Source organism: Indicator indicator, chromosome 27 (genome assembly GCF_027791375.1).
Source record: "Indicator indicator isolate 239-I01 chromosome 27, UM_Iind_1.1, whole genome shotgun sequence".
NCBI classification, from domain to species: domain Eukaryota; kingdom Metazoa; phylum Chordata; class Aves; order Piciformes; family Indicatoridae; genus Indicator; species Indicator indicator.
The window spans coordinates 6,077,795-6,149,883 of NC_072036.1; the positions used below are offsets into that span (position 1 = coordinate 6,077,795).

The window sequence follows — 72,089 nt, forward strand, 5'->3', positions numbered from 1 at the left end:
ATTTAAAGCAGTTTCCTTTTTGATATTTATGATTAGATTATGATCTAATGAAGTTTCAAAACATGCTCATTGTTCCTCCAAATTTGGAAACTCCCATGAACAGTGATGTGAGAGGGCAACAAATGCCACAGTGATCATAAAAAGTTTGACAAAGTGTCTTCAGCTTTTATTTGGGGGCTCAAGAACTGCTTAATGGATATCAGAAGTATTCAGACAGGTGGGGTAGGCTTCTTGTGTTATCTCCAGAGCTAGACTTCATGCTTACTTCTCCTTTCCAGACATCTATCTTACTCCTAGTTTGGGAAACTAAAGTGGGGAGATCCTACTCCTCCTGGTAGTGATTTAGCTCTGGAATGGAGTAGAGAAAGTTGGGGGAGTTTGTGAAGTGTCATTTGCCCTCTTCTTCAGTATACATTCTTTGGGAAACCATGTCAGCCAAGGGAAAGCATAAAGTGGCAAAAGAAGTTTGATGAAGTACAGAAGATGGAAGAGAGTAGAAAGGAATGTAAGGGTTTCAGAGCACCACAGTACCATAAGAACATCATTCTGTAATGCTACTACAACTGCAACTTTTCTTATAAGGTGTTTTATGAGATAGAAAAGGCATGCTAAAGTGGAGGCACTTTCAGTAAGGATCAGGAATGCTGAATGTTATGTATGCTGAGTTTTTGTATTTCATACCTGTCATGCAATTGAGGTTCTGTCACTTGAATCAGAGCCTGTGAAGCACTAGAGAAATTAGAAGTGTTGTACATCACAGCACATCTCAGTTTGGATGGAGACCAAAAAAAGATGCAAATTGCTCTGTTGCTTGTGAAAGAAAAGTCTAGCGTGGATAAAGAATTCACTGCTGTTACTTGCAGCCCATTCCAAACAGTGCATTTAGAACATGTGAAGAGTGCACAGCTGAGCTAGTAGGACTGGTGAGTTTACTCCAGATCTTTCATAAGCAGCAATCAGCAGACAATTGTTCCAGTTTGGGGTTTTTTTGTGGGTACCTGAGGGCACTGGCCACTTCAAAGTGCTGAAGAGAACAGTGTTAAGGCACCACAGGGACTCCACTGCACCTGATCAATATCTTGTTTCTGAGGAACTAGCACTAAGATGGATTTATGTTTCAATTATCAGATCATCACTTTTCAGGTGAAATACTGCATTTTACATGCTTAGCCCCCACCTGCTAGTAGCTTTACTGTGAAAGAGTCGATCCCTACACTTAGAAAGAGGTCTTTTAACCCAAGAGGCTAGACAGCCACTTAAGAGGAACATGCCATCATGCAAGATTAGCATTACTGACATTATCAGTAAATGGTGGCTGAGGGCTACCATGGACTGGACAGAAGTGACCCCTCACACACCAGGCAAAAACAACAACAGCCAAGTTGATCAGCAGCTGAATGTTTAATGAGTTTTGCTGGGGGGGAAAAATTGATTAACATGTCCCAGTTACCCAAGCCATGTGTTTTCTCTTGCCATAGCCTGGGCGCATCATCACAGTGCTGAAAAAGAGGGGAAAGTGCAGATCAGTCTTTTCATAGAGCGGTGGAGGTTGGAAGGGACCTGTGAAGATCATCGAGTCCAACCCCAGAGTAAATCACATAGGAACACTTCCAGGCAGGTTTGAAATGCTTTCAGACTCCACAACCTCTCTGGGCAGCCTGGTCCAGTGCTCTGCCACCTTCAAAGTGAGGAAGTTTTTCATTATGTTTACGTTGAACTTCCTGTGTTGCAATTTGTGTCCACTGCCCCAAGCCCTCACTGGACACCACCGAGAAGAGCTGGCTCCATCCTCCTGGCACTTGTCCTGCAGATATTGATCAGCATTACTGCGATCTCCCCCTCAGTCTGCTCTTTTCTGGGATCAACAGCCCCGGCTCCTCCTAAGGTAGATGTTCCAGTTCTCTCAGCACCTTAGCGGCTCTCTAGGTCACCGCTACTCCTCGGCACCTTTGTTTTATATAATTTGGCCGACAACCACCAAGGGATACCGCGCTATAAAGAAGGCCGGCGGGAGCCAAACACTTTTCCTGCGGCAACACGGCGCATTTCACGCTTGAAACCATTGCCTGCGAACCTTCGGCCTTGCCGGCCTGCCGCTCCTCCCGCCTACGCGCCGGCGGCTCCCGCAGCCGGAGGAGCCTGTGACGACGGACAGTGCTGGCGGAGGGCTGGGGCCCAGGGCCGAGACCCCCACCCCGGAGCGTGCGTGGCACAGCGACAGCTTCTTCCCGAAGCGCACACGGGGAGCAGCCACAGGTTAAGCCGCTTGGCTCTCCCGCGTCCCGCCGGCCTCTCGCGATGTTGTCAAGGGCTCTGCGAGACTCAGCGGCAGCGGGCGCCGCCGGTTGCTAAGGGCCGGGGCAACGCGCGGCCGCCGCGCCGGAAGAGTAGCGGTTCTCTCGAGGTGATTCCCACCGGCCCTAGTGGGCTCGGGGCTCGGGCGGGGAGCCGGCGAGAGCCGCGCACGGTGACGTTCCTCTCCACAAGCTATAAGGCCTCTCCGGGCCCAGGCGGAACTGGGAGTGCGGGGTCTCGGGGCAGGGCCGGATCAAGCCAGGTCGGATCGGGGGACGCCTCGACGACCTCCCCTGGTTTTGAGTGGGGGAGAAGGGGTGACGTTGTTAAACCGGTGCTTGTGGCGAACGCGTCCGAGGTACCTTGGCAGAGCCTGTCTTTGCTGTTAACGATAGCGTGAGAGATGGACCTGGTCAGGGCTGGCCACTTCTGACGCTTTCAGCTGCTTCCCTACATGAGTTGCCATTAGAAATCTGGTCACTATTAATGTTGATAGGCAGTTGAATGACAATAAAAACCGAGAAGGGGTCGGAATTCTGGCACTACTCGTATTTCTGTGAACTGCTGTTGTTGGCTTGTTGCTGAAGTTGCTGGGGTTTCTTTGTTGTTCAAATCCTTACTCAAGCAAAGGCTCCTGTAAGGAGCCTACAACAGGCTGCTTCTGAATCCTCCCCTGCGTTCGGCGCAGGGCTTGCTCTTGTGGGACAGTGCTGGGACATGAATTTGAACTTTAAATAGACTCCAAGATAGAATTCGGCAAAGTTGGTGGTGTGGTGTTTTTTTTTTGTTTTGTTTTTGTTTTTGTTTGTTTGTTTGTTTTTTCTTTAGGGAGAAAAACGATCATTTCAATTTGCTCGGAACCTGAAAGCAGGGTGTGAATACTGGGGAAAAGAAACAACCACAAACCACCAACCCCCCCGAAACACGACCCCAAGCCTTTACAAATTAATCTGAAGATAAGCATCTCTGTTAGCATTCACAGAATTCAAGTAAGACTTTTTCCAAGCGAGCTTTGAGGTGAAACTGCAATATTCTCAATGTCTTTATGAGCAATTGGAGCGGGGCTTTGTGCTGATTGCCAACCAGTATCCAGGTACTTGCACTTCTGAAAATACTTAGTTATACCAAAATATTAAGTGAAGGTGATGTGGTGGTTTTTTTTTTTTTCACAGAGGGTTAGGGTATTATCAAATGTTCAGGTCAAAATATAAGACTTATGAGAGTGATTTATATCGACCTAAAAGTGCATTGACTTTTAAGTATCATGAGACTAATTTATTAGAGGACTGCAAATCAGGGAGTTAAGATTATTACAGGGGAAATTTTTGGTTTGGGGTTTGTTGTTTGCTTTGTGGTTTTTTGTTTTGTTTGGGGTTTTTTTTATTTTAATGCTATTTCTGGTAAGGTGATTGAGTTACTGTTGAATTTTGTTTGATCAAAAGAAAATGTTCAGCACCTGTACCACTTACCACAGAGAATTTATAACTCAAGTAATTGTTGCCTTCATAATGGTTATCTCCTTCAGCTGGTGCTATATGGCTGTGACTTTTTTTTGTGTTAGTGATGGTTCAGTGTGAAAAACGAATTTATTATGTTGTCTCTTCTAAGTGTGAACATAATTTATTCACAGGTGTTTAGAGAGTATGTGCTTGACTTTTTGTTGTTGTTTTTTTGGTAAAAAAACCCCAAAACTTATTCTTTCTTAATTAAACCAGAAGTGTATACACTACAACTGCCACTGGGGGTTGGAAGGATTCTTTGGCCTGTAAGAAGTTTAAGGCATGAGTTTAGGTTGATTAATCAAAATAGAAATGGAGCTTTTGGGGGTTGTTTTTTTTCTTTACTTTTTTTTTTCCCCTCTCTAGCCCTTGAAAGTTAAACTGGTAAGACACTGGCTTGTGGACTTGAGAGACGTTTCCAGTTTCTCATTGCTGCTGCTCCCAGCTGTAAGATTAAATTGGCAGGACTCTCTTGGGTTGCTGTAGTTGACTACCCCAGGGAAATTAAACGGTTCTGATAATTCCACCTGGCCCTTGCAAAAGCTGTGGGTACTTTTAATCATAAGCATGGTAACAGCTCTGAGCAGAGTGATCAGAAAATCAGAAGTGGGTAATAATAGTGGATGAGGTGCAGCTGAGAGACTTGTAGAGGCTTCTCATCAAGGTAGATTCATTACATCTGTAAAACTTTTTTTAATTGTGGTGTAGTCGTGCCTGTTTGATGGGAGTGTGCTCAAGTAACTATAAACAGGGCTATTCAAGCTTTTCTTAGTGCAGTATCTTGTTTTAAATTATTGTACTAAGACAACAGGATGTTTATTAAAACTGATTTGATTATTTTGTAACTGGTGTGCTTGAAATAAAATCTGTCAAATATTTCCTACCCGTGTTCATGTCTTTTGATAGAAAATCTCATGTTATTGGAAAAAAGTAACAGTTTAAGGGATTTATGCTTTTCGTGGCATCTTGAAGGGAAGAAAATCCCCCAAATTACAAGGCTTTGTTATTATGTTTGCTTTACAGATGTCTAACTTTACAAGTGAAGATGAAGCTCAGTTACAGTCCATGCTTAGACAGTTGCTGCAGAGTGTGAAGGAAAAAATCACTGGAGCCCCATCAGCAGAACGTGCAGAAGAGATTCTCTTGCATTTGGAGGAAACAGATGAGAATTTTCACAAGTAAAAATATTTTTGCTATTTCCAGTATTTTGAAGGAGGTGAAATGTTTTGAACTATGTTATTCCCAGGAAACATTTAAAATGTATATTACTATGTAAATGTTTATATATGTAGATATTTCTTTCACTGATCAACTTTCAAAATATGTTAATTTAAAGAATAAAGTTAATGTTGCCTTTTTGCTGAACTGGTGGAAGCAATGTTTACATAGACCAGTGAAATCATGCCAGCCATTACTTTTTCTGGTATGTTAACATTTTGATAATCCTAAAGATGCTTTATTTTCATGGGATAAGTTTTAAGGTGCATTTAATGGAAAATCAAGTGATGCTTTGAATGAAGAATATGAACATTACTCTTTGGCATTGGAATATTTCTAGAGGTATTCTGGTCTTGTTCATGACCCATGGCAGGTTAGTTTTCATAGAGGGTCAGGGAGGTCACTTATTATGAGACCGTCAAGAGACTTTCTCCTTGATCCTTACCCCATTCATCCAGGCTGCAGGCTGCTTTGTTAGCTGTGTATGATTTTGTATTGTCCAATATGCTAGTTCATTGCAGCATTTTGATCTGCACTATTTCTGCCTCAGGGTTATTTTACCTCAGTAATATTATCAGATTTTTGAGGACTTCCTCCTTTGTTCCCACTTTGATGTAGAAAAGACTGAAACACAGGATCCTCTGAAAGCTTGTAGAAAGGAAAACAGAATCAAGTTCAAAATTTTCATGCAGTGTTTTTCATACTTTATTTTAAATTGTTTTTTCCTCTCCCATGGTCCTTTTTAAGCCCAACCAGACAGTCTGACTTGATTCTGCATGTGAAGTTGTTCTATCCTTGCTGAAGTGTTTACTTGTTACAAAGCATTTTTAAGGTGGAAGAATGCTGCAGAAGATAAAGGCTAGGACATCAAGCAGACATAAATTTTGTGGCATAAATAATTATGTGATTGCTGTCTTATTTCAGAGCAAAGCAGTCCCTGCAAAACTATATACCCTGGAAATGTTAGTCATAGAAAAAGGGGAGGAAGTTTTATGAAAGCTTTTCTTCAGCTGAGAGTCGTCTGTAGTGTTCTTATTGCAGAAGTAAAAATCCAGCCTTGAATACAAATGAAAAAAGCAAATAAACATGTTTGTCTTTCTTGAAATACATTTCTGTTACTTTCATTGAGAACAAAAGTCATGGAGAAATTAAAATAAGGTGGGGAGATCTGTGCCTGATGGAACTTGAGTTAGGGAATCTAATGAGGAAGTATGGATCATGATGCAAGAAATCATTTTCTGTTCTTATTTTTTAATGTAGTCTCTGATTTATTTTTTTTAATTTTATTTTTAATATCCAAGAAAGGCAAAAGCTGTTTTTATTGGCATTTTCATCTTTGAACTCTAACTACATGGTGATATGACTTTTTTCTTTGAATTTTGCTCACTCTGTATTTATCCAAATTAGCACAGTGTTTGCACATTGCATTTAATGTATGAAAATACAATGGTGCATCTGCTGTCTATGATTACTTTTGTGTGTGCTTCTGTTTGCCTTGCCCTTTATACAAATTTGAAGACTATGAAAAAAATGTTTATATATTCTGAGCACTACTTTTTACGATTTTTACAGCTCATACGGTGTCTAAGGACCCAGTGAGTCTTCTATTTGAAATCCTCCTCTGATTATTCTTTTATTCAAACAAGTTTCACTGAATATCTAATAATAAAAGGGCCAGTTTTCTTACATTTAAGTGGTACATATAATGACAGACAGGTAGTTTGTCAGTTTGAGTAAGATCTTCTGCACACTGTCATGACACACAAACATTCCTAACCCTTAGACATGCTCATGTGCTGGAATTTATAAATAGTTTTCTGTGTTTCTTCTCGTTTTGCCTGTATACTGCATAAATAATAGTACCAGATGGATATAGCATAAGAGAGTGATATGTGCAGGATGCTCCAAGTAGTGCTTCTTGGAATTTCAATTTGGTATTTTTAGTCTGTGATTTTTGTCTACAAAACCTTAACCTTTTGACAGAGTAGATTTTTACATTCAGAAGAAGCACAAAAGGAAATCAGAAACTAATTGGGATTGTTTCTTCCTAGAATATGCTGATAATGACCATATTGAAGAAAATAAAACTTTATTTTTTACACTGTTGAAGTTTAAACCCTTACCTTAAAGTAGTAGGTCTGCTGGGAGAGAAGTTAGTGAATGTTAATACTGTGTTGAAAATGTTTGATGGCGAGCTCAAGGAAGTGTGCTACATTTTAATTTTGTCTGTTTGTTGCAGCTATGAGTTTGTGAAATACCTTAGACAATATATAAATAATAATGTGGGATCTGTGATTGAAGAAGAAACAGAAAGATGCACCTCTGCTCAAAATCAAGGTGAAGTATCTGGCTATGACACCCTTGTCCAACATGTTGCTAAGAAAACCCGTGAATCCAAAGAGTAAGTGTACACAATGCAACTCTCATCTTTGTTTCTGCTTAGTCTTTCTCTACCTCTCTCATTTTCAGGACTTGTTCTGAAAAATTTCATTCAGAACCAATGAGCAATGCTTTGCTTTCAAAAATCAGTGCTAAGCTGTACCAATATTCCCACCTTGCACTGCAATTTGTCAGGCTTTGTCTCACTCTGGAATTAAGATTATGAGCTATGCATGAAAAGATTGGCAACAAATCTACTGTTTGAGATATCTGGGGTGGGAGTTGAGTTAGGAGTAAAGTATGAGACAAGAATTGTACTTAATACAGTTTCTCTAGCTACAAATGAAATTCAGTTGTTATATGGAAGTTGGTCTAAAGGAAAAAATTGTTTTATCAGGAAATATTTATAAGTACAAAGTCTGCATGGCAATACTGTTTTCTAAAAATTTAAAACAAAAATTAGAATATATGTGTATATTTTTAAAGACTTCTTCCTTGAGATCTAGCCATGTGTCCTGTGAGAGTGGTATGTGCAGTCAGATCTCCTTTCATTGACTAGTTTAAAAGTGGAATTTTGAGCCATCTTGCTTTGTATTTTAGTGTATGTGTGAAGAGATTTCTGCAGTGCTGTCCATATAGTGTAGAATTGGTGTGTGGGCCAGTTGTGGGTAATGATGTAAGATTTTTTGACTTGGAATGTCTGATGGCCAGGAGTGAGTAAGTGTGGAAGGTCTCCCTGCCAATGACAGGGTGGGGTTGGAACTAGATGATCTTTAAGGTCTCTTCCAACCCAAACCATTCTCTGAATCTGCAAATTCAGTGAGTTTGGGTGTAGCACTAATGCCATGTTCAGTTTTTGGTGAGTCAGTGATTGTTTGAAATGAATTTTTTTTGTAATTAGTCGTTTTTCTGCTCTTTAATATTAAACCTGTCTTTACTTTGAAGATACAGAGAAATGATGCATGCCTTGAAGAATGTCATGATGGTTGTGGTAGAATCTTTGATCAACAAGTTTGAAGAGGATCGGCTGCGTAATAAGGAGCTGGAGAGCAAAACAAAGAACCAACGGCAGAGTGGCTGTTACACAGACAGCTGCTCTGACAGCGACTCCTCCTTCAACCAAGTACAGTGTGTTTTCTCTCCCTGTTACAACATAAGCATGCCACTCCAAAATTCCTAAGTTTTAGTCGGTGGAATTTGAGAATAACCCTAAAAAAAAAATCCACCCTGTCTTTTTTCCTTATATCCTAAACTAAATTAATTACCTTTCTTTGAGCTACTAAGGTTATACTGTTTTATCTAACCTCTAGTCAGCGTGTGCTAGGTGAGATTAATATGCAAGCTCTGCATAGAAAAAGATAAAAGAATGGTAAGAAGCCACACATCATCTAACCTTTTGTGATTTTACTTTAGGAGCCAAGCAGTGTGCAGTTCATTTCCAGACTACTGCACTAGGTTCTGCTACTGAGTGAAACATTGTGGATTTTATAAAGATAGAGGAAACATAGGTAAAGCAAAGCAAAATGTGTCACGGTAGTTTTGTTGCTGTAAACTTAACTTCAGGCAATTGGCAGAATTAGGGCTTTAGAATGCTGACTTCAATGCTTAATTAGTATAAACGTGAAAGTCCTAATTATTAGAAGTAAATGAGGTATCAGAAAGATTGATGATTTTAATCTTCTGCTGTTTAATAAAATATACGAACGATCATTTATAATGTGTTACAGAGTTACACATTCATGAGTCAAGAACAACTGCAGCTGCTTGCAGAAAGGCTTGACCCTCTTCAGCCTAAAGAAGTAAGTTTAAAAGAAGAAATGTAGTAAATGAACTAACCAAAAGCGTCTTTTAAAGTTTTATTAAGAATAAGGACAAGCAAAGAAAACAGTGTGCTGGGCTGAGAAAAAGGGATGAAAATACAGCAAAGCGATAGTTTTTCTCTCCTTCGTATATAGCTATCTCATTTACATAAACAGACTTATGTTAAATAGAAGGCAGGACATGATAATGAGCCCCCAGAATGTTCTGAAGTGCTCAGGAGAGGCAAAAAAAAAAGGATCAGAGAGTAAAAGCATCTTTCTCACAGAACGCCATAGAACTCCCACATACTTATCTGACACACACATTCCAAGGCAGAGCCAGGCAAAGCCACCTTTATCTATGATTTGTCAAATAAGAGGTCAAACTGAGCCCCTTGAAAATGATCTTCCAAACGAAATTCACTGAACTTAACTCTTTACTTGACACAAATCACATATTCCTCCATGAATATTGTAAAAATATTCACAACAAGAAAGAAAATGTTACTAGAAAAGAATGTTTGATGTATTGGAAAACAGACTCTATGCACATAAGAGTTGATATGTACCTTGTCTTTGTTGGTTCATATATCTTGTCTCCAGTGCAGCAAATGCTCTGCAGTGCTGTATTTCATTGTTGATAACCATCTGGTTCAATAGCTGGTGTTGCAGGAAGTATTTTACTGGGTTTTTTTAGGAGTGTGTGTGCTATAAATGGGCATTTTAGGTTGGAAAAAAATTGCTCTGTGAGAACTAAGTTATTGAAGCTTATTTTCCTGTTTATGTGCACCTTGTCCTTTTTGGTAACTTCTGTGTTGCCCTTTGTTTTACCCCTATCAGAAAAGAGAAATATCTGCTGATTTGCCAACAAGCTGTTTGCCTTCTTGTCTTGTAACTAATTTGGGTCTCTAACCACCAATCAGCACCAGCTTTGGAGCTTGGAGAAACATCATTTTGAGAGTTCTTTCTCAGTAACATTTGTTTAGCATTGTCTGGCAGTGGAAAATGGCATAGTAAAGGAAAACAGGTATAAATACTGTGATCAAGTTCTGTCAGAAACCAGGTTAAAAGTCTGGTGCTGTTAAGTATTGTTCAAATTTCCTACTGTTTGTTTCAGTGATATGAAATACATTCCTGGAGATTAGTTATCTATGAATAGAATGAAGAAAAAAAATTATTTGAAATTTAGATTATAATGCTGATGAAAATTCAGCAGTAAAACATAGTGTCTAATAACTCTGTTTCCAGTTTCCTTCACTGACATTTTAGTGAGCTGCTAGGCACATTGGAATCATATGGTGATAGTTTCCTATCTTCCCCTCATAATAAAGGATTTGATTACAAGCATGAAGCAGAACATAAACCTTGCATCCAATATTGAAAACCTATATAAAATGTTTTTGTTGCTTCTTCAAATACATGCTGTTTGGTTTGTTTGTCTTTCTCAGCGATGTAGGTTTTGTTTAAATAATGATAAAAATATAGCAGAAGATAAATATTCCAGAGTTCCTTATCTGTTCTATATCCAGCTCTTGTTCCTTCCTTCCTCCCTTCCCTTTCTTTCTTCATCCCCTCTCCTTCCCCTTCCCTCCTTCCTTTCCTCTCCTTTCCCTCCCCTCCTTTCCCCCTTCCTAATCTGTTGTAAATTCTGTAACTGAGGTTTCTGTGAACAGGTTTATCCTTTTGACCGCTTCAGGTTCGCCAGGAAGCGCTGCAGACACTGTGCTTTGCCTCTCCCTCTGATGTACTGAGCTCTGAGGGCTGGCCAAATCTGCGAAAGCATCTCACCTTATCTCTGTCAGATCCTGATGCAACATTCAGTGTAAGCTAATCATCTGTATTTACTTCTCAGATGTGTAGCCATACTAAAGAGTACTGAAGAGGAGCAAGAGGTCACATATATGAGTAATCCCTCAGGGTCCCAAGACACTTTATTATTTCCACATGTGTCACACAAATTTTCTTGAAGTAAAAGAACTGTGATTCCAGGAGGTCCTAATTTAAAGGATTACAAAAGGATTTCAGTAGGATTTTTGGAGACTGGAGTACTCCTAATGGGAAGAGGTTTGAATGTCTTCTACCAAGTGGACATGTGAGGAAATACTGTCAAAACTCCTCTGTAAACCATCTCATGTTACTATTTCCTCTGCAAGTGATGTGTGCTTCATGATGATGAGAAAATAAGGTGATACACAGGCACTGCTGAAGGGAAAAATAGCAACTGTTTAAACTACTCATAGATGACTTCTTATGCCAATTAAGCCTTTTAATTTTTTTTTTCTTTGAATTTTAAAGTGATTACCAAATCAATTGGAAAGTTACCCAAGCTCCTATAACTCCTTCAGGTTACAAGGTCTACAATTCCTTTTAAAACAGTGCTAGTTAAGTCACTGGTGCATTTAATAATACATAAACATTAATGTCAGTGGCAAAGTACAATAATACTCTCTGATCTACTACTTTGTCTCAGTGAGGCTTGCATTGGTGCTGTCAGTTAAAGTAGTAAAGTAAAATTTCTTCTAGACTGTAGGTTTCTGTGATCTCCAACTGTGTATTACAGAATATACTTAACATCTATAGAGATATCTGAGCAATGTATAAAATCAAGAATAATGCCACTACCTATTGATTGTTGTGCAATAATAATACAGAGCTGCAGGACTGTTTAATATATTGCTTACTTTTTCTTCCTTAGGAGAAAATTCTTAGGTTCTATGCGAAAACCTTTTCTTCTTTTCCATTTAATATGACAAGAGATGTATATACAAGTTTAGGTACGTGCATTTAATTACATTTAAGACTTTGTGAGTCATGTACTTCCTGAAAATCACTTAACTTTGATAGTGAAGCTATAAAATACAGTTTGGTTTATCACAGTTGTCATGGAGGTGAGGCTTTTTTTCTTCATTCTTTTTTAGCAAAACACTTGGAGTTGTACTTTCTTTCTGGAGAATATTCTCTTCGTATTTCAGCTGGTCTGGATGTATCCAATACAGATATAAATCATTTACTTAAAAAGGTATAAGTCCATACTGTCCATACTTTTTTTTTTTAATCATTAATGAAACATTTTGCATTATTTCTTTTTAATTCTAATAATTATATTTTCAGGTCCGCCTTTTAAATGAGTACCAAAAAGAAGCTCCCTCTTCCTGGATTCGTCATCCAGAAAAGTATGTCACCTTCAAAAACCTGTTCCTGTGTCTTGATTCAGTGATTTTTTTTTTTTTTGCACATAATTAGATGCATATAATTTTAGCAAGAGGTAGTTACAGGATGAACAGATGACTTGTCAATGATAAGGGGAGAAATAAAAACAGAAGGTGGGAAAAGTGGAATACTGAGGTTGCATAGGAGTACTCATGGGACATTAAGCTGCTTTAGTTACCTTTTGAAGTGTTTCAAGTGCTTTTTAACAACAATAATTAGTTGTTTTATAAGGTAGCAGGTGTAATACGTAGCACTGCAAAGTATGATAGAGAATACTGTGTGTTAGTACTCATTTTATTCATGGTAACATAAAGAATGAATTTCCTTGTAAGAGCAAGTTAACGTTGTTTATGTTTATGACATGTTAATGTTCATGATAATATTTCCTTATTGAACAACAAGGTTTTACAATAAATTTGTTCCTGAATATTACTGGTGAAAAGATTTAAGTGATTTTTGTTTTCTGCTCGTCTTTTTCCTATTTGTGGCATAAGGTACATGGAAGAAGTCGTGGAGAGTACTTTGTCACTTTTGTCTGTGAAATGTGAGCCTAATCTTCCCGCCTCTTCAGATTTTTTGGGTCCGGTCTACTTCTTGGCTCTGCTAGATACCAAAGCAGTATGGTTTAAAAAGTGGATGGTAAGCAGAGAAAAAAGACCAACACCAACAACCCTTAACTTGTCTGTGTTCATGCATGACATGTATTTTGAAGAGTTTGATATATGTTCTTATCACAGATGTGTTCTGGTAACAACCTACAGTGGGTACTATAATAAAGGAAATCTGGGGATTCGTTTTAGGCATTTATGCCCTTTGCCCCTTAACACTACTCTCTCCCTCCATCTCTGTTTGGTCAGTTTGTTTTGAATTCTGGGAACTTACTGCACTTTGTGACATTAGTCCCTTTATTATAACTGACTGACAGCCATCAAAAGGTGCAAATATTTTTCTGGAAGTACTGATGAGCATGGAAGTACAGTTATGTATGTGACAGACTGCACACAGCTTGGTAGCCTCCAGTGGACATCAGAGGGTTTTGCAGCCTGCCGTGTCTAAGCTTATAATTTAGAATTTACATAACATCATAGAATGGTTCGGATTGGAAGGGACCTCCAAAAATCATCTAGTCCAAACCCCTTGCAGTCAGTAGGGACATCTTCCACTAGATCAGGTTGCTCAGGGCCTTTTTGATCCTGACCTTGAATATTTCCAGGGATGGGGCCTCAACTACCTGCCTGGGCAACCTGTTCCAGTGTTCCACCACCCTCATGGTAAAGAGCTTGTTCCTAATATCCATTCTAAATTTCCTCTAATTTCAAACCATTGCCCCTCATCCTATCACTGCAGGCCTTTGTAAACAGTCCCTCTCCAACCTTCTTGTAGGCCCCCTTCAGGGGGGCTGCTCTTAGGTCTCCCAGGAGCCTTCTCCAGGCTGAACAACCCTAGCTCCCTCAGCCTGTCCTCATAGGAGAGGTGCTCCAACCCCCTGAGCATTTTTGTGGTCACTCTCTGCACCTTCTCCATCAGGTCCATGACCTTCTTGTATTGTGGGCACCAGAGCTGGATGCAGTCCTTCAGGTGAGGTTTTACAAGAGCAAAGTGGCAGAATTGCCATTCTTGGTCTGCTACGAAATGTCAAAATTTGTAATTTATCATTTCAGCTCAGTTAGTGTTTTCCTGGGTTGCTGCATGTTCTGCTACACATTTTCCTAATGACAGGGTTTTTCTTTTTCTGGCTTATTTGAGTATAATACAAGTTTACACAAAGTGGACTTGGATCTGTTGAATATATGCTGTGCACTGGATCTCTAATAAAACAGAGATAATTTCTACTTTTTAATTAAAACGTGAAATACTTTTGAAGTTGATACTAGGTCTCTTTTGTCATTTTAGCATGCTTATTACAGCAGAACAGTGATGGTTAAGCTTTTGGGAAAGAAATACAAATCTTTGGTAAGTACTTCCAAGTAAATTTGCCTTGGGAACTTCTGGCTTTGCCCATTGTGGTTTGAACCTTTTTTTTTTTTTTTCCCGTTTTGTGAGAGCTGTTCCATATTGTTGAGGTAATAAGCCTTTTTGGAGTGTAATTTGTTTTTAAAAATGTCTTTGCCTAAATGAAACATTGTTAAATGCAAAGAAGGGTGTGTGACTAGTTTTGAGTAAGGGAAAATCTGTATGTTTTTCAGCAGATATTTCATTAGGATTATTATTTATTAATTCCTTCAGTTGTTCTCATATTTAGAATTATTTTTGACAGTGTCCCAAAAATAGCAAATTATGCATTAAAATCAAAAATCTGCATGCTGAATTTGGATTTTTGATTAAAGAGACTAAAAAAAAAACACCATTGTGTTCTTTAAGTTGTGGTATGAAGCATTAAGGATTCAGTGTCAGCAAGATAAACCAGGGAAACACCTTTATTAAAGTGTTAATCCTATCAGGTGTTCTGTCAGTGCTGATCTGTGCACTGGGATGGAAGTTTCATTGTTTTCAATAAGACCAGGATAGATGTGAGATCCATTTCTATAGAGAGGACTTTGGCTGTTTTGTAAAATTTTGAGAATCAAATATAATGCAAAATACACATGACTGATAAAACCTTAAGATGGGAAACAAGGATACAGGCAGATGTTTGTCTTGTTTGTCTGTAGGCATAGAACAGAACATAGGAGAAAGACTTCCTACAACACACGTGGTACATCCTCATAGCATGCACCACGTATGTTGTAGGAAGTCTATGAGCAGGGTAGTCTAATTTTTTAAGCATTGAGTAAACATCTGATGAAGTATTTGGTTTTAAATGACATACTTTTTGTTTTCCTACTTGTGAATAAATCCAAACTGTAATAAATCTAAATGTACTTCTTTGTTCCTATGCTGTATTTGTGATTCCTTTCTAAATCCATGCTGATAGTTGTTATGCTTTTGTACACATTGATTACGAGGTAATACTGTGACAATCACAGAATCACAGCATGGTAGGGCTTGGAAGGGACCTCTGAATAGAATTGAGTCCAACCCCTCTGCTAGAGCAAGAATCATGCAAGAATTCATCCAGGCAAGTTTGGAATGCCTCCAGAGATGGAGCCTGTACAACCTCTTTGGGCATTGTGGTCCAGTGCTCTGCTACCCCCCTGCTGGAGCAGGGTCCCCCAGAGTAAATAATGTAGGAACACTTTCAGGCAGGTTTGAAATGCTTTCAGAGACTCCACAACCTCTCTAGGCAGCCTGCTCCAGTGCTCTGCCACCTTCCAAGCGAAGGTGTTTTTCCTTCTGTTTACACTGGATCTCCTGTGTTCCAGTTTGTATTCGCTGCCTTATTATCCTGTTACTGAACACCACTGAGAAGAGCTGAGCTCATCCTCTTGACACTCACCCTTTACATACTGATCAGCATCAATGAGATACCCTCTCAGTCTCCTGTTCTCCAGGTGAAACAGCCTCAGCTGTCTCAGACCAGTAGAATTTTGCCTGCTGTTGTGTTAAAGGGCAGTACTTAGCCACAAGAGAGAATGAATTTATTGTAAAGTAGCTGATATTGTACTGTTTTCTGTTTGTTTTTTTTTTTCTCCACAGATTAATGCAGCTGTCCAGCAGTGTCTTGATTATTTTGAATTTTGCAAGGCATCAGTTAATAAAAATTTCAGAGCCAGTAATTTCTCCTTGCAGTATTGTAGTGAGTATCTTTGCATGTCTCTCATTATATGTATATACACCTGCATTCTCTAGGTCTTTGAGCATGCTGTCTCAAGAGGAAGATGTTCTGTCCTTTTCCTCCCCAAAATATACTAAGTCTGTCATCTCTGAGAACACCCATAGCAGTGGTAAATCTTTTGTCTGTCTTTATATAGCAAACAATCCACATACATTGCAAGTAGTAGCTAGGTACTGAAAACTAAACTAAGAGTCCAGTTCTCATTTTTCAGTTTTATGTTACAGGTGACAAGGAGAATTTGTCCTACACTGGACCAGAATTGCAGTATGTGTATTTTGTTCATTCACTGTGCCTTTTGGGAAGATTGCTAATATACAAGCAAGGCCAAAGCCTCTTTCCAGTACAACTGAAAAATAGAAAAGGTAAGGGGAGGGCTGAAGAAAATTGAACCTGTTGAACAATACTTTATCCATACTTGATACATATTTTAACTGCAATATTGTGGACATTATAGGACTGTTCAGCAATTCTGTGCCTAAACCTCTCTTAAAAGATAGTATAGGTATTTCTGAGCATCCACACAGGTTTTTAACCTTTAATGCATGTGATTGAGTACATTACATTTGTCCTTAGTTTAATGTATTAATTTCATGTTAAAGGAAAGTTGGATCAGTGTGTGATTCAATCTTTCTAGATGTGAGTAATATCTTTTGTCAAACCAATTGATGGGGAAAGGAGGCATGTCCAGGAACCAAAACTGTTTTTCGGGTGTGAAACAAAATCAGTATTTCAAGCTAATTGCAAATTGAAAACATTTGCTCTGAGCTTAGTCTGTTAATATAATAAAAATTAAACAGTGGTGGAGAACAGAGGTGTTAGTTAAGGACAGAAAACATGAGCTAGAGAAGCTATGTACATCCAATGAACAAAATCCTTGTACATCCAGAGAAATCTGCATGTAATACATGCAGGGCTGGTAAGTGCAAGTCTCTGAAAACAACTGTATTGGGCTCGGTGATGTCCAGAAATCCCTTTCAACCCTACCATTCTATGATTCTATGAATATCTTGTGTAGGATTGAAGACATTACTGGATACTACTCTGAGACCTCCTTTGAAGGTATTTTGTCCCTCTGGTTTGAAGATCAGGACTTAATAGATCCAATGTAGAGCAATTGTGAAGAAGAAACAGCTACTAATAGAGTTCTTTTGTCACTTATGGATTATCTGTATAACACCATTCAAGCAGTGATCCATTGGTGATAGCTGCTTTTCTCTCTCCCCACCAAAAGTAACAATCTCACCATCTGTCTTAATAGTGTCCCCCTCAGCTTTGTAAATAGCAGCTCTTACCTCACAAATTGTCTGATTTATTAACATAATGAAACTTGGAGCAGTAGTTTCCAGTCTCCTTTTAGCTACATACTGGTTGCTTTGTTTCAGACTTGAGGAATTGCTGCCTTATAGCTTGCTTCTTTTCCAGCTCTTAATAGTGAGGTAAAGCTTTTTCACACAGTGCTGTATATTCAGCATTTTCAAACTTTGGCTGCCTGGTAAAATTTTAACTGGCTCAATTGGGAAATAAGATCACGTTGCTTATGAGATACTTTGGCAGAGTCCCAGGGACATGCATGTCCTTTGTACATATGTCAATATCCTCAGGAAGACAAAGCATTGCTTATATATATATATATATATATATATATATATTTACAAAATCCATTCTAGTTGTGATATTGAAGATACAGTTTAAATTGCAGATTCCTTCCTTGTTCTTTTTTCTCTTTAATAGATAGTGTATCCATAACCGATCTGTTGGTATTATTCATTCAGCTTATTTATTGCTCTCCAAGGTCCCCAAAGACAGCTTTGGCAGAACACACAGGTGAACATTTGTTTTAATATATGCTAATATATATAATTATAATATGGCAGGTGGTAATTTCTTGTTCAGTTTTTAAGTTGGATCTGTTATTTGTGCAGATTTTCTCCTTCTCTTCCTCCTTTACTATTTCTTCTTCCCTCTTACCTGTGTTAAATTGGTGCTTAACAAATTTGTAATTCAGAAGCATGTGCATAAGTCATGTATAGTTGTAAGCTAAAATATTAATAAATGCTTCTTGTGTTTACCAGAAAATTACTCTCCAGTGAGTCTTGTTATGGAAATTCTGCAAGTTCTTTGTGATCAAACAGGATGTGCTGCTGAATGTTTGTATACAGATGCAGCGATAGATGCCCTACTTCATCCTGTTCAAAGTTTACTGAGTGGCACAGAGGTTTGTAATAGTCTTCCAAATAGTTTATTTTTTAAAATCCATAGAATATTAATATTTTTCTGTATTTTGTGTAGAAGGTTTATTTATTCACATGGTAACTTCTGCAGTGTTTTTCTATGTCAGCAATTTAAAAATGCCAGAAATAGTGTAGGCTGTCATTATGATTGGTCTGGTAAACTTGCTTTTTCTCAAAATCCTGTGAACAGTAGCAGAAATTCTGCTGTAGTGAAACCATTCCCTTGGGAAAACCACATTGCTTAATGGTTTTGGTGTGGGGTTTTTTGGAGTGGGTTTTTTTTTCCCCCTCTTCTGATGTTTTTGCCTCTTGGATTTTTCTTAGATGTTTGTTTGCTCTATCTGCAATTTAAAAGGCTACCTTTTAGGCTAGCAACCTAAAAATAAAAGGGTCAAAGGGAGATTTGAAATACAAAACAAAACAAAAAAAAGTGAGAATTGTATTTTGGCCACTGACATTAAGTTCCTTAAATTTTAAATAGAAAGGCTTTATTTTCCTCCTAGAGCCCAACTGAATATGATTAATAAAAGAGGTGTGGAAAAGATTGAAGCAGTAGATTTCATCACTGGGAGGGTGGTGCATTATTCCCCATTCTGACTTAACAAGTGTGGCTGGGTACAGTAATCCCTCTAGCTCAGTGTTGCCTGTTTCATCTTACTTTGGCCTCCACTCTTTTGTCCTGGGTGTGGATAGGGGGAAGCTACTAAAAGGGGGTTTCCTACTTTGAAAACTATTCTTTGTGAGTGCATTTATGCATAAATCCTATGAATTTAGCGTTATAGTTTTGGTTAGAGAAGACCTTTAAAGTCATAGAGTCAAACGATTATCGAACTGCCTCGTTGAATCTTGGTCAATTAGCCTTAGTCCATCATTCCAGCCTGTCCAGGCTCTGCAAGCCTTTCTACCCTCAAGCAGCTCAGCACTCCCTCCCATCTGAGTGTCATCTGCAGACTTACTGAGGGTCCCCTTGATGCCCTCATCTAAATCATTGATAAGGATATTGAACTGGCCCCAAAAGTGAGCCCTGGGAAGCACCACTTGTGCCTGACCACCAACTGGATTTAACTCCATTCACCAGAACTCTTTGGGCCTGGCTGTCCAGCCAGTTTTTTACCCAGCAAACTGTCAATTCATCCAAGCCATGAGCAGCCAGTTTCTCCAGAGGGATAGTTTGCTAGAGTCCAGGTAAACAACATTCACAGCCTTTCCCTCATCTGCTACGTGGGTCACCTTGTCATAAAAGGAGATGTAGCCCTCGAATTGAGGTGGACCCAGAAGATGTTAGGAACTGGAATTCCATTTCTAGCTGGAGAGTTGCCAATGCACATGCAGTAAGGGAGTCAGTATGATTCTCACCTTGATCCAGGTATTGTTCCTATACACCTAGATGGCACATCAAGAACCTTCCATGTTCATGGTGGGAGAAAAGACAAGTTTCAAAATGCCTGTTTTTTCTATTTGTGCAGTCATTGGATATTAGTGATGAAGATTTCTCTGTGATGACTTTTGAACATAGTCTGCTTTCTTATTGTGTTTAAGCCATTAACTAACCATCAGCAAGGTGACCTTCAGATTCTGCATACATAAACCAGACTTTAATAAGCAGCTTTCACAAAAGCATGGAATTTAAAACTTTTTTTTTTTTCCTCTTCAAATAGGTGCATATAAATGGTCTTGAAACCACTTTAATTGATGTATCTGATATTCTGGCAAGGATTGCTGCTGTAGAAGATGGTCTTTCTGTTCTTCTTTATGGAGAAAATGAAAAAGCTGCCAAGGAAGATAGGTAAGAGTTCATTAATGAATGACATTAGTGAGTACTTCAATGAATTACATTAGTCTTATGAGACTCATTTTCTCTTTTTTTTTTTTTTTCCATTTATTTCTAACAAGGTATGTTTATGTTTGGAGTAAAATGTCTTATCAAGTAAAGTAGTCTGTGTTTCAGAGAATACATTAGGGAGAAATTTCTGTGTGTAACCAGGGGAAATGACAATTTAAGGAAATACTTTTATTAAGGAAGATTTCCATTCTTTAATTGTTTTTCTTATATGTGAGAGCTTTACTTTCAATGTAGTTCCACTGTATTCATAGTGCTACTGTTCAGGCCAAAGGCCTCTCCTTTTTTGTTTGTTTTTAGAACAATTTTAAATTACCCTAATTTATGGAAGGAGTAGATTCGATGTAGCATTCACTTCTAATAGAGAAAGAACTTGTATCAGAAGCTGTCATTTGCAACACTGTACCTAACTTAGGATCTGTGTGATCCCATGGACAGTAGTATATTTAGCTCATGTTAAAACTTGAGGCAGGGCAGTAAAATTGAGGCTAGCCTTTAAAAATGTCTAAGCTGCAGATAGTGAAAATGATTGGAATGTATGTCTTCTAAATGGGAGAATCTCAGCTGTTGCATATGCTTTTAAGGGGACTGGAACTAAAAAGTAGTCTTCTGGAGAAAAAGTTGTCCTTTGCATTGCAAATCTGGAAGACTTCAAGAGGAGGCCTCAGATATGAAAGAGGAAGAACAAAAAATTTTGCCTTGTAGTGATATCCCTAACGCTGATTAAGCAGAAGCTAGAATGATTCTTATTACTCTTCCCAAGTGGACTCCTATAGGACACCCAGTCTGTGTAGAACCTGGCTTTGTGGGCTAGATGGAAAAGATTTTGGATGCATTTTTGCTTTATGTGGACCTGTAGGCAAAATAAAATCACTTACTGTACATTTAATTTCTTCTGACAAGTTATATTTGGCTTCTTCGTATTGGGTCATAGCTTCTTTTCTCCCAGAAAACTTGAAAGTCAGAGGATTTGTTTCAAGGCTTATGGATGATTGCAAACCAACATTTAAAAAGTGTTGTTTTGTTTCTAGTCCTACAGCTGTTCATGTAATTGTTGAGTTTACAAAGAAGCTTCTTCATGACGACATTTCTGTTTTATCTGGATGCGAGCTGTTGCCGGTTGTTAAAGGAGCTTTCATTTTTGTATGTCGTCAGATGTACAGAACTTGTGAAGGCCTGCAGATGCTAATCCCTTATGGCTTGCATGAATCTATTGCAGAGGCCTGGAAAAAGGTAAAGGGATTGGGAAAATTGGATAAAATCTTCCTGTCTTTGTTCAATTTGAAAATATCAGTACATTTAATCAAATATTCTACCATTTCTGGTATAGCAAAAATGATGGACTTGGGTGGACTCTCCTCCTGCAGTAGTGAAAATGTTTTTAATAGATAAGCTGTTAATTTGTTTCCTTTATTTTACACATCTCCTGGAGTGTTAAGACAAATGGAGAAACAGTCTTCTTGACAAATTCTGCTGTGATTCTGGGATAGAATTTTATAGAAGATAATAAAATGGGAACTTACCAGATGTAGGACAACTGACTAGTTTAATAGAGGAATGTTCTGTGGATTTATTAGATCACATTATAAGAGTAAATTAATGACTGCTCACTATCCTTTGAATGGTGCAATTTGCCTTTTATCCCTAGAAAAATGAAACCAATCATTCATCTTAATTAATACAGTGCCTTTTACATCAAGTATTAAAAAAAAAAATTTAAATTAGAAACTCGATCAGATATAAAAACGTGTATATATATGTTTATGCCTGCAGCTGTAATTTATATCCATATCAATAGATGCATTTACATGATTTATAAAAAAATAAAATTTGACAGAATTGCTTAATAAATTTGATATTGAGTAGCTGACTTTAGAGGTTGTTATTTCCATTACCTGTGACAAAAGTGGAGGAATCTGCATCTGGGATGGAACACCCTCATTGGTTGGGGGTTGATCTGTTTGAGAGCAGGATAGGGGAAAGGGAATTGGGAGCTGGGGTGGATAACAGGATGCCCATGAGCCAACAATGTGCTCTTGTGTCTAAGAAGGCCAGTGGCATCCTGGGGTATATTAGAAGGGGTGTGGTGAGTAGGTCGAGAGAGGTTCTCTTTCCCCTCGGCTCTGCCCTCGTGAGGCTGCATCTAGAATATTGTGTCCAGTTCTGGACCACTCAGTTCAAGAAGAACTTCAGGGAACTACTTGAAAGAGTCCAGCATAGAACCATAGAGGAAAGGCTGAGGGATCTGAGTCTCTTTAGCTTGGAGGAGACTGAAGGGTGACCTCATTTATGTTTATAAAGGTGTGAAGGGTGAGTGTTGGAAGGATGGAGCCAGGCTCTGCTCAGTGATAGAGCAAGGGGTGCAGGCTGGAGCAGGGGAGGGTCCACAGGAATATAATGGAAAAGTTTTTGATGGTGAGGGTGACAGAACCCTGTAGCAGGCTGCCCAGAGATGTTGTGGAGTCTCCTTCTCTGGAGACATTCCAAACTCACCTAGATGTGTTCTAGCTGATCCTGCTCTCATGAAGGGGTTGGAGTAGATGATCTTTTGAGATCCCTTCCAACTCCTAACATTCTATGAAAGAGTTGCTTTCTGATTTTATTCTTTTGTGACTTGTTTTAATGCTAATTTTTACTTTGGGAGTCTCTAGTTAAAAATCAAAGAGATTTTTAATTTCAAAAAAATTTTAAATCCTGCTAGCTTAAAAATCATTTATACCTGAGTAAGGAAATAAAAAATAAGATTTTCTGGCATAAGAAGTTTAGTGGAATAGTGTATTCTATGCCAAAGGCTGAACTACAACCTAATTACTGTCATTTTGAAAAATACGTAACAAGAGAATGAGTGAAGTTTGAAGTTAACAGTTATGTAAATAAACAATAATGAGGTGTTTGGTTGTGTTTTTTTTTTTTTTCTATTTCACAGACAAGTTTGCTTTCAGAAAGAGTACCCACTCCTGTAACTGGGGGAGACTCGACTTCATCAAAAAGTCTAGAATCAAAAAACATGTAAGTTGATGCTTAGGTTTTGCACATGCACAAAGTATCAACACACACTGCTGCTTTATCCACATCTGAGGCATCTTACAACCCTGTCTCTTTTTGCCATGAGCATAGTGGTTAGCAGAGGGAGTGAAATCATCCTAGCATAGGGCTCTGGAAGTTAAAAAATTCTTCTTGACCTTTCAGGACTTTCTTGGTGTGTCTAATCTATGTAAAATTGACTTACAGTTGATTCTATGACTACAGAAGTTGTTTTGAGGAAAATGTAAATTGGAAAGCATAGAACAAAGCAGCTGTCAGAAGTTATCTTATGGCTTTTGATGTACTGTTAATTTTAAAATGCTGTTCTGCTAAATGGTATCTACACCTCCAAAATATTATGTAACAAGACGGGCAGCATTCTGTCTGTAAGCCTGATACATATTAAGTGAAAAACATCCTTCCTTTGATACTAAACCTTGATGTCCCTTTAGAAAGGTTGTTATGCATTGAGATGAAACTTAAACAGATATTTGTGAGTATGAAAAATTGAGGGTGATGTTGGCTTTAGTGCAGGATCCAGTTAACTAAGTAGATTCTTGTTCATACTTAACTATTGATTTCATGTATAATTTGCAAAGAGATCTCAGCAGCTTGTTTTCTAGTCTCTGGTGGTGGCTTGTGAACTGGTTACAGTAATTTAAATCCAGAAGTAAAAAGAAATCTAGGGATGCAGAGCCATGACTGAGGAGATGGCTGTGAATCAGTTCCATTGACATAAACTACAATTTCCTTCTAGCATCTAGATTTTTCATTTAACTGTGGAACAAGACAGCTGATCTAATTCTAGGTGATATTGTTCCTTCTGAATACGACGTAGCAGGGATTCTGCAGGAGAAGTGATTAAAGTTTGGGGTGATGATTGGCTGCTGTGAGAAAAGCTGCCTGCTGCTTGCTGGTGTTAGGAGTCAAAAATGAGAAGTGAGACCTAGAGATGAGAATCCAGAAAGGGCTTTTAAAGAAGAAGAATCATGAGTCTAGTGATGCCTGCAGGAACAGTACCTAGTCACTTATTTTTAGGGCATAACATATTTGGTAGGGCAGAGGGTATCATCATCCTTTTATTTTTGCAATTGCTGTTCTTCCTGCCATGTTTGTAGAAAACATTTTCCATCTAACTGCTGCTGTTATGTGAAGCTATTGTGTACATATAGCCTTATTTTCTTAATTCTGCACTAATTTCTGGCAGGAGCATTTATCTTCCTCAAATGTGAGGATTTTGTTGCAACTCCTCATAGTGTTTTTACATTGGTGAGAAGTTCTGTGCCTGCTTTGCTAATTTGTAACTGCCAGAATAATACCTTAAGACCTGTATAGAGTCATATAGTAAGTCATAAGTACATTTGAGGATGGTCTTTTGGCTTACCCATTAAATCATCATCTTCTTTCTTTCTCTGTTCCTACCTAAACTTAGTCTTTCCAGGATGAGTTTCTGTGTTTGTACAAAATACAAATTAATACATCTTTACCTTTTCCAAATGCTCTTTTTAAAACTAATATAGAGCAAACATATAAGCATAGAGTTCAGTGCTTAAAGTGGTGCTGCTTTTCAAAGTTACAAAGCAGTTTTACTTTTTTCCTGTGCTTTTTAACATATTTCTTTTAATTACTATTTTGCTACTCTTGCAGTTTGTTATGGGAAGAGACTTTGTTAGATGCCTTGCTAAATTTTTCTACCACACCCAAAGGATTATTTCTGCTCCATAGCACAGGTGCCATGAACGACTGTGTGAACTTTATGTTCAATAGTTTATCCAAAAAACTCCAGGTAAGAATTACAGTCTGCACATTTTTAATTCCTTTGAAAGAATATAGTAAAACAAAGAAGTAAAATAATAAGAAAATTAATCCAGAAACCATTTTGTCACTTGATTTCTGCAAAAAGGAATTTAAAATACAGCTTATAGCCTTTGATATTGGTGCCACACTGATTTAAGTTGCTTGTTACTTATCTTCAGAATATCAGGCATATGTTTATTTTTTTCCTGACTTCTTACTGTAGAATTTCAAATGACAGAAATTTTTTTTTTCTTTATGTGCAGTCTTTTCTTAGCCACATTGGTAGGTGGTGTTGAGATGTAGATATGTAGTCAATACTTGAAATGCAACCAAAAATTGGACAACATGCATTTTTAGAAGAAAAATAATAATGTTACATACATCCTACTGAATGTGTGCAAAAAAGCATTACAGTTATTCTTTGCTGATCTTACATGTCTCAACTGTAGCATTTAAATCTGATAAACTACTTCCTAAAGATGTTTGGTTTAGAATCTAACCCTGGTAAGTCTTGTAGAGGACAATCTTCATGAACTGTTCAAGTCTAACACAGTAGATTAAATCATGTAAACAATTGTAGGAAGGATGAAGATCATTTGAGAGTTTTGTGCCCTCTGAATAACTGTGCTTTTCTGCCTGTTACTAACAGACAGATGAATATGAAGAGTTTGGTAGCAGAGCAATTGTCACACAAATGGCAACAACACCAGCAGGTGCAGTAGCTCTTCAGAGTTCAGGTCAGTTGAAGAGTGATGTTGTTATGAACAGTTCCATGCTGTACTCTTGCATAGTAGAGAAAGACAGTGAGAAAGATGTCAGAAAAGATGAAATAATGGGAATAATTGCACAATATTAGCAAAGACTACTTGAATGCATGTGGTTTTCTTCCTGATAGAAGTGTATGCTTTCCAATTTTTTAAGTCATTTAGTCATCTGGATGCAGGTTGAGGTTTGTTGGGTTTTTTTTTGTTTGTTTGCTTGTTTGGTTTTATGTTTCTTTTCTTAAGTTATGAAGAATCATTGCTTCATTAGTTTAGATTTCCATCCTTGTGCAAAGCATTTGACACTGTCCCCCACAACATCCTGCTCTCCAAATTTGAAAGACATTGATTTGATGGGTGGACCACTCAGTGGATAAGGAATGGGCTTGATGATGGCTCAGAGTCAATGGCTTGTTGTCTAAGTGGAGACCAGTGATGAGTGGTGTTCCTTCAGGGGCTGGTACTGGGGCTGATGCCTGGAGCTTTTTTCAGGGCATGGACTGTGGGATTGAGGCACCCTCAGCAAGTCTGCTGACAACACCAGGCTTTGTGGTGTAGCTGACACTCTGGAGGGAAGGCATGTGTCACCCAGAGGCACCTTGACAGGCTGGAGAGCTGGGCCCAACACCAACCTCATCAAGTTCAGCAAAGCCAAGTGGAACATCCAGCACAGGGGTCAGGGCAGTGCCAGGCACAAATCCAGGCTGGGTAGAGAATGGAAGATACATAAATATCATCATACTCTGGAATAACAGTCTTTGCAAACTCTTGCTGTAAATTTTACTTTGCATATGAGCAAACCACAGGAGAGGGGCAGTTTGACTAAAGGATTGAGAATAGCAAGGAGAGCGACCCTCAGATAGTCTGCCTTGTGAAGTTTTAGTCCATGGTGTAGACAATCTTTAGAGTTAGGGTTGTGGAGTGAAATATTTAATAGGCAAAACATTTTTCTGGTATTCTTGTCACTCTTATTAGAACAAAAATTTGTTTTAGGTTTTATAAAGGCACTTGTAACTGAATTATGGGCTCTTCTGGAATGTGGCAAGGATGATTTGAGGATATCACAACCTAAATCTACTCCAGTTGACCCTATTGACCAAAGCTGTCAGAAGGTGAGAAACTATTTAATCTTCTGTATTGGGATGGGAAAAACAGCGCTGTATTTCAGATAGGATGATACCTATCTTTCTGCAGATTTTTATTGCAGCTATACTTGCTTCTTGGAATACAGGTCAAAGTTAGCATAATACACTAGTTAAATGATGACTGCTTGAAATGATTCTTGTGCTGCATGGCAGGTCACAATGCCAAGGATCCACCAAAGTCAACTGAAAATGATAAATAACAATCATGACAAAAAAATGAGGCTTAAAATACTGGTCATCAGATCATGTCTCTGATTACTGTAGTAAGATCAGAGAGAAGGACATGTTTTAGACTATGCTGTGTCTCTAGATTTTAGAATTATGTGACAATGAAAACATTATTTTCAAGATTGTTTGCACAATTTGCTGGCTTATGCATATTTTACAGACATCAGTCCCCATTTTGGTCATACAGACACCTGCCAGGCTTTGCAGTCTTATTTTGGGCAGCTTGATTTATGTCAAGTTCAACCTATGAAGAGTGATAGGAACAAACTTATACGGACCTGCTGGAGCGGGTCCAGAGGAGGGCCATGAAAATGATCAGAGGGCCTCTCCTACAAGGACAGGCTGAGGGAGCTGGGATTGTTCAGCCTGGAGAAAAGAAGGCTTCAGGGAGACCTAATAGCAACCTTCCAGTACCTGAAGGTGGCCTACAAGAAAGCTGCAGAGGGACTGATTGCACAGTAATAGGATGAGGGGCAATGGTTTGGAATTAGAGATGATGAGATTTAGATTGGATGTTAGGAGCAAGTTCTTTACCATGAGGGTGGGGAAACACTGGAACAGGTTGCCCAGGCAGGTGGTTCAGGCCCTATCCCTGGAGGTATTCAAGGTCAGGCTTGATGAGGCTCTGAGCAACCTGATCTAGTGGAGGATGTCCCTGCTCACTGCAGGAGGTCCCTTCCAACACAAACCATTCTGTAATTCTATAATTATTAATTCTTGATTTTTATTTAACTGATTAACATTCCCTTTTATCTCCTCTTTTCTTTCTCCTAGTCTTTTCTCTCTCTGATAAACTTGCTTACTTACCCTGCAGTTGTTGAGCTCCTGAGTAACCAAGATATACCAAATAAACCAACATATTCACTCCGTGAAGTACCTACAGATACTGTTGTAAGTATGCTTTTATTTTGAAAGAAAAGAAATGAAAAAATAGGAAGGCATTTTTCCTGAGGAAAGATTACTTCAACAATAGAAGTTTTTTCTTCTTACTGAATGATTTTAAATGTTTCTGCATTTTGTATTATAGACAGCATGAGGGCAGTATATGCACATATCACTTCATGTTAACCTAAATTTTCATTTTGAAATCTAGAAGATAATGTAAAATTTGATACCTAATTTAAAGATTAGCTTTCCTGGCTTGTCTTAGAATTGTGTTTTTCCATGGGAAAATAAGTGACATACATAAAGACCTCTGTGTATGCATGGAGTTACATACTGGAAAATGCTGGGGAAAATTTATACTTGTATTACCTGTGGATATAAACAAAAATAAAAATAGTAAAAAAGAACTAAGCCAGACCAACAACCCCTCCCAAAACCTCAGCACAGATGGTTCACACAGAAAAAAATCCCTGATTAAGACATATTTTAGTCCTAAGTAAAATAATGTGACCGTGTCTGTATTTAATATTTTTATTAGTTCATCCAATTGCAGTCCATGAATTTTGTGGGGTTTTTTTCTCATCTACAAAGCACAAGCAAATTTAATCTGTGACCTTGAGGGGCACTTATTTTTTTTTTTAATTGTTCTTTCTAATGAGCTAATGAATTCTTGTTTTAAGTGGTTGGTTGGTTTGTTTGTCTTTTAGCATAAGCTTTGGATTGGAATTAGATGACCTTTAAGGTCCCTTCCAACCTAAACCCTAATGGTAAAGAGCTTGTTCCTACCACCCAACCTAAATCTGCTCTTCTCTAATTTCAAACCATTGCCCCTCATCCTATCACTGCAGGCCTTTGTAAACAGTCCCTGACCAGCATTCTTGTACACTCCCCTTTCAGTGGAAGGCCACTGTTAGGTCTTCTTACAGAAATAAGATCAATGTGTGTTTTAATAATAGGCTTCATTTTTTAGTAAACATCCCTGTGAAAATATGTACATAATATATAAAATCATACATGATTTTTTTCCATTTGTGTTCTTTTGGCAGGATATCATTGACAGGCTTATAATTTTGAATTCAGATGCTAAAATTCATTCTTTATTCAATTATGAACAATCACATACCTTTGGTCTGAGGTAAGATGCCTGCTTTTTATTCTGTGATCACATTAAATAGGATATAACATGCTTGGTTGTGTTGCTTCTGCTAAGATAAGTGTGTTAGGTTTTGTTGTGCACAAAGGTGAAATTCCTTCTTTTTTTTTAACCTAAGAAGATTAAATGGAAAATGGCCTACAAAATAAGAATACTGATGAATCTAATCTCTTTACCTAGAAATGGATATGTTGTAATATGATAAGCAGTAATAGAAATTGCATGTTGTTGTTTAGGCTGCTTGATTGAAAAGAGCATGTGGTACATCTGTTGTAATGCACAAACCAAAAATCATGTATCTAGTTTCCCATTAAAATGATTTTTTAAAGTAGTGGCTTAATTATCATCACATTCATTTCCAACATTGAATACATTAATCCTTGTACTCACATTTTTCTTCCTAACATATTTTGTGAAATTGGAATAAAAGATCTGCTGAACTGTGCTTCATAGTATTGAGAACTGATAACCTTGGTTGGGCAAGGTACAGCCCAATTAAGTACTGCAACGATAGCTTTCTGCAGCTGTATTTGTGCTTTGTTATCAACAGTAAGATTATTTGATACTATATATGAATAACCATAAGATAGAGTGTAATTTGTTGATAAGGATGAGCATGGAGGATGGTGGCAGAATTTGGAGTTGGGAAGTACATGATTTTGTCTTACAAATCATAAGCTGGAAGTGCTGTTTTGGAGGAAATTACTAGTGGAGAGAAATGAGAGGTCCAAAGATGAAATTTGAGAAATAAGATATTAATTTTCATTTAGTATTATACTGACTCCATAGAAAGCTTGACAGAATGTTCTTCCCATTGATTTAATTAGGGAAAAGGGAAAGTGAGATGTTTTGCAGTTTAAAATAATAACTTTTTAGATTGTGTTCTACGTTTCTAAATTAAAGACCAGATTTCTTCTAGAATGATACTTAGATCCTCTGTAAGGTATTGGGAGAATATGAGTTACTCAGTCTGATTTGTATCATAAATATTTTGACATTAAGTCACATTTTTTTGTCATAAAATATCATGGTGAGTGGGTTATTTTTCTCATAATACTCATTTTTTTTACTCAATGGGTGCAGAAGGTGATAAAAATTCATTTCTTTTAGTGTACAAGACTAGTAAGAGAAAGATTTAGGAAAGAGAATTTAAATGGCTTATACTATATTGCCATCAAAATCAATCAGCATCTGGAAATTTGCCTCAAAGCAGTATGTGTTAGTTTAAATTTGATGTAGTGCACTCCAGGGAAATCCAGGTAAATGAATTAAATCCTGCAGGAGCTGGGAGACGATGTGATAGGCAAGTGACAACTTTGTGGGTTTAGGAAACATAGTTAATAACCACCTGTGCACTCTTTTCTATTGTGTTTCCACCTGCATTGTAAACACACCCTCTTATATCTAACTGCATGTTAATAATGAGCATATGCAATAATTTATTCCCTTAATTGTACTTACATTATGCTTATTGTTAATTAAGAGAAAGTGTTATTTCAATGATTGCAACACAATAGAAGGGCACTAATTATCTTGTTTTCTAAAAGCAGAAGATATGAATCCTGATCATTCTTCTTCCTCAGGTCAACATTCTGTTTAGATTTATGCCCTCTCTATTAAAAAGCATTATGAGTAGCAGAAGCTTTTTGAAAATGCTTGTATATAATCCTTTAAAATCTCCTTTTTATAAACTGAAGTAAGGCAGATCTTTGTTTTAATTATAGTGTAATGGCGCTGATGAATCTTTTTGATCACTAACATTTCAACGGCTGGCTGGCACATTTACTCTTGTAACAACATTTATGATGCTGTTGGCTGGATGTGCCAAAGAAACCCTTATCATGCCACATTCTGTGGCACTGAACATCCTTGTGAGTGGAAGAAAGCCATGTTCATAGAGATTGCCCTCTTGAAGGGCTATGGTGAGAGAGGAGGAACTGAGCCTAACAGTATCTATTTCTTTTGAGTCCACCAGATTTGAATTCTTTGATGGAAGATGGAGGACCATGTTGTCCTACAGTTACTTTCAACCAAGCCATTTTAAATTAAATAAGGAGAACTGATTGAGTTAGAAAATGGGTCATTAGTTTATTACTATTTTGTTGAGTGAGTTTTCTGTTTAGTAAGTAATATGCAGTTGGGGGTTGGACTTGATGATATCTGGAGGTCCCTCCCAACCTCTAGTGTTCTGTGATTTGGAAATGTGTCTCTTCCTGCCAACTATGCATGCTGAGTGTGTGTGTGAGAAAAGACCTCTGCAGTAGTGCTCTCTGGGTAATGCACATGTCCTGTAAATCTTTTGCCTCTGATGTTTTTTCACCATAAAAGCAGTTAGGTATTGGAATAATCTCCCAGGAGAAGTAGAGGGTTCCCCTGCATTGGTCAGTTTTAAGACTCAGCTTGACAGGGTCTGGGCCATCTCATTTAAACTACACTATCACCTAGAAAGGTTGGACCAGATAGTCTTCGGGGTCCCTTCCAACCTGGCATTCTGTGATTCTGCTTAATAATCCAAAGATAAAATTGAAGACAGAATCTCTGTTAGTAGTGATGGGGATTTGCAAAAAGATTATGTTGGCAGGCTTTCATATCATCATTCAGGTTTTTTTTTTTACTTTATATGTTAATAAAAGTTTGTTAGGTTTATTAATCTGAAGCAATTCGTAATTAATAGAGTATCAGTGATAGGATTATGTTACTCATTCGTTGACAGTGTTTTTCTTCTTTACTTCACTGAGGGAAATTAAAACCCTTCACTTGCTGCAAGCCACTTCACTTCTGAGTGCTCTAGGCTGGCAAGCAATGCTCATGAAAAGCATTTTTGTTTAGCTAGGGAAACTCTTTTACCATTAGCAATCACATTACGTGCCATTTATAAGTACATCGGGTAGCTGAGGTGCTGTAGGTGCTCTTTTGAAAGCCTTTTCATGTGCTAAACATCGTAAGGAGTACATCAGTCCCTGAGATTTGTTAACTGGCAGAAACATAACTGCCCTTAGATAGTAGATTTCCAGTTCCCCAAGCATCAGGGATGTAAGTCAGGGTATTAATAAATACTCTGTCCAAAAGATCTCATGTTTTTCAATACCTCTGAGTGCTGACTTCAGTGGGACTTCTTTAGAAAGACCACATGCAGAGGCCTGTTCTCACTGCTTGTTACTAATGCCCTCAGCAAAGGCACATGCAAAGCTTTGCAGGCTGAAGCTTCCAAATGTCCTTTGGGTTTCTTTGTGTTTTCTTGTGTTTTAACACTACATAGATTTGGGGTTCTTTTTGGGGTGGTTTTTTTTTGGTTTTTTTTTTTTTTTTTGCTAGCCACTTGCCCTTGTCTACCAGTCTGGCATACCTGACAGTAATTGCCACTTACTGTTTGGATCAGTGATCTGTTCGGAGCTCAGGCATAAAGAAGAATAAATCGTATCAGTAACATAAGTTCTGATGTTGAATGTTTTGAGGTTGTCCCCCATGAGGATGAGGCTGCAATCACTTAATGAAAATTAAAAACTCCATCAATGTAGTCAAGCATGCTTACAAATATGCACACTATGAAATATGACTTGTGTAGTTGGGAACTTTAGTCTATACATTTATGATTTTGGAAGATAAAGCAATGGAATATTATTTTTAACCAATGTCTGTACTTCAGTGATGGCATTTTTAAATGGATTTTTCCACAGAAAGGAGAACTTCATTTGAATGCCCCAGCAGAGGCTGCTGATGTTAGATTACATGTATTTTTTTACTTATCCTATCAGTATCCCTTCTATCTAGTTTTACTTACTTATAGTTTGTTTTATTTTTATGCTTTGCCTTGTGCACTGGAGAAGATATTCTAAGCATTCTCAGCTATTAGTCTTCTCCCAAGTGATTTTTAACTGCTGGAAGCAGGTTCTTTGCTATTAAAAGTAATCATACTTAGCAGAAGAACTGCTGTGAAGAAGCTTCATAAAGATTCCAGTGCTTCTTTCATGAATTTTTCTTCTGCATAATAATAAAAAAATTCTAGTTGAACCATTGTTTCTTCCTCTGCAACTTACAAAAGTATTGAGAAAATGTAGGAAATAGTTAAATGGCTAGCAGATCGAGAGGTGATTCTTCCCCTTCATTCTGCTCATGTGACACCCCCTCCTCAAATCCTGTGTCCAGTTCTGGTGTCCCCATGATAAGAAGGTGTCCAGGGGAGGGCCACAAAGATGTTGCAAGGGCTGGAACAGCTCTGCTATGATAGGCTGAGGGAGCTGGGGTTGTTCAGCCTGCAGAAAAGAAGACTCTGGGGGAACTTCAGTACTTGAAAGGATCCTACAGGAAGGCTGGAGAGGGACTTTTCATAAAGGTGTCTAGCAGCAGGACAAGGAGGAGCGGTTTTAAGCTGAGAGAGTATAGGTTTAGACTGGATCTTAAGAAGAAGCTCTTCAGTACGAGGGTGGTGAGACTCTGAAATAATAGGCTGCCCATGGAGGTTGTGGATGCCTCCTCCCTGGGGGTGTTCAGGGCCAGGCTGGATGAGGCCTTGAGCACCTGAGTCTGATTGATAGGCATCCCTGCTCATGGCAGGGAGGTTGGAGTAGATGATCTCTGAGGTCTCTTCCATCCTAAGCCATTCTATAATTCTATGAATAAATAAAACTTGAAGAGGACTGAAACTGAGCAGATGAAGTTGTATCAGAAAAAGAACCAAAACCAGAAACAAAACACCAACCAAAAATCCCCAAAGAAAACAAACAAACAGGAAGAAAAAGGAAAAAGACATTTTATCTTGACTATTTAATCCCTGGCCACAATTATGTGAATTCATAGGTGTCAAATTATCCAGAGAATGGCTTGAGAATTTGCTGTTGGCAGTAGAAGCATATTGGGAATTACATGGAAGAAAATAAGCATTGACTAACAGACTACAAATTTCAACCAATATTATTCTTCAGTTCATATCAAGTCTTGTGTGCATGCAAAATACAATGCTAATCAGGTTTAATTTATGTTGTGTTTTATGACTGTGATAAAACAGACCATAAAAATAGCAAAAAGAATGTTTAGTCATACTCTTTTCCTTCGCCATGAAGCTTTCAATGAAGTTATTCTGTTGTTGTGTGAGGGTGAATAGATTAGTTAGGGGGGAGAAGTAAAAACTAATCTGATTTGGGTTCACTATGTCTGATTTACATGACATATATTGGAGTACATTTACTGTTAGTTTGTCCTGAAGTCAGTAATGACAATTGTATGTAATGTGCTGCCATGTGCTTTGGTGATTATTAGTTTAAATTACCATTGGTTTATGTTTCTCTGAAATACAAAATAAAAGAACCCCCACGGCAGATTTGGTTTTGTTGCATGTCAAATCTTTTGTTAGAGCTTTGAATTGTGTTAAATTTGATTATACAGAAATATTTTAAAGCTTATTTTCTAAAGGAAAGACATAATTTCATCTCTCTCTTTCCCCCTCTTCAGACAACCTGACTCTTGGGTTGCCTTACCAGCCTATTCTTATACAATTTCTTCACATTTCACATGGATTGTGACTGTTGTTATTCTGTGATACAAACCTAAAAGCAGACTGAGCTGACCAGTGATTTTTTTTTTTTCTCTTGGTTATTCAGTACACACAAAAAAATCTGTTGAGAACCATTTTCTGTTTGCTCAAGGATGTGCCACTTGAGTGGCTGAAAAGGATTTTTATTAAAAGAGTGTTCCTGACCCAATTCTGTCTGGGTATTTTTCAGACACTTCAAGGGTTTGGGGTTTTCTGTTCCATTGTGGGTTTGTTTTGTTTTCTTTTCCATTTTGAGATCTCATAAACATGTTCAGCTTTGTCTTTACTCTGCATTGCTGGAGTCCTGACTGATGTGCTAGCATTTCCATGTGTCCTTTTGCAGGTTGTTAAATGTGCTGTGCTGTGAGCTCAATACCCTTTTACTCTTGGAGACTCAGTATAAAGTGTCACAAGCTCTACTAACTGCTCAGGAGGAAAATGTCACAGAAACTTCAGAAGAACCAGGGTAAGAAATGACTGATGGAAGCTTTATTTTAACTCTAAAACTTTTCTCCTGAGATCAAAACCAGGAACATATTACTGGCTTGAAACATACAAATACTCTCTCTGATGATGGCTTCTGATGTGCAGAAGTTTACTTACATGCAGGTTTTTAATCAATCTTAAGTTATGAAAAGATACAAAAGTCTTGCTCTTTCTTCTATGTCCACCTCAAAAGTCGTGATAAATAAAACCCCAAATACTTAGTTTTATTTTTTTTCCTGGTTTTGGTATTCATCTTAGTTCTTAAGTGGACAAAATTTGTAGATGTCAATGTGCCTGTTAACTGGTATTTTATATTCTTTTATGTATATAATCTGATATTAAGGTATTGTTTTAATGTTTATGAATTGGGAATCATCAATACTTTGCTTTTAAAAAATATTTGTAGCTTAGTTGATTCTCCAACTTCCATGACTTTCCATTCCTGATTTTTAAATGAAATTGTTCAATGCATTCTACAGGAGAACTGTATTTTTAACATAGAAGTGGACAGTCAGTCACAGACATTTTTGTCCTTTCTCTCAGCATGCTGAATTTAAGAACTTTCCTCTTATTGTTTCCTATATGGGACCAGTACAGAGTTCAAGTTCAAGAGTATGGATGAAATCTCTCAATGCATAGAGACAATTGTTCCTTACCATTTGAGGATCAAACCTACTATTTCCTTACTAAGGAAAAAGTTTTAAGAGATTTGGTGAATAAATCCTGATTATTTTTTTTTTCATTCCTTTTAAAAGCTTTTATATCATGGACTAGAGAGTGACTTTAGAAATTGGCTGTGTGCTAAGTTACGAATAACTGCATAATTGTGACAGCAGAAATTTGCTGGTAAGCCAAATAAAGACCAAATTTTGATAGTCCATTAACTGTCTCCCTGCTGAGCGTGTGGACATAAAGCTTTCTTCTCTTTTTCTCTTTTTTTTGCCCAGTAATTGCTCTGATGTTTCCAACCAGCAGTGAGTAGGGATGTACAAAATTAGAATAAAGCTTGAAGACATCTCAAAGGACTTCATGCTTCTATTTATTTCTTTATGCCTACTTGCTTTCCATGTTGTGTTTAACTCCACTATGTCTCTTAATGTATTCTTGGTCTTTAAAGTTTAGTGAGTTAAACAGTTGGTAAATCAAAGCGGTTCTCATATTTGGAGGTTTTTGGGTTTAGTAATTTTATTTTATTTTGGTTTTGTTTTTTCCCTCAGAGATTTCATAGTTGATGGTCTTTCAGTGGAGAGAAACCATGTTCTTGTAAGGATAAATCTCATTGGAGGCCCAAAGGAGAGGATTTTGCCTTCGAGAGTACTAGATAAGGTTAGATCTTAACAGCTTCTCTTCATTAATTGAACAGTTTTGCTGATAATTCAGGAATTGGAAAATTATTTAACAGTCAGAAAATACCAGTCCACCTTTTGCTTTATAAAGGGCTAAAATTAAGAAGTGACACATTGAAAAAATAACCTTGTTCCCACTCTGTGGGGATTGGCATGTGTCTAGGACTTGCACATCCAGATGAAATGCTTATATTGCTCCATTTTAATGTTACTTCTCCTACTAAAAAGTGAATGCAGTTTGTTTTTTTTAAACTTTTTTTTTTAACTTCTATATTTAGTTTTCAATTTTTTACATTTTCTTTTATTTGATATTTTTTCTACTCTTGGGTTTTTATCTGAAGTATCTAAAATCTGGAGCAGTGTTTGTTAAGCAGCTCCTTTAAATGTTCTGCTTCTGACTGGGTATCAGTCTCAAAGGTGACATGCAAGTTACTATCAGCACGACAGAGAGAAGTACATCCATGTGTAAAACTGGAAATGCAGCATTGTGGTTTGTCTTTTATTATTATTAAAATGGCAATTTCCTTTTTGGTTGAGGAAAATAACTGTAAATTCAAAACAGTCCCTCGTGTATCCTGGAAAATATTCTGGCTCAGATGATTTTTTTGGATTTTGTATCCTTTAACTTTTTTTACTAACAGAATTTCTCATTGCAAATTGTAGCAGCAAGCATAATTTTGGTGCATAGGCAGTAATTCTGGGAAGTTTACCTGTGTGTCAATTGAGAAAATGTTATTAATTCTTCTCCTAAATTAATTTATTTATGGTACTGTTTCTAGGGCAGTGATCCATATCCTTGGCCAATGTTTTCATCATTCCCTTTGCCAAAGTGCTATCTAGCAGAACTTCCTAGGAAAGCTGAATTCAAACAAGGTATTTACAATGCATGCAAGCAGTGTAGATGTCAAACAAGCACTGCAGTCTTTTAAAATTCTTTTTTCCTTTCTCCTTGCTGCCCCCTTCCCCCCCCCCCAGATGATAATCTCAGAACTGTTTCAGGATCTTTTTTATTGTTGTCTGCACTTGTAACTAAATAAGTTGGCTTGGTTTTGCTTGTTGGGCTTTGTGCAACTGTCAACCTGCAAAGCTCCATTTAGTAATCTAATTCTTATGCAAACTTCAAGATTAACCTTTTGGCTTGTCTCAGGTGGGTGACTCATGAGATACATTTATATGATCTCTCTAGTAACTGGAGCAAGACCGTGTGGTTAAGCTACAAATTTTTGGTACACTATTTCTGTGATTCAGATCCCTGTGTTTACAAAGGGTTGGTGGTGTGTGAAATAGACAGTGTTGAGGATAGTTGGTTTCCACACTGCACATCCATTTGGAATGTGGGCAGACTGAAGAGTCCTTTGAAGAACTACCTAGGCAAAGCAGTTTAATTCACACAGAGAAACCAGTTTAAGGTTTTAATTTGCACAGACAATGCAAAAGAACATGATGAACATTTTATAGTAATAAATGGTTCTTTGTATTTGTTCATGTTTGCTGTATCCATGAGATGTATTTATTTGAAATGGTTTGTGAATTTTCTTAGCCAGGTACAGGTTTTGAAGTGATAGAAATTCTATATTAACTCCCTTCCCTTCAATCATAATTTTTGGGGCATCATTTCTTGTTATGGCTGAGCATATTTAAACGTTCACTACCATCAGAAGATGAAGATCTTGCTCATTTCCTTCCTCACTTTGTTTAGTCTTTTTATTGCTTTGTTTGTTTTGTTCTCGTGTTTCTTTTTTTTTTTTCTTCCTCTGTACCCTCATCTTCTGTCCACCTCCTTCAGCACTTCTGCCATTTCTTCATTAAAAAAAAAAAAAAAAAAAAATTCAAGTGTCCTGGTTCTGCTGGGGCAGAATCCCAGGACTGCCAATGAGCTGCAGGTGATTAGCAATTAGGAATCATCCAGGGCAGCTGCTCCAACTTGGCTGCAGGTGTAGCCCAGACCGTAAACATCATGCTCAGTATAAAGGGGGAAGTTTGCTGAGGAGAGGAGTATTTTTACTGTGGTTCCTGCTCTTGTTCAGGCTCTTTCTGGCTCTCCTTCATTCTCCTGCTCCCAAGGACTGCCTTCCCTTTGCTGGGCTAAGTATAACTTTGTATACTCTGTATTAACATTGTGTGATGGTTTGAAACTGTCTTTTTAAATTTTTCCTTGCAAAGTTCAAAATGAGAAAGTGAAAGAGTGTAAATAAGTCACTATTGGGTGTAAGAAATCAAAATACTGATTGTTCTAAACACTTCTATTGGATAGATAGAAATGTTTAAGAACTATTACCCAAAACAAAGTAGGCACTCTGTGTTCTGCAGTGGGGGCAGTTGCTGGGCTGTCTGGCTGCTGTTTTCTTCTTTTCTGGCTGAAGATAACACACACTGACCTTGGCAGCTAAGTTAACAACTTTCTCCTTTAACTAACTCTCTGCTTTTGGTCCAGGGTGGTCTGGGGGGGAAGCTCCTGGGCGAGAGGCCCCTGTGGGAAGGTTACCCTTTGGGGGGAAGCAAAGGGAGATCGGTTGAGCTTTTCTGTTGATTGTATATATTTGTAAATGTTGTGAATTTTGTATATTTGTACATATTCATTGCATTTCATCATAGGTTGTAGATTCTGCTTTGTAAATACAGCTTTCATTTGCTTCCAGACTGGGCTAGCCTGGTTATTGTCGGTGGGAGGGAATTTCAGCTCACACTGACACACATTGGTATTGCTTTTCTGTCCCGTTAAATCCATTTTCATTCCAGCCTGTGTGTCTTCTCTCCTTTTCCTGATTCCCTTTCTCTGCTGGGGAGGGGTCATTGGTGATAGAGCAACTGCTGTAGTTTAGCCCTGGACAGGGGCTGAATGTAGAAGTTCCAGCTACGTGGTAGTATTGTTGTGCAAGTTGTTCTTGCCTACTAAGTTGTGAAAGTAAGCTGGCATTTATTTGGTGTCATGAGTTGGGTTTTTTGGAAACAATTTTTATTCGATATTCCCTGGTTTTTGCACTGTGGTGACCTGCTGAAGTGACCATCCATGCTTAGTGACAAGCAGTTAAGTTAGTGGTTTAGCTAGAAGAAAGTAAGATACTGGGAGATGCTACATTATGATAGCAGTTACAGTGTGAAATACATGGTTATGCTTGGTTGCATGGATCATAAGAGAGACATGGACCTGCTGGAGTAGGTCCAGAGGGGGGCCACAAAGAGGATCAGAGAATTGGAGCAGCTCTCTTAAGAAGGTTGAAAAAAATTGGGGCTGTTCAGCCTGGAGAGGAGAAGGCTCAGATCAGATTTGATGTGGCCCTGGGCCTTCTGATCTAGTTGGAGGTGTCCCTGCTGACTGCAAGGGGGTTGGACTAGATAACATGTGAAGGATCCTTTCCAACCCAATGCAATCTATGAATCTTAAACTTATTTATCTGTCATTTGAGTTTAAACATTCTTGTGAGTTGTCTGAGGATCCTGGTGGGGGGAGGGGGGTGGAAATCCATTGGTTATACAGAAACATGTTCTTGTTCTCAGTAGGTTACTTACCTAGCTCTGTTCTGATGACAGAAATGGAAATTGTTCACTTGGCAGTTGCAATAAGTAGGTAGCTCATATTCTGCTGAGAGTATTTACTCTGGGATTTTGTATCTTCTCTAGCCCTTTTGCAGGCTTAGATACATGTATCTTTGTTAGCTGTGTTTTGAAGTTAAGTTCTTTTTTTGTTACAGACTAGGTTTCCAGGGGAACCTTAAAGCAAATACAGGGCTCCTGTAGTCTTCAGTAAAATTTCAGAACAGTCTTTCTTTCCTTATCCAATTGCTGGAGTATCAGTTATGATTTTTAAAGGTTACATGTTTGAACTGTATAATTTTGCATGCATTGATGCTGCTAGACACTAACACATCTACAGTGCAGCCATGGCACAATGTAAAGATCTAATTTTGCAAAACCTGCAGACGAGGATGAATATTAGAGAGGCAGACTGCAAAGAAAAGTACAGGTCAGATCAAGAAGTCAGAAGGAGGCAGCAGAGAGGGATGGGCTATGAGCATGGAGTCCTGCTTTCTTGAAATTGCTGTTTTGTTTGGGTTTGTTTCTGGTTTTGTTGGGGTTTTTTTAGTAGTTTTGTTTTCTTCAGAGGAATCAAAATTTGACCCTGATCTCTGTGAAGCTGACCAATTAAATCTCAGCTTGTAGTCTCTGATCCTCATCTGCCAAACTGAATTACTGCAACCCTTCAGGGAGTAAAATAACTATTTAACTTGTAGAGCAGTTTTAAGCTTTCCTTCAACCTTCACCTGTTACAGAAATAGCAGAAAGGGCACAGAAAGAACTAGAAATGCTACTGGTAATACTGTGAGAGTAAATCCTTCTTCACATTAAATTTTCATGCTCACCTACGCTGTGCAGTGCAAGTTATTTGGAAAGATGCTCACTGAGGATTTAGTTATTTGAGAATGACAAAGGAATTTCATGTTACCTAATTTGGAATAATTATTAATTATAATAATTAAGTTACTGTAATCATTTTTTGAAATGCTATGTATCATATAGTAAATTCTAGTGTCAGGGATACAATTTGCTGATTATAAATCATTAAGGTCTTTAAACTTGATTGAAATAAATTATATGCAATATCATAATTCTGTTGAAAATACTCTAATCATCTTAAAAGTATAAGATAATTTGAAAATCGTATTTTGTTTGTGGAAACAATTAAGTTTTATTGGAAAACTCAATACTGAAATACACTTAAAAAAAAATGAAGCTAACAGCAGCTATTCTAAATAGCTGTAGACTGGCATAAAGAGTTGCACAATCACAGTATGCTAGCTTGAATCTTTAATCAGAAGTATTTTAATGACACAATTTCTGTAGTGTTTTTTTTCCCCAGAAAATGTAAAAACAGAGCAAAGGAGAAATTTACAAGGTATGAACCTTCATCATCTTAGTGAATAGTTAGTAGTATAGGCTACAGTCCTTCATACTGATGGGAACTGCATAGTCCCATGGCAAAGGAATTGTGCACAGCTGGAGTGAGTGCATGTACGTTTACCTTGTTACAGATCTTTCTTTCCCCCCAGAAGCTGACCAGAAAATATTTCATAGCAGCATCAGGTACTCTGGGAAGCAATCTGCCTGAGGAGAGGCAGTGTAATTGATTGTTTCCATTTGATATGGTCAGGATTTTCTGTTAGAAACTGAGTTTGATCAGTTTTCTCTTGCACAAAATACTTTATGAAATGACTTGGCATTTGAACTTAAAAGTTGTTCTGTCTTCTGAAAAACAGAACTTGGTCAGCCCTTCAGATCTGTGTTTTGTAACTAATATATAGAAAGAACTTAGAGCATATTGTATGCATTCTTTTAATTACTGCCTTGAATATATTCAGTGTCCTGGGAGGTTGCTAATGTTTGTTGTTCAGTGTGAATTCCAAGATATGATATTTTGGATGCAGAAAACATTTGATTCAAAGAGAGAAAAAAAAATATCTTAAGGCTTTTATGCAGTGCTATTGGTGAAATGCAGCTTAGCATTTTCACATGGGGTTACATGTGCTGGTTCTGCATTTGTTGCTATCAATCTTCTGTTTTCAAACCTCTGTGAGACTCAGCTAGTGGTAAAATGTACTGCCTCATTCTAGATAAGTGGTAAAGTATGTGTAACTTCTTCTTAGTAGAAAATAGAGAAAAAAAATTACTTTAGCCAGGAGAAAAGCAGGCACACTTGCTGTCCTTTTGTCATTGCATCAATGGCAATTTTAATTTTGAAGGCATGTCTCCCTACTGTAAAGAGAATGTGTCTTTAAAAAGAAGGAAAAAGTAACAGCAAGGAGCAATCTTTGAAATTTTCTTTGCATTTAAAAGGAATCTTTCATAAAGATCTTTTTGTAAGCAAGATGAATATATAATGAAAAATGTTATCTGATGCATTTGTGCCTCATATATAACAATTGTACCAAAAGACTGTGTTTTAATAATGTTCAGGTCAAGAATTCAGAAGTTCAAAACCCCTGAATTACATTGTTGCAGCATCAACAAAGAGCTTGTGGTCCTGGATGCACCTAGGTTCTTCAGAAGACTCAATTTAATATTCCAAGTGTTTGGGGGTTGTTTGTTTATTTTTGTGGTGTGGGGTTTGGTTGGTTGGTTGCTGGTTTGGTTTTGTATTGCGAATATTGCCACAAAACTTGCAACACGACAGTTCAGCAGCAGCTGAGAAGTGTACTTGTTGTGGGTTGACCCTGGCTGGATGCTAGGTGTCCACCAAACCACTCTGTCACTCCTCTCCTCAACTGAACAGATGAAAGAAAATATAATGAGAGGCTTGTGGGGCTGGAATAAAGACAGGGAGAAATCGCTCACTGATTACTGTCACAGGCAAAACAGACTCAGTTTGGGGAAATTAGTTTCTCAGAATGGTAGGGGTTGGAAGGGACCTCTGGAGGTTATCTAGTCCAAACCCTGTGCCAGATCAGGCACACATCCAGACAGGTTTTGAAAGTCTCCAGAAGCTCTCTGGGTAGCCTGCTCCAGTGCTCCAGCACTCTCGAAGAATTACAGAATCATCACAGAGTAACACTAATTTTATTTATTTGTATTTCTTCTAGATAAAGATTTTGACAAGCTCTTATCACTCTTAAAATGTCCAGAGAAGCAAACTGGATGGACAGAAACTTGTAGAAAACAGTTCTGCAAGGTCATGAAAGCCAGGCCAGATAACATCAGCGGAACAAGTGAGTATTACTGAGTTAAAGTAAGCAACCAGAAGTAATACATTTTCAGAGCTATTGCTCCTTCTTTTAAGGAGAAAATTATTTAATTTCCACTTTTCATCAGGTCCAGCTAAAGAAGGTTTGTGACTATCTTTAGTCTTAAGGAGTAGTCTCCCATAGACCTTCTTGTTAAGTATGTGAGAGAGAATTCTCTAGGCTGTGATTTCAAAAGACCAAATCAAGGTAACTGCATTAAACTTCCATTTCGAATTGATTCTCAGAGGACCTTACTCTTCTCTGCAAGAAGATCTCTGATCTTATTAAATATGGACCAAATCTAGTGGCTCAAAGATCACTGAGATGCAGATTCTACATGTAGTCTGCTCTCATTTTTTTAGTATGACCAATTTAAAAAATCATTCACAAATGAGTTTTTTTTTTAATAATGCAGCCAAGATGTTTAGCTTTTTATGTCCTTTTCCACTCTAATTCTGTAACAAGCCTCCTTGAAAAATTGAGGAAGGACATGTATAAGTGCACCTGAATGTCCATGTAATTTGTGACATTTGATTAGGATTTGAAAGCTATTAATAAAGAAGATAATTGTATATCAGTATAGGGTATGCAACCTTCATCTCTAATGGAAGCATTGTCAGGTTTTATTACCTTGTGTTCTTCTTTTCAAAGAAAATGCAGGTTGTTCCTTTGCTGTTTCAAGGTACAATAGTTGAAAGTCTCTCTCATCTTAGGAACTCCAATAGGCCTCCTTACTGTGGCCATTAGTAAATCTACAAAATACAAAGTTGGCAATTCCCTTCTTAAACTGAAGTATGGTTGATGGAGTTAAAAATTTCACATGCTGGTCTTACAAGGAAGTCAGCTGTCCAAGGTTTTCACTTTGGAATTTTAACCTCTAACACAAGTCAAGCAAGACTACTGTTAACTCTTCAGAAAGTTCTTTTTCTTTTAACCTCCTCTGAAGCATCTGTGACTTGGGCTAGAATATGATCCAGTAACACTAGGTACATTAGAGGATCTAATAATATCTGATACTTTTCCCAGTTTTTTACTTAAAGCAAAGTGGGAATTAGATAACCTGTCATGGTGGTTAGCTATTGAAACAGCTTTAATCACATGATTTTTTTTTTAATCAATATTCTTATGCAGTTTAGAAGCCATTTTGATTACCTTCCTTTTGTACATGAGTTTTTCAAGGGAAAAAGGTCCTATAGGAATTCATCTGATTTATGAGCATACTGCAATTGTTTAGGGAATTTTAAAACCCCTTTAATTTATTCTGTATACGATTACACACTCCTAAATTAAATTCCTCTTTATTTTGGATGTGTGGATTAAATTTGCATGAGGTAATTGCCAGTCTCTTAAACGTCAATGTTGATACAGCCAAGCTACCATAATTTAAGAAAATCACCATTTTCACTGAGTTGGTAGGGCACAACACTAATCTCTGTCTCTGAACATATCTTCCTGCATGAAAATTTGAGCTTTTACAACAGCACCATCTGCACTATACCACAAGCTTTCCTAAACTTCTTTTGTCTCCTTTTCCACTTAAATGCAAAATCACTGAGGCGGTTTCCACCTTTTATCAAGATTTTTCAGGAAGTGTCCACATGGGAACTAAATGATTTAGTATTCAAAAACAGGATTTAGAATAACTACTTGTCATAGACATTCTTTTGGAAGAGGCAAAGTCCTGTGAAAATCCTCTGTTTATCCATTAGCCAGATTGGGTTTGTTAAACCCTTCTGTTGGAGCTTCTTCTCTCAAACTTGATTAAAAGCATTTCAGAGATATCCTGACAACACTTAGATGCTTTCGAATGATAGAAATCAATTTAGTGCTTGAGTTTCCTAAAATTGCTTAGCAGTTGAGCTGTCACTTGTCCCATTAACTTAAGCACTGAACTGAGTTATTTGACTGCTAGGTCAAGTGTGTAGATGCCTTCCAACAAAAAAAGGAAGAAATGTACTATTTTTGCCTTGGTTTGGAATTTTCTGAATTAGTGATGCTTTAGGTTCTTTTAGTGTATTTCCTGTTTGCTATTATAGTATTTCAGTAATCACAATAGTAATAGTCATCCAGTTAACATTTAGCTACAGATTTGAAGTTAAATTTATGCTTTTTGCTGTATACAGCTCCAATATCACTTTGCACAAATATTTGTTATATTGTTTGAGGACCAAATTCCACTAAGCGTATTACTGAAGATTTGTGAGGTTGTTTACTCTCACAAGAGGAATAAACTGCTACTGTTCTATAAAATAAATTGCTTTTTGCCAGTCCCATATGGTTTATTAACCGTGATTAAAAATAACTCTATTATGTTTAAGTAGCAGTTTCTTCTCTCCATAAAAATGCATAAGAATATAAATTACATGTGTAATATTTTTTGTTGTTTGATTTAGTAGTCCTTTGCAATTCAAAATTAATTTTATTGCTGTTGGAGTTGACTGCTCTTGACTTGTAAATCCCCATTTAGCTGTTGAGGTGAAACTTCTTTTCCCCTTTTAACCTACTCATCAACATAGTCTTACCAAGAATCAGTTTTAAAACCTTTTTCTGGACTCCTTCAAGGTAAATGAATTTCTCTAAATGTTTTAGACAGCTAGGCAAGAAAAAACTAATCATGATTTAATGTCACTGTTAGTTTGAAAGAGTTGCAAGAAGAGTTAATTATCCTTATGGTATCTTTTTCTTCATTATTTTTCTTGTGTAACAAGCATCAGACTGTGGATGCAGGTTCTGTCACCTTCCCCCTCAGGCATGGAAGAGCTTGCACTGCAGTCCTGTGTTAGATTTCTAGCTCAAGAGTTTTCTAGCTTTCTCCACTGCCACTCCCACCACAGATTGTTACCCCTTTCTTCTGCTTCTGCAGCTGTTCAAGCAGCTATCCCCTAAAATGGTTCAGTGGAATTATGTGGTCTAAAACTGGCCAAACCACCTATGGGTGCTTGGAGTTAAGTACAGGAGTGAGGGACTAGGGGCTGTTAATCTGAGTTGCTGCCAAGAAAATGGTAACTTGCAGTCTTGGAGTGGGAAATCCTGTGGGTAGCAGTACACATTACTCTCTAAATACACTTTCTTGCTTTGCAATAGTGTGAAAAGATCACTATTCTTTAAATTCTGTTTATCATAACAAGAGCAGCTGTTTTGGGATAATATTTACTTGTGAAAAATGTTCATTGCTGCTTTCTCAGATTCTCTGTGGCACGTCTCAATATGGGCTTCCTCCATACAGTATGTGTGCTCAGCTGCTGTAGCCTCAAACTTGCTACTGATTTGTCATTGAGTGTTCTCACCAACATCCTGTTAAGGTGGGGAGGTACTTAGAGACTAGATGTCAGCATCTGATTTGTCTTAGTTTAAGTAAACAATTTTTATCTTGTGATGGCATCAGGTAGTTTTATATAATGTGGGATTTTGATTTATTTTGAAACAGCTCTTAAAATTTCGTTTGTCATCTCCTTACAACTATCTGAAAGGAGGTTGTAGCGAGGAAGGGGTTGTCCTCTTCTCTCTAGTAACAAGTGATGAGAGGAAATGGCCTTAAATTGCACCAGAGGTTGGACATTAGAAGAAACTTCTTCACTGAAAGGGTTCTCAAAGACTGGCACAGGCTACCCAGGGAGGTGGCTGAATCCCCATCCCTGGAGGTGTTTCAGAGAGGCAGAGATGTGGTGCTGAGCGACATGGTTTAGCACCAGCCTTGGTGGGGTTAGACAGTGGTGGGACTCAATGATCTTAAAGGGCTTTTCAGCCAAAACTATTCTATGATTTACTTTTGTCACCATTATTTTGGGGTGATGTGGGTTTTTTCTTTTTTTTTCTTTTTTTTTTTTGTTGCATGGGAGTTCTTGTTGGGCTTTCTGTTTCTTTCCTATCTACATACACAGACAAATATGCTAAGATGTTTTTAGTTTAATTATAGTAGATTTCATATTGAAACAGTGTAACAAATTCAGAAGTAATCCTTGGAGGATATAAAGATAATACAGGATTCTCTCTCTGTTTACACTGAATATATTCTCAGTAACACAATTAAACTTTAATTTAAGAATAGCATTAAGAATGCAAAAGGACGATGCACGCTTTGAATTGTTCCCCCATAAAAACAGAAATAAACATGCAAGAGCTCAAATAGCTTTAGCTTCTTACATATTTTGTTAGGTAGGGCTGCTCCATGGTTTTTGGGTTGCCTTTTTTTTTTTTCCATTGCTTCTAATGTTTTAATGGGGTTTTATTCCTTGCAGTTTTGGCAGAATTAATTGAAAAGTTGGTGTCACATCTTTCTGAAAGCCAATCGGATTGTTATTTCAGGACAGAGAACTATAAAGGTCAGTTTCCTAATAATTTATATTGCCATGCAGCCTCTTCTTATTTAAAAGGAAAGTAATTTAAATATATCTGTAGCAGTCTGGTTGTTTGGTTTGGTTTGAATATATTAGAATCATAGAATCAGTCAGGGTTGGAAGGGACCACAAGGGTCATCCAGTTCCAACCCCCCTGCCATGGGCAGGGACACCTCACACTACATCAGGCTGGCCAGAGCCTCATCCAGCCTGGCCTTAAACACCTCCAGGGATGGGGCCTCAACCACCTCCCTGGACAACCCATTCCAGGCTCTCACCACTCTCATGGTGAAGAACTTCTTCCCCACTTCCAGCCTGAATCTCCATTCCCCCTAGTCCTATCACTACCTGATATCCTAAAAAGTCCCTCCCCAGCTTTCTTTAACAACTCAGAAGTTGGTTACTCAACTGGCAGGAAATAGCTGACTTTGGAGCAAAAGATGCTGTGCTTGAGTAAACACTACAGATAGTTTTTAGTGGTAGGCTCTCACGTTTCTCTCTGTGTAATGGAAAGCTAGAGATGCAGAACAGATGAGGGTATGATTCAAAGTATTTGTTGGCATCTGTTATAGAAAGATTTGCAAAGCTGATGGCACAGCTATTTAAGATGGTGTAAGCAATCTGGCTTACCCTCTGAAAGCCCCATAATGTACAATCAGCCCAAAGGTATGCAAGTTATATTGCATAAAAAAAAAAGATGTGTGTTAAAGAACTGCTTGTGGAGGCAGAATGAATCTTAGTTTTGTACAGATGTGCTTACAGGAAGAATGAAGGATGAAGTTCACTTATTCTAAGTAATACATTTTAATATTTTAAAGCACTTGCAAAATTAGAAGATTCAGAAGCATTGTTATTAGCTGCTTGAAAATGAATTTGCATTCATTATTCTCTGTCCAGGACTTTTCTCTTATATTGTAGTGCAGTCATTTAGGGTACTTACACTGCCACTACCTCTGGAGAACCAAACCTGCTTTAGGGAAAGTCTCTTATTTATACTGATATTTTATTCTCACATCCATAGGATGCAAATATAGTATCCTTGGAGACTTCAGACTTGCCTTTGAAGTTTCAAAGCATGAAAGCTCTTTAGTAATTTAGAGGATCTCTTTCTTTTATGTAGTGGTCTTTACCTGTTGTATGCTCACTAACAGAATACTCTTAATTTTGAGAAGTTCTCTCTGCTTAATGAAGAGAGTAGCTGAAGTGACAATTGGTCCTGTCACTGTTTTGTTTTTCCTTAAAGGGTGTGTTTGTTGTCCTGCATTAGTTTGTCATTTACTTTTCAACATCTCCAGAGGCATAATAAGCAACCAAAATCTTTTCATGCATTCATAGGACTTGCTACTTACATAGTTCTGAGGCTTCCCAATTCAAATGATGGTCTTGATGGTTCTTTTAAAAGCCCATATAATGTCTTTGTGATGCAAAGGATTTATTTGACACTTAGACTGCCTCACTTGTTCCTCTCTGTACCTCTCTTTTTAGGTCACAGCTCAAATTATCAAGCCTTCTCCAGTGATATGGAAGGCCTAGGTGTAGTTTTCTGTCTTAGGGAATGCATATCTTGAATCTCTTTGGAGATTAGTGTAGGCCACAGATCTAAATTTTCAAGGTTATCTTTTCTAAACAGGAACTCAAGGATCTGAGGAACTAAAAACCAGTTTTGAATATTTGTTTGATTTTAATGAAGAGAAGGCAAAATTTTCTTGAAAGTGGATTCAGGGCAGTGCAGAGATACTCAGTATTTATCATGTTTCTTGAAATGAGAAATTGAATATCTTTAAAAATGACAGCTTTTTCTAAACTTGTAGGTAGTTGTAATTAGAATAACACAGGCATCCATCTGCTGTGGAATTCCCTCAGGATTTCAGCTTATTATAAAATTTGCAAATATGGAAAAATCAAATTAGTTTGGGTTGTTATCATTTTCAAGATAAGAAGGAAAAAAGATCTGATAAACAGCTAGCAGTTGCAGTGCTTAATTATAAAAAGTAACACAAATCTTGCTTGAAATTTGCTTTCTGCTAGCAGCAACATTACTGCTGCAATGGGAATTCAGAAGAGCAAAATAACATACAATATGTATGTTAAATGTTCATGAAGCTTGTTTGCAGAATCACAGAATTGTCAGGGTTGGAAAGGGACCTCAAGGATCATCCAGTTCCAACCCTCCTGCCATGGGCAGGGATACATTCCACTAGATCAGGTTGCCCAGAGCCACATCCAGCCTGGCCTTAAAAATAACCAAGGATGGGGCTTCTACCACTGCCCTGGGCAACCTGTTCCAGTGTCTCACTGCCCTTATAGTGAAGAAGTTCTTCCTAAGACCCAATCTGAATCTACCCTCCTGTAGCTTGGATCTGTTCCCCCTAGTCCTTACACTACCTGACACCCTAAAAAGTCCCCCCACTTTCCCACAATGAATTTCTAGTTTGCTTTTATTTTTCTTCTAGAAAAAACAACAGCAGCAACAAACCACCAAATGCTGAAAAACAAGTTATTGATATCTCACTGTAGTAGGCAACAGGATGGCAAGAACCTGAAATTTGTTACTCCAGTAAAACAGGCATTACACATTAGGGATATGAAGTTCCTGAAATAGCCACTTGCTCTTTCTACTAGTAAATTCCAGTTCATTGCAACATAAACTCTTTGTGGGAATGTGTTAGTTTTCTCAAGGTGTCAACAAACCCATTTCTCAAACAATTCCACTTGCATAGTCATCTGATACATTGGTGCCGGGGCTTAATTGATCTCTGCTGTGTGTCACAGACTGCCCAAGCAGTCTGTGCAGATCGTGCAGATGCCCTTGCACTTGAGTCCTCTATTTTCACCTGACTTTTTCTCTGCTATGTACTGCCAAAAGGACAGAACCTGAGGGGTTTCAGGTCTTGGCCATAAAACTCAAATGTCATGGTGTGTTCCTCCTCTAGGTGAGGCTTAGTGCTCTAGCTGAACAAAATCTCATAGAAATTTTCTACTATTTAATGAGCTCTTAATCGTCCAAGAGTCACATGGATCAGGTAAGGAACTGAGATATTTCAAAAGCACCAATGGGAAGCTACCAGTATAGAGCTGATAGGAGCAGCAAATATTCCTACTCAAATCTCAAACTGGGCTGAAAGGGAAGAGCAAGGATATCCTTCCCTCTTCCTGCATCATTTGATGCCTGCACGTTAATGATGAGTGGCCATTTCTAGAGGTGCTGTTAGCAAAAGCTATTTTGCTGTTTTCATGCAGGAAAAGATAATATTCTACAATTTGTCATGTATAATGTTTGGCTTTGGGAGGTTTTAAGTTAACCCCTGACAATTAATAGTTTACAGTCAGTGTTTCAAAGGAAGCATTTTCTCTTTTGAATGAAGATTGTGATAAATAGTGGGTTTCAAAAAAGATTTGAGAGCAAGCATACCAATGTTTTTTTAGGATTAGCTTACCTAAAGTGTGTGTGTGTGTGTGTATATATATATATATATGTATGTATTATTTACACTTTAAAATGGTCCATTTTTACTGTTGGGGGGGTAGAGGGAGTTATGCATATTAGAATGAGACAAAGTCAAATTTCCATTATAATACTGTTTTTTTAAAAATTTTGAGAGCTCCTAGAGTAATGTAGAATCATAGAATGGTTTGGGTTGGAAAGAATCTCCAAAGGTCATCTAGTCCAACCCCCCTGCAGGGATATCCTCTGCTAGATAGGGTTGCTCAGAGCCTTGTCCAGCCTGACCTTGAGTATCTCCAGGGATAGAGCCTCAACTACCTCCCTGGGCAACCTCTTCCAGTGTTCCACCACCCTCATGGTAAATATCCTTCGATTCACTGGTTTTGTTTTGTCAAAATTTCTATTTCACAATGTTTTACATTTTAAAGAAATGTAAAATCCCTGATTGTTATTTTTTCTTTTATTAGATAAAGCAAAAGGAAGCTTACAAAGCATGTTGTCCATTTAATAATAGCTACACTGCTGTACTGTTATCGAATTCACAGTTCAGAGAGGTGTCTGTCCTTTGTGTGAGGACAAATGGCATTCTTACTTAGAAAACTGATCTGTTGATGCTTTTTGTTATGAAACCCATAGTGTTTCAAGACAAATATCAGGTGTTTCGATAAATATCTGTCAAATGAGTTTTGTAAATTAAAAATGAAATTAAACAAAATCAGTTCAGGGTATTAAATCAGAGGTATGAGCATCATTACAATAATAGTCACAGTGTACTCATAAGCTTACCAGTCAAGTTTTGATCCATGGCTTACAGTATGCTGCATTACAATATTTAACTTATTGTTAATAACCATTTTCTAAGCTGAATGGAGCATTTAAGGTTTCTGGGTCCAGTTTTTAATCAGTGGGAAGTAGTTCTTTGTGTATTCTAGATGACTTTATGCTTTAGTAAACTACAGTTCTCCCAAAACTTTTGGAAAACCAAAACTTTTGATCCAGGACGAAGTGTGTGTGTGTTCCCCTATAGGCTGTGGATTTGCCCAGTGTGTGGAGCTCTGGTTATATCAGAAACACTGTACAAGAGCAAGAGGTTCTGCTTTGATGAGGTATTGTGTATAATACAGAATTATTAGTCAATCCAAACTCTCTTAATTGTGTATCCTCTTTCATAGTACAGGGGGGAATAGCAAAAGGAAAACTGAGAAGGAGAAACCCCTTTTCAGCAACTAGGATGTTTGTGCAAGAAAGAAAAGGCAATGAGAATCAGTGCAACCAGTTGTGTTCTTTTAATGAGAAATAAGCCTTCAGGACTTGCTCAGGTTGTGGGCTGTGATAGAATTGTTTCTCATGACACCCCAGCTGGACTGGGATACCAGCTCCGGTGCTGCCACCCACAGAAGGCTCTACCTCAGAAGAGGGGCAAGGCTTCCTTGTGGCTTAGAGGTGGTTACACTGCTTGGCCTCTCCACTGGCATTAAATATGATGGTGTCAGGACTGAGTTAGCCATTAGTCATAGCCAACTCATTCAAATTCCCCCTGCTTTCCAGGACATGAGTATGCCTCTTGCCTTCACAGCTGCACACAAGAACCTGAAAATGAATTGACTTAATATGGTAATTGCAGCCTGAGTGAAGAGGGAATTTGGAACAGGAGCTGTAAAAAGATCTGAACTGTTTAATTCATCTTGGTGGGTTTTTAACTGAAATGCCCTGTGATTTTATATCTATTTTTCCAAATATTGAGTTGCTGGTATGCTACTGTGCAAAAGATATTTAGATTTCTTTCTGTCCCATCAGATTATTGCATAATCTTGTTTCACTCAAAGACTGGTTGATTTTTCTTCTGTATAAATGGGTGTGAAAACAGTGTTTGTTTACATTGTGATTATCATTAGCTTTACAGCACAATAACAGAGAACATTTCCTTATAATAAGGTGATTTTAATAATAATAAATACTGAATGTACTTGAAGAATGCAGGTTCTGGCTGCATTCTTTGCAAACACTGCTAAACTCATTAGGAGTAAGAAACAGTTCTCCAGAATTGGTGTTCATGCATAAAAGAAGCTTTGCATTAGTATTCAGTTAAAATTGTATTTATCATAACACTTTATTATTTCTGTTTATTCTTTTGTTGTAGCTGTGGATGCAGCTGTGAAGAAGGAAAGCCTTTCATCTGTGCAGCAGCTTGGTGTTGAAATGACAGTCAGGTACATGGTATTTAAATATTTCCCTTGTGTGTTTCTAGGATTTGTTTGATTTCCATGGAATGGCTTTAATGATACTTAATCTATCAACTCAATATTTCATACCATTTAAATCTAAAGATCATCTTTAAGAAAATGAATTCTGACTTTGAAAATGAAGAAGGTATTAGTCCCTAATTAAATTATCTTTCCAGATTACATAGGTTATTATCCTTTATCATTGTAAAGCCTAACTGCAACTTGTTAGTAAGATTTACCATAAAATCACATTATCCTGAGTTATGGCTTTTTTTTTTTTTCTCCTGACATTATTTCTCTAAATGGTTCTGTTTAGCTAAGCTTAGTTATATGCCACTTAAACATTTTATTTGGCTTGTGATTTGCCAAGCCCTGATGAAGGAAAAGCTAATCTGTCTGTACTTCCACAGATTGTTATCTTCAGCACTGATCTTTGCATTCTGATGTTAATAATTACACATTCCATACACTTGGATGGAATTCTAAATAATCTATGTAAAGAAAGTGAGTCATGTACATTAGAGCACTTGCTCCTCTACCCCCCAGTATTTAAAACAGAACTAAAGGGAATTTAGATGGGGAATAGTAACTGAGTAGCAGATGTTTGCTGTGTATCCTTCCTAGATAATAGGTTTTATTATCCACATAAATGGTTTATGTACAATACAGTGATTTGTAATGAACAACATTATGACAGTTAAACTTTCACAGACCTATTAAGTAAGAGTTCTTGCTTTTTAGGGGATTAAAAAAAACCAAAACCAAATACCTTTAAAACAGCTTTGGTTTTCAACCTTTTGTGCTAGATATGGAAAATACCTGAGTTTGCTGAAAGAAGAACATGCAGAGGATGGGTTGTGCTTTGTGTTAATGCATTGTGAGAAATTCCTGAAACAACAGCAAAGAACTGTGGTGTCCTCACTTTGTATCCTTTCTTGATGGCATGAATTACATTGCCTAAAAGTGGTAAGTGTATTTCACTTGGAAATGTCATTAAGGTAAAATGCACACCCAGTGCACCCACCCTCCCTTCCTCCCTTCCCTCCCTGTGTGTGGGCCTGGGGCAGTTCCTTAACCTTCTCCCACAGGCTGCTTGCAGGAGCACTACACTGCCTACGACTGGTTTGCCTCTTCAGTCTTCCTCATAATGTCAGGAGATGGGGAGAGGACACTGAAGTTTCTTCAGCAATTTTCACATCTTCTTGTTTCAGCATTTCTCTGGATACCAAGACTGCATTTATCTGTAAGAATGAAAAAGCTGCTTGGTTTTTCTTGGAAAGTTTCTAAAGGAGGCTTTAGTTTTGGGTGGGTGTTTATTAATGCTTCAGTTTATTAATGTTTCCATAAAAGCCACCTAACTGAATGGGTGACCCTGGAAAAAAGTCTTGGAATAATATAGATTTGACATTTGCTCAAATGGTTTTTTTAAATTTAGTGACATATAATAGATGGACTGATAGTGAAGGCAACATTAATTGAATTTTAAAGCTGGCAGTAAAATAAACTTTGCTAGTGGCATTAAATTCTGTGGGAAAGCTGGTCACTCTTGATTGACCTTTTTTCTATTACTAAAAAAAAAAGGAACTACCCCACTGTAAGTAAAACGGTTTTAAAATTGACTAAATGCACTAGAATGTATTAAATTTCAGAAATTATGATTGCTCAAATACTGAATGCTTAAGAATGTAAAATTATTACCATTTTGGCTCAAATTTGTATTATCAGAAGCATCATTGCCATCTTTCATTAAGGGTGATTCCATCTATGTATAAACAAACCCTTCCAGTTTTGAACAGAGACATAAAAGATGACAACTGTAGTCTTTACCAGAAAATTGGGTTTATAGGAAGCATGGTTTACTTTTCATACCTATTCCTCCTGTAGTCTTCTGTATTAATAGGGATTGGTATTTCTTGTCACCAGAAGCAGCCATGTGGGTTGACTCCAGCCCTGAGGTTCTTCCAGCATAATCAAGTTTTACTCCATTGTGTGACTATAATTGTGCTGAGAACTTCAGTGTGGTCTTCCACACAAGAACTAGGCAGCATTGCAGGCAGCTTGCTGCAGTGCTAACATTCATTCTCAACAGCTAAATGATTTGGTTTTTAGAAGGTATCTTGAAACCATAAGGAGAAAATTCCATAATTAAGCTATTTGCATAACTACTGCAATGTAAACTGAAATCAAATGTCAAAACATGAATGTGGAATTATCCAGCTCTTGGATTATGATGCTGCCTACCTCAAAAAGGAGAAAAATTCTAAAGAGTATATCTTGACCTTCTAGCATGAAGCCAAGGATTCATTACCTAGAAACTAGGCACTGATATTTAGACCTTACTTATGGTTCTCCATCCATGCTTTGACAATTAAAGGTTACATGCAGGGAAGAATTAGATCTCTAATGCAAAGGAATAGTTGAGATATGTTTCTAGTGTCTAATTTTCATGAGTTTAACTACATGTTTCTCCTGCTGTCTGTTCTGTTTACCATCTCTAAAATAACTGGGATGACTTCTCTGACAGGTAAACAGGTATTTTGTTATATATTGTTCTCAACAAGGTATTTCAAGGTAACATGTTTTAATAGTCTGACATCCTTTCCCTAAATGTTGTTGTTTATCAGATCCACCTGCCTGCTAGCACAGTGGAATCTGGCATCCATCCAGTCTATTTCTGCAGCACTCACCACATTGAGATGTTGCTGAAAGCCGAGCTGCCGCTTGTCTCCTCAGCTTTTCACAGAGCTGGCTTCACTCCATCCCAGGTAACTGTTGAAAGCCTGCAAAGCATCAGTAGCTTTTTGACTTAAATCCACAAAATCAAAGCTGGTCAGGAATTAGTGTTGTTTTTCTATATAGCACTTGTGTGGTGGTGATGAAAGTGGGGTTAGGAGAAGAGTATTACATCTATAGTGACTTGAAGTGTCTGAAAAGAGACAGCAACTGACTTGGGTGGAATAATGGCAGTGCACTACAGCTGATGACCTTCCCATACATGTTCATGAAGACAACTTGTTGAAGCAACGTACACCAAACAAAGATTTATCATTAAGAATGAATAGAATAGCTTATTCCCTCAGATAATTTTCTAAATTTTCTATAGGAGGGAAATGAGTAATTTTGATAGGTATATAAGAAGCAGCAGTTCATGTGGTAATAGAGCCAAATGAGCTGCCTTAACTGCTAACAGTGCTCTATATTAAAGAGTTCACAGAATCACAGACTGCCAGGTTGGAAGGGACCCCCAGGATCATCTGGTCCAGCCTTTCTAGGTGATAGTATGAGAAGGCCCAGCACCCTGTCAAGCTTATTCTTAAACCTGACTGATGCAGGGGAATATTTGTCCAATATTTATCCTCTTTATCCAAAGAGGAATATTTATCCATAATGTTTCTTTCATTTTCCCTACTTACTGCTATTCCTGAGGAATGCAAAATGCTATGTGTGGAGGATTCCTTAGACAGATCATAGTCATGGTGAAGCATAAACAGCTTCAAGCACTAATGAGTAAGGTTGCCATGCAAAGGCTATCTCACCACAGTAAGAATGCTTATTGCTGTCCCAAGGCAAGAAAAATATTTTTAATCTTAATGCCTTCAAAATTCCTTTTTAACATAAGATAGGGAACATAAGAGGCTTCTTACTAAGGGCAGGTGTCAGTGTGATACAGGTTTTGCTTACAGTAATCAGATTGGGATTTGATCTTTGAGGGGAAATACTAACAGAGGAGGGACTTACCTCAGCACAGGAATGACATTCATGGTAATGATGCTGTTTTGAGGTAGAAAAACAAATGAAGCTCCCTTCTCAGCTATTGTCTAAGTCATACACTCAATTATAGAGCAGTTACTGTTCTAAACTGCTAAATCCTAAAAAGAATTTTTTGTTTGGAGAATTGTTTTAAAATCACTTACTGTGTTGCAGAAATGCCACTGGTGGGTGCCACTCTCTGTTGTTGGAGTTCTACTGCAGGATTAAAAACAAACAAACCTTGAACTGTGAAAACAACTCCAATGTTTTTAAGTGCTTGTGTGCATCAACAAATACCTGAAAACAGATTTAATGCCAGAATATGGCTGCTGTCATCTAATTAGAATCTTGGTACTTCTGCTCCTGCATATTTTTAAACACTTTAAAGACAAATTAGCAGATGATTTGTGGTCTAGAACTAAATGAAATGTGCTTGTGCACATCTTAATATGTTGCAATTTAGAACTGGAAAAAAAGGAGTCACTAAGTGTATTCCATACCCACTTCATTAAAGGAAAGTGTGTCTTAGGGAAAGACTCATTTGTAAAGCAAAGAACTGCTTTAATTTAAAGGAAAAAACCACACTAAACACACCTTCATTGCCTTCCTTACCCTTCAGGCCATGTTTTAAAATTAAACTTTGAGTTTCATGTCTCAGCTTCAGGAGGTGTCGGAATATACTCCTCAGGTAAGTGAGATGCATGGATGCAGGGGCTTAGATTTAGCAGAACTCACTGGAAGGCCATGCAGAGGCTGTGATTTAAAAAATGGACTTCTTGACTACTGTACTTCATTCCCTTTATTTTCATAAGCAGGGTAATGTTACAGGAAAAACGGTCTGTAGTACAGAGAAGTTAAGAGATGAAGCTGATCAATTATGATAATGTCTACAGCAATTTAATTATCTATCATTTTATTCTCATCTAGATTTGTCTGCAATGGATAACTCAGTGTTTCTGGAATTACATGGACTGGACTGAGATCTGCCACTACATTGCTCTATGTATTCTCCTTGGTCCTGATTACCAAGTGTATATGTGCATTTCTGTGTTCAGACACCTACAGCAAGACATTCTGAAGCACACTGAAGCCCAAGATCTCCAGCTTTTTCTTAAAGTAAGTGTTTCTCTTTTAATTTTGCAGTTGCTGAAGGGAAGCAAAGCTTTCAACACTGCAAGTATGTGCTGCTTCATCTGAAGCCCTTACTGATTTTCACTTATCAGTTTTAAGTGAGGGAAATAATACTTCAATTTTATTTACTTCCTGGCAGGAAACTGTTGTATAGTATTTTCCAGAGAATAGCTTTCCTTCATTTTGTCCTGATTAGCTTGCTTTGTAAGCAAAGCAAGTGGTCACATAAAATCAGGAGGGCTATGTGATTCAGATCTCTGTGGCCCCAATCTCATTAAATTAGATGTTCTCCAGAAAGTGTTTATTCTGATTTTATTTAAGCAGTTGATAAAGATCATTCTTTATTATTGATTTTGAAAATAACTATCTACTGTTACTTTTATTGAGGAACTAGTTGGATATGACATCCACAAACATCTAGCATCCCATGGGATAATATAAAAACATTTCCAAAGAATAGTGTAATTACCTGGCTTTGCCTTCTTGAAGCTTACTTTGTTTTCCTTAAAAATCTTCACTTGTCTTGTTCTCCAAAAATGAGATGAACAACACCCATCTGGAAAAAAAAAAAAGTGTTTGTTACCAAGACTGTCTGGAAGCAGCTATTACCAATTCTTTATTTCTAAATAAAATGGACTAATATGTGTGTATTCTAAACACCCAGGCTCTGACAAGCAGAAAATTAGCTATCTTTGAATGCTTAGAATTCATTAAACGTGAATTGTGAGTCTCTTATTCCTACTAAATGTTTCCTGTGTGTATCTGTGCAGGAAGAAGCACTCCATGGATTTCGAGTGAGTGATTATTTAGAATACATGGAAGGCTTGGAGGTGATCTACAGACCGATGCTGCTGAAGGAGATGAGCAGCATAAAAGGGCAGAGTACACAGATGAAGCAAACAAACACTTAAAGGATGTTGATACACCCCATGTATAAATATATGATTGATATATCAATCTCACTTAAATTGTCAGGCTCTATAAATGTACATACTGTAAAAGGAGACAGTGAAGCTTTTGCAAAATGACTTAAGTTTGATGAGCTAAAACCCCACATTTTTCCAACAGGCTCTGTGCACAGCTTTGTTTTCAGTTAGCAGAAAGCAGTTTCAGAACCTACCTGTAGGAGGCTGAGGTGTCTTCCTCAGAACATGAGTCTTTTCTTATAAAGCCTTGAACCTATTCCAAATTCAATGCCTTACCATCAAAGAATCATCTTGTAGCACAGTCCTGAAAACTTCATCTGTTGCTAGAGTCTGACAACGTAATTAAAACCAACTCGATGCATGAAAAGTCAATAAATGAAAAACAAATTCCCATACACAGCTGTTCTCACTCTGTGGATAAGGTTGAGAAATCACATATGACAAAAGACTCATAGTCCTGTCTGGGAAAAAAAAAAAAAAAAAAAGAAAAATCATTATTTTGTCAGAAATTTCTGGTGTTTATTTGTAATATGCACTCTGTCTGCCTAAGTGAATGAGCAGTCCACAAGGGGCCCTAGAACCTGACCACTTTTAAAGGTTTATCCAGACAGGAAAACTGAGTAGTTTTGTCGATGTTTGCCCTTTATCACCAAGGAAAAGCCAGAATGAGGCTGACTGAGAAATGTATTTTTTTTTTTTCCTAACACCAAAATTTCAACACTGCTGAAGTCGACTGAAATTCTCAGTTTGAAAAGAAACAGGAGGAGCACTGCATCCTAATTGCTGTTAGGTAACAACTGAGGAAACATTCTAGTGCCTTGCTTTTCCATATTTTCTTACATCACTGTTTGTTAAATATTATTTAAGAAAGAAATCAATACCTATTTATGCACCACTGATTTTCAAAGTACTGAGCATGATGCTGTTGCAGTAAATATAATACTCAGATGATAACATCTTCTCTATCTAAACAGCTGCCTTTTTGTATTCCTCTTCCCCCAGCAAAGGAGAGAGAGGCACTGCAGAGCTGACCCTTAATATCAATGACTTTCATTAATATTGCATCAGATCAATGCAAAGAGGCACAGTACACAGTAATCAGGAAGATGAGTCTGATACAAACCTAAAGCCAGCAGCCTGAGGACCAAGTGCTGCTACTGAAGGAAAAGCACTTTTTACTCTGCCTCTAGCTATTCAAATCAGCTGCAGTTTCCCCATCAGCAAAACAGCTATGGTTTCATACAGGCCCATGTTGATCAATTAGGAGTATTTGTAAAATATTTTCTTTAAATTCTATGGAAAAGCTAAATTTTAATACTTGATAATAGCTATCAAGTAGAACAAAGCTACCTTTGACATATTAAGTAATCAGATCAATAGTTTCAGTCAAGGTCTGTGCTGTCACAGGACACAAGCCATTCTAAAATACATCAGGGAAGGGACCACCCAAGGTCTTCTAGTCAAAACCCCCTGCAGTGAGCAGGGACAGCCTCCACTAGATCAGGTTGCCCAGAACCTTGTGTAGCCTGACCTTGAATATCTCCAGGGATGGGGCCTCAACCACCTCCCTGGCCAACTTGTTCATTTTCATGATCCTCCTCTACACCTGCTCCATCAGGTCCACATCCTTTCTGTGCTGAGGGCTGCAGAGCTGGGTGTAGCTCATTTAGTCCAAGTTGCACAGACCAAGATATTATACAAGGAGTTAATTCTGCACAGCCCAAGTTATTATACAATGAGTTAATTCTGTGTTACTTGCCCTTTTTGTCCCTAAAGTATATTTAGTAAATAAATAAATGTGGTTAATATCAACAGACTATGTAATATAATACAGAGGATCATAATATATCTCTATAATATATCCCTTTGATGCATTTTAAGCAAATCCTAACAATACCCAACAAACAAACACAAGAGATGATTAGAAAATTCTGCAGCAGAACATCTTCTATAATATTGTAGAGCATTAAAAAAAAAATCTTACATGGAATTAAAGACTAGAGGGTAATGACAGCCTTTCAAATTCTATACACAGTCGACTGGAAGTGAAGACACCTCTAGTTTGAGCAGACAGAATATCACAACTTGTTTGAAACACAACATTATATTTGTGTCAGAAGTGACTTCTTTCCTTTAAGAAAGCCTCACAGAGAGCTGCAATGTTGCCATTTCTGCTGCCACCTCTTGTAGCAGGTTGTTGATTAACTGCTCACAGCTATGACTCTCAATTCCAAGTCAGATTACTCACCTTATTTTCCAGTCATTTCAGTTGCTGTTTCCAGATACCCAGAACACATCCTTTCAGATTTCACTTCTGTTCAAAACCTAAGCTACAACAGAACAAAGCTTTTAATTTCAGCTCATCAACGAGGTACTACTTTTATTACTTCACCTAACAAGAACCAATTCAAAAAGTTTTGTATGGTCAGAGAATCAGGGAAAAACATTTTCCCTGTTCTTCTGATGCCAAGCCACTAGTGAATTATAAAAGCCCCACAGCTTCAGGGCATAATGCTGCTTGATTCTGTTTCATTACACACAAAAAGAAAGTCTAAAAGCTTAACATATGCTGCACAGGGAGGTATCAATAAGGTTTGAAAAAAATTGGTTTAGATGGGGTTAAACAGGGAGCTGACACTTGACTAATATTTCATCAGGTCAGTTTCCTGCTCAAAAATAGAATAAGACAAGGAGAATACCTGAAATTCACTTAGAATGATGAATGGGGAAACCAGACTCTTTGTTTCAGGGTAGATTTTTTTAGGAAACAAACAAAACAGAAATGAAAACTCCAGGGGAAATTTACCATTTGAAATAAATCAATGCTTGCTCTCTCACGAGATTTCATCAGCTCTTGGTATTTCTTGTGCTTTGTGACTCAAAGCTCCTCACCGTATCAGCTTCATCCATGATGTGGGAATTACCTGCTTTCAGAGTGAACTCCACATACAAAAAAATGTTGCTTTAAAGTAATACAGACATTCATAAGCCAAGACAGAAGTCCATGTACACCCTGCAGCTGTCCTTTGCGCCATGGCTGCTGGTCACTGCTGACAGCAAGCAAAAGTCCTAAAAGAGGCAGGAGGCTGAGATCTCCCTGTTGATAAATGAGCAGTGGTTGAAATGGGAAGGAGCCTAACAGAAGAAAACAACACAATTTGTCAACTGTTCTCTAGAGGAGAAGATAACATTTCAAGCAAAGTAGTAAAAGTGATGCTTATTTTGTCATATTTGCATTCATAAATTTGAACTTCCCTCTCCTCCAAATTCTGGATGGTTTATTTAGTGTTGTAGTGTGGTGGGCTGAAGTTCCCCTCCCACATTAACACCACCAGGCTAGCTCAGGTCAGAAGCAAATGAGGCTGTATTTACAGGCAAAAACTACACTCTACAATGGAATACAATGAATATATACAAAATAGACACCATTTACAATATTTACAAATATGTACAATTAACAGAGACAGCACAAAACCCTCCTGGCCCAAGCCAGGAAAGCAGCCCCCCTGCCTCCTCCTATCCCCTGCTGGCAGAAGGAAGACAAGAAGCAGAGAGGTGGTTAGAACTTCGCTTTCCAAGGTCAGTATGCAAGTATATTATCTTTGAAAGCAAAGCCAGAAGAGAAATGCAGACTGCCCAGCAGAGGAACACCAGACAGGCAGACTGACTTGGTTTTGAGTACTGGCTCCTAAACATTTCTCTCTCTCTCCACTGGAAGTGTTTAGAATAATTATTTTGCTGTCTTACACCCAATCGTGATTTATTTACCTTCTTTTACTTTTCTCCTCAAGCTCTGTGAAAAGAGATCAAAGGCACAGCCTTAAAACCACCACATTTAGATCAGGTACATTTTCTAGAGACAAATTCATCATCATATTATAGAATGGCTTAGACTGCAAGGAACCTTAGAGATCATCTGCTCCAACCTCCTTACCATAGGCAGGGACACCTCTCAACTAGACTCAGCTGCTCAAGGTCTCATCCAACCTGGCCTTGAACACCCCCTTAGGGAGGAGGCATCCACAACCTCCCTGGGCAGCCTATTCCAGAGTCTCACCACCAGTTACAAGCATTTTTTTTTTCAGATCAACCATTTCTTGGTTTATAAACCCTATTGATGTCATCATTTGTGTCATGGACCATCTAGGTGAAGCTTTCAGGTCCAAAAGAACTTTCTCCCCACTTTGTTTCAGGATGGTGTTTAGTTATAATTTTCATTTTCTCCAGCTCTAAATCAGCAAAGAAAAGCCTCCTGCTAGATAATAGGAAAAGCAAGGTTTGGAACAAATATAATTTTGGCAAGGAATTCATTCTGAGGGAAATTATAGACCCATGAAGCCAGTTAGACCATCTGTCTAAATCACTTTGGAGTCATTCAGATACTCATAGGAAATTTCATTTTGTACAGATCCTGGATGTGAGGGGAACCACCATGGCCTCTGGATACCCCCAAACCCTTTCAGGCTCCCATGAAAATTCAATTTAATGATATTTCAGCCAAACCACTTGGAGCCAAGCAGCTTTCTCCCTTAGAGAAGCTAATTTTATATCCTGAATAATTGCCTTCAGCTTCCACATGTAGTAGAACTGAAGCTTCCAACACATCCTGAACTGTAGGAATGGGAGAATCTCAATGCAGTGCTTAACAACCCCTGCTCTGGATTTGTTCTGCAGACCAGCACGATGGCTGTTCTTTGTGCCAGCTGCTTTTCATCTGTGAGGCTGGAGTTTCACACTGCTGTGGACAACATCATGCAATGCTAACATACTATGCTGAGGAGAACAGCATCATCTTCCTCCTGCAGGCTGCTAGCTCCTTCTCTCTCCTGAAGAATAATGGTGGTGTTTGCCCCTGGATACCTGACATCAAATGTCAGCGTTTTCCAAGAGCACAGTGCTTCTTCTCAGAGAGGGAAACCCTCTTAAACATCTCCCATGAAACAGCACCCTCTTGTCCATCAGTACTGCACCTCAAAACAACAAGGAATTATGTGAAATATACTCATTAGAGAAGAGAGTAATAAAGCACTCCCAGCACATGCCCTTACACACAGCTAAACAACCTGACAGCCTGCTGCCTTCTGTTATCCCTGCTCCTGTGTCAAATATTCCCACCACATGCACCATGGATTCTTACCTGATCCCTCCAGTAGCTGCTTTGTATCATTAAAACAGGAGAAGACTATCTTCTGATTTTGTGGGGGTTGTTTTCTAGATGCTTGAAGGGGGAGTGGGAGCCCCAGCAGGGTTGCAACCTGTAACATAAGAAATAATACACATGTGGGGAAAAAAAAAAAAAAAAAAAAATCTCTCCTCCTCTGTGATGCACAAACTGCCATTTCATACAGTGCAGAAGATGAAACTGTCAAAACTCCACTGTAAGAATAGTTTGTTTCCCCCTCCCACATGAATGTATTCCTACTATAAATTTCAGCTATTGAAGAAGAAGTTTGAAAGATTTAAAGAAATACATCAACATCCTTTATGGTATAGCATGGTCTGGATTGTCAGCAGTCAGTTTAAGTTAATTTTAGAGAGCAGAGGAGATAAATGTCAGAACCTTACCTTCCAAATGAGCTTTTCAGAAAATATGAATGGGCAATGAACTAGAACAAGCCAAATGTTCTCTCCTACTCTGACCAAGAAAGCAAGCTTGGAACCTACACCACAGCAAATGTTTCCCTGTGGGGCACTGCCAGCTGAGACCCACAGTCAGCTTTCGTTGGCACATGGCTTTACTTCAGCTTGCTGACTGCATTGCCCTTTTCCTGCACTACCAACCACAGCTGCCAGTGTCTATCTAAGGTCTGTGCACACCCACCAGTTCCTCACGCTCTCTAAAAAACCAACAACAACGTTGTACAATGACTGCAGCAGTGGTAGGTATGGGATACACCTGTGAGCCCGATCAGCTTCCCTGGCTTTTGCCTTTCCCACCTTAATAAGCTCCTGGCTGACTTGAAACTGCTAATGGCTGCACACCATAGCTGCCCTATGACTCTAACCCAGCAAAGCAAGGACAACACAGGACAGGAAGGTATGAAGAGTTCATTACATTACAGTAACAGTCTCATGATTTATGTTTATGAAAAGGTCAATACCACAAAAAGAATGTGCTGCTCACAAAGGCTAAGGACCTACCTACACTTCATCTCTTTAGGCAAACATGCCACCCTGCCGTGCAGTAGAGGCCAATGTTGACACATCTTTGTGGTATTTAATCCCTGTCAAAATTTCACTGAGCTGAGAGTAGGCTTTTTGCAAATTCAGAAGTGTCATCTGTGACTACAGAAAGCCACACTAAGACTTGCTAAACCTTTGCTGCAAAAAGGCAGGTTGAGGAATTCAGGCCAGATGTGATGTCTAAGTTAATATGTAACTTGGGAGTTATTTGATCTGTCTGAAGAAATTAAAGTTTTAGGTATTCCTAAAAAGAAAACCTTAGCATTACCAACTCAGTGAAGAAGGCAGGGCAGTCGATTTAAAAGAGTAGCTTAGAAAAGCTTTGTTGCCCTCAAACTAGCATTATATTGAGGTGCATAATTACCTTTAACAAAGAACAGGGTTGGGTTTTTTTGAGACATTCCTTGGTTTTGTTAGTTCCAGAGCAACTGACCTGAATAAGGCCTCAGGCTTCCTTCTGACAGAGCTGAACGTTAGGAAAGTTTCTGTTCAGGTGTCAACATGGAGAGGGAGAGCTCATAAAATTCAGCAGACACACTGTGATCATTTGTGGGGTGACTGTGCACTTTGATAGATTGCAATTATTATCAGTTAAATGTTCAATTCTTTCCACAAAGTAATCAGCCAACAAAGATTAGCTCGTTATGCAAATGAAGACAGTGAGCACTGCGTGCACAGTGGTGTAGCAAAGATGCTGCACTGGCAGCAAGCTACTTGAGGTACAGAGAGAAACTGGAATATAAAAGAGTAAATGTAATAATAAAAAACAATTAGAGAGAGTGTAAACATTAGGTCTGAGACTGAGAAATTAGAAAAGAAATAACTACCAAATTAGTATGCCAGCATGGAGCTGGAAAGCAAGGCCCTTCATAAAATAATGAGAGCACAACAGAGACCATCTGAATTGAAAACTGCAGCTCCAATGGATATGAAAGTGTCATCTGCTGGCAACAAAAGTCAGCCCCAAGGGTATAGGAAATGTACAGAGCTCTCACCCTACTGTAGGGCTGTGTATTCTGAGCAGTGCTGTCCTGCACTGCTGTCAACATCCTGACAGAAGCATTTTGTTAAAGCTGCCTGCATACTGGCCTCAGGCACCTCCTTTGAAGCTTCTGACAGTGAGAAGTTTACCATAAACCCATAGCAGGTATTTAAAAAACCCTACTGGACTCCCCTGAGATCAAGTTCATCCCACCCTCCCAATCTGGCTGCTCTGGAAGTGCTGGCAACCTCAGCAGAAGCAAGCAAGAAGGTGCTCATCTTGTAACACCAGAAGCCAAGAGCATCCTGGTCTGTATCAGGACTAGTGTGACCAGCAGGACCAGGGAAGTGATTGTGCCACTGTACTCAGCACTGGTGAGGTCACACCTCAAGTACTGGGTTCAGTTTTGGGTCCCTCTTTACAAGACAGACATTGAGCTGGTGGAGCATGTCTAGAGAAGGGCAATGAAGGGTCTGAAGAGCAGCTGAGGGTACTTGGGTTGCTTAGTCTGGAGAAAAAGAGGCTTAGGAGAGACTTTCACTCTCTATGACTGTCTGAAAGGAAGTTGGAGCTAAGTGGATGTTGATCTCTTCTTCCTAGTAACAAGTGACAGGACAGGAGGAAATGGCCTCAATTTGCACCAGGGAAAGTTTAGACTAGATATTTGAAGAAACTTCTTCACTGAAAGGGTTCTCAAACACTAGACCAGGCTGCCTGGGGAAGTGGTTGAATCCCCATCCCTGGAAGTATTGAAAAGAGGCTGAGAAGTGGTGCTGAGGGATGTGTTTTAACACCAGAATTGTTGAAGTTAGATAATGGTTTGGTTTGATCTTTTGGGCTTTTCCAACTGAAAGAATTCTAAGATTCTATGGCACAGCCCTGCCCAGGTTGGGAAGCCTTTTAGAGACAGTGGATGTCCATGTGCCCATGAAAAAGCTGAGCCTGAGAAGAAGAGAGGGGCTACAGAAGGTGTTTTTAAGTATCTTATTGGATACCAGTTCTTCTGTTCTAAAGGGATCTTACTGGTACAAATACATCTTTCTCAAGCAAAGCAGTACTGGGTACCCCACAGCAGACCTTCATGCTGTCTAACACAGCCCCAGGGGAGTCATTACCACCATGTTGCCATAGCCCAGTGATTGTAGTTCAGGAGGATTCTTTCCCTGTTGATGCATCGTGTCAGGTATTGAAATAACCCTGAGGAGCAGCAAATTGCACTGTATGCCAGCATGGGGGGGACTTTAATGAGAACAGAGCCTCCTTTGAGCTAGCTAGCAATATTCCTGGCAATTTTTATTCTTTCTGCAGATATCAGAGCAGTGGAAAAGCTTCCCCAGTTATATTCTTGAATAGAAATAGATTAGCTCTTCTTAGAGTAGTTTACCATCACCCATCATGCATTATATACCTTCTTCTCCCTTAGAAAAATTCAGATTTCAATTCTTTTTTTTTTTTTTTTTCCTCTTTAGCTTTCCCTTCCCCACTCTCTCCACACAAACAACAAATGAAGAGGAGATACCTCCTCTGGAGCAGATCCTATCCAAGCACATTACGCCTCCACTACTGTTATTTAAGCTGTGATTATAAGTTAGAGGCAAGTGAAGAGGCATGAGTGAGATGCTGAGGTGTAACAGCCAGCCATGCTCTCAGTAGCTACTGCCAGAATAGGACTTTTAGCCATTTAGAGTTCATTCTGAGTTCATGCTGGCCTCTGATAAACTCCTCAGAGGAGTTTTCTCATCAACTTCAACAGCATCAATAAGTCACTTTTGGTTTTTCCACCTTTGTGTGTACATAAAAGGTAAGACTTAGTGGCATGCCATTCACATGCTCAGAAATATAGAATGTTTAATAAGAATAAAGGTGCTTTGAGTTTCTCTGTATCAATGATTTTCTTTTTTTCTTTCTTCCTTTTTTCTTTTCCTCTTTTTTTCCCCTCTTTTTTTAAACCTTTGTAATCCTGTTGGCAGAACTTGCTGTAGGAAAAACGCTGAGAAAAATGAACAAAAAGGAATAATCATCTTACATTATCACTCTCATTTTAGCAGCCTGCCGAGTTACACGTGTAACAAACATTACAGAAAACATTTCCAAGCTCTGACACTCTGTTTTGCTTCTAAGTATCCAGACAACCTTCACTAATTGTATTGATTGTTACACAAATGCAAGCCCTAAACCAGCACTGGATCATTATCAACGTTTTGTCACCTTTCCAAGAAAAGCAAAGCATTTGTTCCAATAAATTTAATTAAAGGTGCATTAAATTTGAATCATCAGAAAGAAGTACTGAGGTTATCAACATTCCAGTTGTACTTTAATGCTGCTGGCTCTACCAATAGGTCAGTAACAAGCTCCAATTTTCCATCACAAAACAATAAATAACAAGAGCCACTCGTTCAAGTCCTTCCACATTAATGACAAATTTCTTTTGCTCTATTTGAATGCCACTGTTTGTTCTCTCTCCTCACAAAGCTGCCTGCAATGCTTAGCTCTATCTCAGCCCTAAGCTCTGAATCAGCCATTAGCATGCTACACCTGCACCCAGACCAGGGTCAGGTCTGCCAAGGGATGGGTTTTTAAAGGTCCTAGGTGGTCAGCTCATCCCAGCCCTTTTAATGTCATCCTGCCTGAGCTTGCTACGCACCATGATGTGGAATAACATGATCTGCTCTTCTGTGAGGATGCCTGATAATCTAATAGCAGCAGTGAGAAAGAAGGAGGATTTCATGAGCAATGAATCAATGCTGGACATGCAGCATGCCAGGAAGAATTGACGTTTGGCTGCTGCGGATTACAAGAATTGATCATCCTGCAACTGATAGAGACTGACTTGGTGCCTTCTGACTTGGTGCCTTAGCCTCTTGGAGGTACTTAGGAGGATTCCCTGTGCTCTCAGAAACATCTGAAACATAATCCCTTTAAGAAAGTAATACTCATCACCAGCCTCTGAGCTAGGAGTAGAATAGAATATGTCCATTCTTCCCTAACACTGCGGTCTTGAACAAGAGTTGCTTTTAGTGCAGGACTGACAGACAATGAGGGCTTTTCTTACAGAGTGGCACTGCTGGTGAATTGATTTGACATTGCAAAACTAACACAGACAGCTGAAGAGGCAGATGAGGTAAACAAGAAGCTGTGCATATTGCTTTCCTGGTCCTTGTAAGAACTGACACCACTCTCCAGGGTGCTTTCATTTACAAGGTCTCTGTTATTGTGGCCTTCCAGTATCTGAAGGGGGCTACAAGAAAGCTGGGGAGGGACTTTTTAGGGTGTCAGGGAGCGATAGGACTAGAGGGGAATGGAAAAAAATTAGAAATGGGTAGATTCAGATTGGATGTTAGGAAGAAGTTTTTCACCATGAGGGTGGTGAGACACTGGAACAGGTTGCCCAGGGAGGTGGTGGAAGCCTCATCCCTGGAGGTTTTTAAGGCCAGGCTGGATGTGGCTCTGGGCAACCTGATCTAGTGTGAGGTGCCCCTGCCCATGGCAGGGGGGGTGGAATTAGATGATCCCTCCAGCCCTAACAATTCTTTGATTCTATGATTTGCTGTGAACTCAAGTGACTCTCATTTGATCAGCTCTCCTTATCCCCACTAAGAACTGAACTGGTCTTTACCAAACATCTAGAAAGATTAGATTACATTTCTGTCAACAAAAGTTACGATTCTGATCATCAGTGCACGCAGAAACCTTTGCAAAAGATGGACAAGAGGCTCAAAAAAATGTCCCCACCCACTCAGTTCCAACAGAAGTTAAAAGTGAAAATTCTTTTGCATTTTCACCACCTTAGAATCATAGAATCAGGGTTGGAAGGGACCACAAGGATCATCTGGTGCCAACCCCTCTGCCATGGGCAGGGACACTTCACACCTTAGGCAGAATAAGCAGCCAGGCCCTGTTCTTTTACTAAATAAGCTCTGATTTGGTTTTGTCATAATGAATATCCATGGTTATCTCACGATAAGAGCTGAGTCTGTGCAAAACTGGAAAGACTCCCAGACATTTAATAATCTTTAAAAATCAGGGTTGCAGGATCCAAATTCCACAGCTGAGACCTTTCTGACCTCTTGTCTGGGAGCAGTGCTCACCTCAGTCTACATTACCTATGCAAAAGTGATGTTCCACGGTAGCACAGTGTTATGAGATGTCTGTGGGATTCAGTGCTGGACCATTGTACTCTGAGAAAAGCCAGTCAGGGTTCAAAAGTAAGCTAATGAAATAGGCTCCCAGCCTATGCTTCTCCTTCCCAGGAACTGTGCAGATTTCTGCACACCTCACACAGTTCTGTAACTTCCATGATTCCCAACGTAACTACAGAAAATTGTTTCTCCTTCACCTTTTGTTATTTACTTCTGCATGCATCACAACTGACAGTGCTCATTCAGCAGAGACTGGTGAGCAAGACATTTGTAAGGTCAACTCAAAAAGGCCTTTGCTGGGAAAATATTTCCTTTCATTCTTTTCTTTCCTTCACTTCAGTCAAATGAAGAACAACCATCAAACCAGTGCCTATTGGGTGTCTTGGAGCTCATTTAAAAGCTTTTCCCCTAAGGCAGTTTAAGTGATTGCTTCCTGTTCTAGGCATTACTGCATGCTGACACCTTCAACAGCACCTGTTAGCAAATATCACTATACTAAAACTTCTCCCAGAAGTAGTACCTCCCTCAGATAGGCATTAAAAAAGGAGAAGAAAAAAAAAATTAAAAGAAACCAAAAGTTTCTTTTGGTTCAGTAATCTCTAAGCATCACAACTTTCTCTAAAGCACAAAGCACAGATACCAGGCTCTGTTTCAATACAGCCTCTTGGAACAAGGTAATTTCTATTCTACAGCAGCAGACAAGGAATGATCCTCCTGTGCTGCCTCCTGGCAGCAGTGGTTACACTATATCTTTTAAACCTGTTATCAGCTCATACAGAATACTGATGCCTTTCTCTTCAATCTAGCACACTATGATGAGAAAATCACTCTTGTCTGGCTTTCATTCACCTCAGTAGCATCACCTACTGCACCGAGTTCCCACTGTCCTCAAAGGGCCAGATTTGTGGGCAGAACACAGGTGGTAGGAGGACTAAATGCAATTCCTCCCCACAGTTCCTCGTCCACTGCAGTACATGCAGGCTGGACCCATTCCAAACTCAGACACTACCTTTGTGTGAGAAAGATCTTTGATGAAAGAAGGAATATATGGGACTGCACTGCAGTGGATTCCTATTTCACCTGCCTATTATGGCCAGATACCTCAACTCTTATAAACCATTACCCCTTTGTCTCCCCATCTCCACCTCCCTCCAAAAATCAATCCTGCAGTGATTTAAAGTTATGGAAGATATTGTCTGTTTCCTATAACTCCATTTTTCCTTCAAGAGCAGCTGAAAAAATTCCAGGCAAGATGGATAGGAAGTTAAATCTGAGCAGAGACAATGCACTGTTGACATAAAATCATCAGTGCTTCATCAAAGTTTTTGACACCTACAAATATTAACCCATAAGAGGACCTGCACCTAGGACTGCAAGGGAGACTAAGTCTGAGCACTGGTTTTAGCAACAAGCAACGTGAACACACACAAGCAAGTGCACTCCTTGGTATTGTAATAAAAGTTGTGAGGCCTTAGGTAAAGAAAAAAAACACCAACAACACAGCAAAACAAAAATTCCATCTTCCTTGCCCTGAAAGACAGATACACAATGCAGATGGTCTCTGGCAGCAGCGAGATTTAGAGTGGAGTAAAGGTAAAAGTGCTAGATAAAAGCTGAAATAGGCTACAATTTGAAGAGCACTGGGAACAAGGGTTTTAAAAGCCCATTAAGAAGAATGAGCTATTCAAGAAATCCCAAAGTGCTGTTCTGCACC

At 38.4% G+C, this 72,089-nt stretch overlaps 1 protein-coding gene across 1 annotated transcript; it reads left to right on the plus strand.

Annotated features, from left to right (window-relative positions):
- The first annotated feature begins 4,817 nt into the window (after positions 1 to 4,817).
- TBC1D32 (TBC1 domain family member 32) lies at positions 4,818 to 59,056 on the plus strand. Its single transcript, XM_054393021.1, has 33 exons — positions 4,818 to 4,972; positions 7,252 to 7,413; positions 8,337 to 8,514; positions 9,119 to 9,190; positions 10,887 to 11,012; positions 11,886 to 11,964; positions 12,109 to 12,209; positions 12,302 to 12,363; positions 12,895 to 13,039; positions 14,294 to 14,353; positions 15,977 to 16,076; positions 16,340 to 16,477; positions 17,847 to 17,939; positions 18,188 to 18,330; positions 20,005 to 20,132; positions 21,218 to 21,419; positions 23,113 to 23,195; positions 24,858 to 24,996; positions 25,657 to 25,744; positions 26,762 to 26,880; positions 27,916 to 28,032; positions 29,073 to 29,161; positions 35,053 to 35,175; positions 36,413 to 36,521; positions 37,321 to 37,414; positions 43,117 to 43,242; positions 47,496 to 47,579; positions 53,180 to 53,249; positions 54,071 to 54,189; positions 54,353 to 54,507; positions 55,889 to 56,029; positions 57,942 to 58,130; positions 58,916 to 59,056. The coding sequence occupies exons 1-33, from the start codon at positions 4,818 to 4,820 to the stop codon at positions 59,054 to 59,056; spliced, it is 3,930 nt and encodes a 1,309-aa protein (XP_054248996.1).
- Positions 59,057 to 72,089: the final 13,033 nt, after the last annotated feature.

What these genes read in the sequence shown, in the direction of transcription:
- TBC1D32 (XM_054393021.1), top strand. Translation starts at nt 4,818, where the DNA reads ATGTCTAACTTTACAAGTGAAGATGAAGCTCAGTTACAGTCCATGCTT. An exon ending in TTGACCAAAGCTGTCAGAAG is followed by an intron (nt 26,881 to 27,915) that starts GTGAGAAACTAT and finishes TCTTTCTCCTAG; the next exon opens with TCTTTTCTCTCTCTGATAAA. An exon ending in AACTGTGGTGTCCTCACTTT is followed by an intron (nt 54,190 to 54,352) that starts GTATCCTTTCTT and finishes CTTCTCCCACAG; the next exon opens with GCTGCTTGCAGGAGCACTAC.